This window comes from Benincasa hispida, chromosome 9 (assembly GCF_009727055.1).
Source record: "Benincasa hispida cultivar B227 chromosome 9, ASM972705v1, whole genome shotgun sequence".
NCBI lineage: Eukaryota > Viridiplantae > Streptophyta > Magnoliopsida > Cucurbitales > Cucurbitaceae > Benincasa > Benincasa hispida.
Genome location: NC_052357.1, coordinates 63124407 through 63196495, shown reverse-complemented (window position 1 = coordinate 63196495; position 72089 = coordinate 63124407). Strand labels below are relative to the sequence as shown.

General features: G+C 36.8%; 1 protein-coding gene across 6 annotated transcripts; it reads right to left on the bottom strand.

The window, feature by feature from the left end:
• Positions 1-41714: 41714 nt before the first annotated feature.
• On the bottom strand, positions 41715-43771 carry LOC120087118 (ethylene-responsive transcription factor SHINE 2-like). 6 transcript variants are annotated; one of them, XM_039044002.1, is made up of 3 exons: positions 43487-43771; positions 43156-43239; positions 41715-42597 (listed from the first exon to the last, which is right to left on the bottom strand). In XM_039044002.1, exons 1-3 carry the CDS (start codon positions 43576-43578, stop codon positions 42105-42107), a joined length of 669 nt encoding a protein of 222 aa, XP_038899930.1. In that variant the 5' UTR covers positions 43579-43771; the 3' UTR covers positions 41715-42104. The 6 variants fall into 6 exon arrangements, with proteins under 6 accessions (XP_038899930.1, XP_038899931.1, XP_038899933.1 ...); XM_039044003.1 differs by having other exon boundaries at positions 43156-43258; positions 43334-43767; XM_039044005.1 differs by having other exon boundaries at positions 43334-43764.
• Positions 43772-72089: the final 28318 nt, after the last annotated feature.

Below are 72089 nucleotides of genomic sequence, written 5' to 3'. Positions count from 1 at the left end.
GAGTTTGTGATAGTTCGAGGGTTGTACGAGAAGAAGTGTTCTTCAAAGGTATAATCACTTGATCCCTTTTTCATATTTAAAAAGCATGTTGTAATTTTACTTAGAATGCATAAACTTGATGTTTACTGTAAATTTGTGTTTTCAATCTAAATGGGATTTGGACGATCCGCTTCCGCTCATGGATCTCTTGTAAACGAGTTCCTTCAATATCAAATATAACATATAACTATAGTTCAATATTGTATCCAATACAATATAACCTATGGTTTAATTCTCTCAACAACAATATTTAAAATAAATCTCATTTATATTAAATTCAATTATATGAATCCAATTCACATAATTAATATTTGAATCCAATTTAAATATCCAAATTCTCTCAATTAAATTACTTAATATTATAATATATTAAATACATTATATTAATTATATCATATATAATTAAAAAGTTATTAATTATATCATATCTAATTAATTCCCTAAAAAATTTTAAACAATTCAAATTAATCCGAAAACTAATTCTCATTAATTCCTGTTGAGCTACCGAGGAGGCCTCATGGACCTGTAGCTTGAAGTTCTAGCGATACGTGAATAATTAATTAAACTCTTTAATTACATTATTCACCATTCATTAACTGTCAGGCACTCCACTAAAGACTGACAACTGCACTCTTCGCATTACAGATATATTTTTATGTCCATTGGATATAACCAATCAACAATACGATTGACCCTTCACAAATTGCTCGTAACTACAGTTAGGCCAAAATTACCGTTTTGCCCTTTGTAATTACATATAACTCTTTAAGTACCACTGATCCGTCTAATGAACAATAAATCATAGTCCAACTATGACCAAACTCCTCTCGGTTCAGGAGAGGGTGTGGCGCCACATTGTTCAAGCTCCGAAATCAGCCCTTAAAGGAGAAATTTATCTACATACCTCGACGTTGAGGAATGAGTGAATTCCTTCTTGTGTAGCAGTGTTTCCGGCTCCCCAATCAAACGAATCCTCAAAATGGTAGGCTTGTTGAGTCAGTGATCTGGTCACTCTCACCCATACAAATCAAAGAACCGCCTTCATAGACAAGAGTTCACAACTCACTCAAGATTTAAGTCATGTTACCTATGGTCATCTTGGTGAAATGTAAGTATCTATTATGAACAGTGTTATATAAAGAGACTAAACATTTCGTGGTCCGGTCTTATGCAAACTCTTTCGTATAAAATATCCCCGCTCACATGTCTCCACATGAATGATCAGGATCAAATCATTTGTGGTACTTTACAACAATTGTAATATCTATAAAGCGGACCATACTCGTAGTGTCACCAGAATAAGGTATCCAGCCTTATCCATCTACTACAGACCATTTAGATTATCACTTAAACATGATCCATCTGTATGTCTCTACATATATGTTTAAGCTACAAGGTAAACTTGGATGTTAGTTTATTGATTTGTGGTTAATGCAACTAATTTTGAAATAAAACATCACATATTTTATTACATAAATAAAATGTTTATACGTTACAATTACAAACTATGGGACCCTACAAGATTTATGGTATCAACCTCAATAGAGTTTAGATTTATTCGTGTCGTTCGTGATGGAATTCTAGCTTTGAATCGGTGGTTTTTTAGAGCAAGAACAGAGAAAATCGAATAAGTGAGCGAAGTAGAGCAAACATTTTGCCGCGCGGTGTTACAACGCTGCATGCAACATGGCCCAATGCTGCAGCAACATAAAAGTCAACATTGCAATGCTCCTGATGGTCGACGCGTGCGTCAGGATTCCTCCAGATCGTGGGTTTGAGTTTCCCTAACGATTTCTTTGCAGTTTTTCCATTTTTTTAATTCTTAAATTTAAATAATTAATAATTAATTATAATTTTATTAATTAAATTAATATAGATGTTATATTAATTTAATTAATTTTCAGGATGTCAATTTCGGTCCAATATTGTTGTTTTATTTAATTATACATATGATGTATGATTTTAATTTTTGTATGTCATATTGTATGCTATATAGTATAAATCCCACCCATAGGATAAACATAAAATCATGCATCATTTTAATATAAAAGTTATATTATATAGTTGCACAATTAAGTTAAGCATGCTCATGCATCATATTTAATATAAGAGTTGTATTATATGATTGCATGCATAGTAACATTTCCATGCATCATACTTTATTCTAAATGCTATATTAGTATGATGTATAACATAAGTGTTATATTATGTGATGGGTAAATTATTTATTTTCCTTGTTTGATAATATTAATGTTTTTATATATAATGAAAATGAAAATGCATGAAGCTTGACATTACCTTAGTAATGTAATTGTTATATTTTTATATTTTTCATTAGATGCATGACTTAGGTTTTAATTGTTTCATTAAACTTTATGATAGTTATAAGTTAAATGAAATTATAATTAAAATCTATAATCAAGAGTTACGTGCAAACATAGGTTAAAATTAATTTTAAATGTTTTAAAATTAATTTCACCTAAATCTATGTTAATATATTTCTAATATGATTAGAAATAGGATTAATTTTTTAATTCCCTTTTAATTGGATTAAATTGGAGTAAATAAAAGATTAAATTTATAACATAATTGTCTATAAGGGACCTTTATCTAAGGAAGGTTCTATCAAAGGCTGGGGTATTTAAGCTGACGGAGTGGAATACCCCTACCACCAACCTGAAAGATGAACTAGACAATAATGTTATAAGCATACAATGAATGATTTAGGTTTATTAAAGTGTTTAATAAAAAAGTATCAACATTGTTAAACTATCCAATATAATTGTTATATTGGGTCAAGTTAACAATTCAATTAGATAATTTTATTAGCCTAATTACCTAAGCTATGAATCCTCATTTGTAAAATACTCGATGGGAGGAAAATAATATATATGATACTTCAGTTTCCTTTATACGTTTCTCCCTAAATAATTCACACCGTGAGATCTATGCTTGGTCTAGAGACACCTTTGCATGTGTCCCCTAAGGATGGTGTTTGTATAGGTCAATACCAAGGTGAATGGAGAGAGTGTTTATAATAAGTGGGAGGGGGAAGTGTGTCAACACATCCTATGGTCTCCTTCATTGGTTTGTAGTAAACTTTCATGCTCGGTCTCGAGACACCTTTGCTTGTGCCTCCTATGGATGGTGTTTGCATGAAATTTTACCCAAACCCCAAAAAGAGATAGGATTGCTTTAGTTTTTGCCCCAATCAGTTTTTTCTACGGTTGGTTCATTGGGGTAGAACTCTAGAATCTAAAATGAAGGGTTACACTCATAAGAAATTAAGAAGGTCAATTGTTTCTTGACCAAAATATGGTAACTAGATGTTATAGGAATAAAGAATTATTCTTATGTAACATTTGGTTGAGAATATCTCAATCCAGTGAAGGAATGACTGACTGCCTACAGTGGCTTTTATTCTGACTCACTAAAGTATCATAGCAATAGAAATTTTGCATTTATATGAATGAGATTCATATTCAAATTCATGGGTTCATCTTTAAGTTTCTTTGTTGATTAGGATGGATAATAGATTGCATATAATCGATTAACATATTTTACATAATTCAAAGTTATATCTATTTCTCTAAAAGTTTTAATTACCGATATAAGTTCAAGATTTTGATGAATATATTACATTGAAATTTTTATCAACACATAAGAGTAATGTAATTTTGTCTTTTAATTCAGGAAATGTTCTCAAAAGAATTGTTGTCATTTCATGAAGTGTTCATGGATAAACTTTACAGCAATAGTTTATTATAATTATCTACATAGCATATGATGTGTCTAGGTAAAAACATGGCAAAACATATTGTATGTTGGAGTCATGGGAGGCTAAATGATCTACAAAGTTAAGTATCATCAAGGTTACAAGAAAATTATAATGACTAGAGCTAATAAGAAAAGAGTTTTCTAAATAGTTTAGGATGTTAGTTGTTGAGGGATTTAGGAAATGTCTCAAAAAGAAGAAAAATGAGAACAAGTAAATCTAATTTACTAAGTCCAATGTGGAGAATACAAATTCACACCTTGATAGCTGAATAATGATTTACTATCAGAATTTTTCTTCATTACAATTAGATTGTAAATCTTGGCGAATACTTATATAAGTGGAATAGTTCTACTAATTGGCATCATGATGCTCATCTCAGTTAAAGTAGTGGGAGACATTAAATGTTATTTAATTTAGCTTAATATAGAGCTTTTATCACCATAAGAGAAATTCCACTTCTCCAAGCTTTATTACTAAATCTTTCATAGTGTATGAATAGTTAGTGATAAGGCATGTTTTTTCAAAAGTTGTTTTTGAAAACATGTTCAGCTTTAATTAAATGCATTTTTGTGCATTAAAATGTAATGATGTTTATTTATGCTGAGTATGGTGTTTTTATCACCATGAGAGACATTCAATTTCTCCAAGGAAAATTACTAAAATATTTCATGACGTACGAATAGTTTAGGTAATTAGACATGTTTTCAAAAGTTGTTTTGGAAATATGTTCAGCATTAAATATACACATTTTTGTGTGTTAAATAAAGACAAATTTATTTAAGTATTAATGAATCATGACTTTGGTAAGAATTAATGAATCTGGAAATAAAGACAAATTTTATTCTTCTGAAGGATACATGATTTTGATTTTTAGAAATGACAGTTACTGGTAATTCTCTAAGAGTTAGAGTTAATTTATTACTACCAGTCAAAAGCCTTGCTTCTCATGCAGGTGTGTCAGTAAATCTTAATAGATAAGGTTACCTAGCCAATATGGAACATTCTTTCTTAGAACCAGGTGGTTTTCTCTGAGAAAGCATTAGTCTAATTTCATAGATAATTCATTAATATGATTGATGAATATTTGTGAACTAATTTATCTTGTTTTAATGCAACTCAGATATGATTTTCTTTGAAATAATCAAAAGAAATTAGATTAAAGTTTAAATTTCTTAGGCAAATGTATTGTGACATTATGATTTGATCATAATTACTACCAGATATTTGATGTACTAAGCCTAATTGACAAAGATGAGATGAGTCTTGACTTGGAGCATTCAGTACAATTTAGGTGAAATTATGCTACATCAGGAGAAAAATGGTCTCGTTCAACTGAGTGCATTTTACGTTTTATGTTGAACTGAGTCCTAATGTTTTAAATTACACTAATATCTGACTCCTTTAAGGTAAAGCAATATAGACTGCTCTGTTTTGAACGTTATTTCTACCAACATGTTTGTGAAACATTGTTTGTATCATGGAAGTGTTATAAAACTTGTTTATGATATTTCAAACCCTTATTGAAAGAAATGTTCAAAAGATACCTAAGTATTCCTTTGGACATTTCAAAGTAAAATGATGTGTTTGTGTGACAAATGCTTATTTATTTGGAAAGTTGAAGGGTGTAGACTGTGTTGATGAATTTATTTCAAGTATAACCACGTAATAGTTAACAAGTTTTGTTGACCATTTGTTTCATTTGAACGTCAATTTCTTACTGTCAAACAAATAAGTTTTCATGGTAGCAGGAGAGTTATGAGATAACTCGACCTTTACGACAAGGCTTACCTGTGATAGAATACACAAGCATGCAACGAAAGCAAACAGAAACAATAAGCACTCTAATTACATTTAATTTGAGTTCTAAAAGCATGCACAAGAAGGTTTGAAATAAACATACCTTTGATGAATACTTCCAATTCCAAGTTGCTCTTCACGTTAATTCAGCTCTAAATCGACAGTGAATCACTAAGAGATCTTCTCAACTCTTCTTAGCCATGAATTTGAGTGGTGGAACTCAGATTTGAGTGAATTTGGTGAAGAAACTAGAGAGGGTTTGTGAGGTAGAAGAACTTGCAGCAGCTTTCTAAAAAACTCCAGCCTTTTCTTTCTCAGCAAATTGGAGGTGTTTTTATTCACTTTAATCATGTAAGCACTAAAGCTCATCTCCATGCCAGCTTCTACTTGCTCTTTGAAGTAGAATTTGTGTGTCAAGCAAGGAGGAACACCTCCTACTTGGAGGAAAGTGGGAATAATCCACTCAAAACTTATTTTTCAAATTTCCAAATTTCCTATTTATTTCTTTTAATTAATTTTGAAATTAATAAAAACTTGATTTAATTAATTCTTAATTAATGAAATTTATAATTACAAAATCCAATTTCTCAAATTGAATTTAAAATTCAGAAATTAATTTGATTTTTAATTAATTAAATATATTTAATTAATTAATTAATTTAATATCAAATATCAAATTAATCACACACTAAATTTATAACAAGAATCTAATTCATGTAATTGATATTTAAATCAATATCTAAATATTATAAACTCTCCAGTTTTGTTTAATACAACAAATTAAACGTTAATTATATCGAATATTATGCAAAACCTAATTTGATTTTAAACTAATTCAAACTCAAAAACCCTAATTTCAATTTGAACAATTAAAATTGATATCATTCCAAATTCATCAATTTAATAATTCAAGGTGTTCATGTTTTACGAGCTAGAAGAGGGACCTTATAGACTGATAACGGGTAGAAATGCACGTTATTACAGTGCTAAGTTGTTAAACAATGAAGGTTTGCGTTGATAAAATATATAAGATTGCGTCCAAAAAGTATTAAGTTCATAACATTGCGGTCGCATGCGTTCATCGCATGAAAACAGTTTACTTTTGTATTTTTGTGCAGAATATGCGTTGACGCAAGACGTAAAATGCGATCACAAGAAAGCAACGGTTGAGCGCAGCGTTACCGCAAGGCTTTGCGGTGAATTGTGCTCGCAAATATCTGCTCAAGAAGGATTGCTGCATAGAGCTACTGCAACTTGGTGGGCGCATCTGGGTGAAAAGCATAATAAATCACGATAGAACAGAAAGCTGATGATGGTCGAGTCCGAATTAAGTTGACAAGCCACTAATGAACTAATGTAGCAAGTACACTCAACTTTTCGGTGACAAATATTCGGCGCATCAGACAGAGAATTAATGTCATCCCATCAGTGCAATCATAAGAGAGAAGAAGCCTTTCACCCCGAAGCTCTATAAATACCGAAGGCAACCTTCAGTGAAGGGGTTCGTTTGGTTCGACAGTTAGATAATTTTCTCCATAGTTAGAAGTAGCCTTGTTCTTAATTTTTCTTTTATTTAAGCCGGAAGCGAGAGAAGCGAGATTGTGTCGAGAGATCGTTCTGGTGAACTTGGAAGAGTGCCGGAAGCATCGAGTTCAGAGAGAGGGCTAACTTCTGCGGAAGCAGGAATATCTTTTGAACAGAATAGAGTTAACAATGTAATAGCCTTGGGAAGCAAGGGATTACTACCAGGCTCTCTATGCTTATCTTCTATTATCATTTTGTACTGAAACTTATCTATAGAAATGGAATTTACTTCTTTATATCTGTTCACTCTCTCTTTATTACGCATGAGTAGCTAAATCTATCGAATGGGTTGAGAAGCACTTAGCTAACATAACTGGGGATCTTCATTCTATGCGATTATCTTGTATTATGTATGCATCATTTGTCCATTAGAGATACTCGGGAGGGTAGTCTAAGGACAAAATCTAGGCTTGAAAAAGTCAGGTTAGAATCTAGGCTCGGGAGAGTCAGATTAGAATGCATAATCAAGAGATAGGAGCTTAGGAATAAGCACTGTTTACTATTAACACATTGCATGCATCCTAGAGATAGGTTATGATTGTATGCGGTCATCTTGTCTTTATGGGCATCTTGCATCATCACATAGGCAAAAGGTAGAGACTTAGGAATAAGCTCTATGGACATTATCGCATTCATCGCATGCGTCCTAGAACTAGGAGCACCGCATTTGCATTGCAAAATGATTTGTTGTCATATGAGTGTAGCATGATCGCATAGTTTGACGCATTCCCAGGAAATGCTAGCTAAAGACCTTCTCAACCCGTTCCTCCACATACTCAATGTATCTACCGCATAATCAATCTTTTCTCAAATCTGCCGCATACTTTTTATACCACAAACAACAACCCAAAACAACTCTTTGATTTACTGGTTACCGCAAAGTCTTCTTAAAAATTATCACCGCATACCGTTTTCCCTAGTTCCTGAGTTCGACCCTGGACTTATCAGAAAACTCAGTGGGATTTATACTTGGATTCTGCTGAGAAAACTTATTGCTCAACACATTTCCATCACTGCAATTCATTTCATAATTTCACCACATAAAATAACTCATCATAGACTTACAGATCATGAGCTCCAACGATTAAGATTAATTGGCTAAACTTTTTAGACCGAATTAATCAGTATTCATTAACTATCGAGTCACCACTATAGCTCGATAGTTGCACTCTCCTCACTATAGATATATTTGTGTCCACACGATATAACTATAACTAGTAAGTCAACCCTTCACAGGTTGTTCGTAATACCGACTGGGTCAATGTGTTGTTTTACCCTCGATATTACGTCATGCTCCTTAAGTTCCTACTGATCCTTTATGAACAATTGGTTTATGATCCAATCATTAAACCAGATCCCTCTCGGGCTAGTGAGAGTGTGAGGCCTCTTGTTCGAGACTTGGATTCAATACTTAAGAGAACAATGTTTCTTCTATTCCTAAATCGGATAGGTGTGAATTTCGTCTCGCACCCTATATCCCAGCTGTCTACATTGTCTTACCCTTGAAATGGGAGGCTTATTGAGCTGGAGCTGTTGAGCAAACCCTCACCTATGAAAATCTAAGGATAATCCCGAATAAACAGGAGTTCATAGTTAGCTCAGGATTAAGATCGAGTTACCTAGGTTATCTAAGCGAAATAGTCAGTTTTAAACAGTAAACAACATTATAAAGTAAGAGTGACTTATTTCTTGGTTCGATCTTATGCAAACTCATTGCATGGGACATCCCCACTCCTCATGTCAATACATCAATGAATCAGGATCACTTCGTTTGTAGCACCTTTACAACAACTTGTAACAGCTACAGAGTAGGCCGCATTCAATAGTGTTACCAGAATAAGGTACCCAATCTTATTCATATACTATAGAACTTTTTTTCTATTTACTCGAACTTGATCCATCTTTATGTCTCTACATAAAGTTCAAGTATTCATATAATAGGCATGGATCTTCGTTTATTTGATTTAGACTTTTATTGAAGAAATTTTGAATAACATCTTTTATTGATAATAAAATATGTTTAACTTTTACAAACTACGAGTTTTAGGACATAAAACCCAACAATACTCCCACTTGGACTAAAACTCCAATTGATCAATATATACAAATATATACAATGTTGAGTTACACTGAGAGAACAAAAAGTATAAATACAATAAACTTGGGTATTAAATACCCATATATTCTCCCACTTGCCCTAGTAATCAATATCTCTTAGACCTAGTCCTATTAGGTGACCCTCGAACACTTTAGCCGAGAGGGTCTTTGTAACTGGATTAACTAAGTTGTCTTGTAACGCTATCTGCGTGACGATCACGTTTCCTTTATGTACAATCTCCCTGATGAGATGGTACTTCCGCTCGATGTGCTTTCCTTGTTTTTGGCTTCGAGGTTCCTTTGAATTTGCAATTGCTCCACTGTTGTCACAATAGAGGGTGATAGGCAGATGCTTATTAGGAACTACTTCTAAGTCAGTCAGGAACTTTCCGAGCCATACTGCTTCTTTTGCTGCTTCACTTACAACATACTTAACTTCCATTGTGGAGTCTGCAATACAACTTTGCTTGATGCTTCTCCACACAACTGCTCCTCCATTTAGAGTGAAAACTGACCCCGAAGTTGATTTCCTCTAATCTATATCGATTTAGAAGTCAGAATTAGTGTATCCAGTAAGGATCAGATCCTTAGCACCATACACGAGCATATATTTTCTCGTTCTCCGAAGATACTTGAGAATGTTCTTAACGGCAGTCCAATGATCATGTCCAGGATTGAACTGAAATCTGTTGACTATTCCAACTTCATAGCATATATCGGGATGTGTACCCAACATGGCATACATCAAGCTCCCCACCGCTGATGCATATGGAATTCATTTCATATCCTCAACCTCTTGAGGTGTATTAGGACTTTGTTCCTTAGACAGGTGAATCCATGTCTAAAAGGTAACGTTTCTTTCTTGAATTTTTGCATTTTATATCTAGACAACATCTTGTCTATATAAGATTCTTGAGATAGTGATAATGTTCTGTTCTTGCAATTTCGAACTATTTGGATCCCAAGAACATACTGTGCTTCTCCCCAATCTTTCATTTGAAATTACGTAGCTAGCCATCTTTTAACGTTAGCTAGAAATTCTACTTCATTCCCAATGAGTAGAATATCATCAACATACAACACTAGAAAAGCAACAGTTTTGTTTAAAGCCATAGGATTTAATTGTAGTGTCAAATCTCATATTCCAAGATCTAGATGCTTGTTTCAACCCATAAATGGATCGATTAAGTTTGCAAACCTTTTGCTCTTGACCTTTTTTAATAAACCCTTCTGGTTTAGACATATAGATACTCTCTTCAAGATAGTCATTCAGAAAAGTTGTCTTGACTTCCATTTGTCATATTTCATAATCATAAAATGTAGCTATGGACAAGAGTATTCTAATTGACTTTATCATTACAACTGGAGAGAAGGTTTCTTCATAGTCTACCCCATCTCTTTGGGTAAATCCTTTGGCCACAAATCAAGCTTTGTAGGTCTGTACCTTACCAGCTTGGTCTCATTTTCTCTTGTAGATCCATTTGCAACCGATGGGTCTTACCCCTTTAGGTTGATCTACAAGATCCCAAATAGAATTGAAATACATAGATTCTATTTCAAGGTCCATGGCTTTAATCCATTAGTTTTTATCCACATCATTCATTGCTTGTTTAAAAGACAATGGATCCTCTAAGCCATCATCTGGTATGATGACTTAAGTTTTAGTTAAACTCGTGTACCAGTCCGGCTATTGCACAACCCTCCTACTACGAAGAGGCATTCTCAACTCTTGAGAATGATGTGAAATACCAGTTTCATCAATAACTCTTGTTGATGGACCTGCTCTGTCAAAACCTCTTGTTGATGTATTTTTCATTTCTCTGGACATTTCTTCTATTACTAGCTTACTGCGAGTTTGATAATTCTCCATGTGGTCTTCCTCCAGGAAGGTTACATTTGTTGATACAAATACCTTATTTTCCTGAGGATCGTAAAAGAAACCACCTTTCGTTTCTTTTGGGTAGCCTACAAATAGGCATACTTTTGAATGACGTTCCAACTTTTTAGGATTTTGCACCAATACATGTGCTAGGCAACCCTAAATTCTGAAGTGACGTAAATTTCCTTTTCGTCCTCTCCAGAGCTCGTAAGGTGTTTCAAAAACACTTTTCGAGGGAACCACATTCAAAATATATACTGCAATCTGAACTGCATAATCCCAAAAAGAACTTGGTAACTGAGCACAACTCATCATGGAACGAACCATGTCCAACAAGTTTCTGTTTCTTCTTTCTGTCACACCGTTTTGCTGAGGTGTGCCAGGGGCTGTGAGTTGAGACTGGACTCCATGTTCAATCAAATAATTTTGGAATTCTAAGTCCATATACTCACCACATCGATCTAATCGAAGTGTTTTAAACTTTTTACCTAATTGATTTTCAACCTCAGCCTTATATTCTTTGAACTTTTCAAATGTTTCAGACTTTTGGTGCATTAGGTAAATATGCCTATACCTTGAATAATCATCAATGAAATTGATGAAATATTCATGCCCTCATCTAACTCTAACATTCTTCAGACCACAAAGGTCAGAATATACGAACTCTAAGGATTCTTTGGCTCTAAGACCTTTTCCAGAAAAAGATCTCTTAGTCATTTGACCCTCAAGACAGGATTCACAAGGCGGTAATGAACTATCTTCTAACTTATTTAGATGACCATTCTTAACTAGTCTCTCAATCCTATTGAGATTTATGTGACTCAGTCTCAGGTGCCAAAGATAGGCATTTAGAGAAACTTTCCTTTTCTTATTATGAGTTTTAGTTGTTTTAAACATCTCTATGTTTAAAATGGCCTTTACCTCAGTCAATTTTAATAAATACAAGTTATTTTCTAATTTTTCAGAACAAATTTTAATATTCTTCGAAGTAATAAACACTTCATTATTTTCAAAAGAAACTTTATAATTTTGTTCCAGCAAACAAGAGAAAGATATCAGATTCCTTTTCATAGAAGGAATGTAATAAACATTTTTAAGTAAAATGTATCTATCTCCTATAAATAACTTCATATCTTCTACTACTTTAGTTGAAACAACCTCCCCGGTCCTTACATTAAAGATTGTTTCGCCTTCTGTCAATTGTCTCCAGGAACTTGTTTCCTGTGAGAAAGTACAAACATGATTAGCGACACCTGCATCAATTATCCAGGTTTTATTGTTTTCCACTAAACATGCTTCAATAACAAGTAAATCATATTCATCTTGTTTTACTAATTTCTCATTTTCATCTATATAGTTCAAAACTTAGATGATTTGGGAGATCGAGGACAAACCTATGTTGAAACACTTTTAGAACCATTAACCGCTAGTAATTTATATGCCGATTCGATTTTATTGTTAAATAATTCGGAAGCGAGTAGTCTAGAAGATTTCGACATGCTGAAAATTTTAAACAAATTCTAATCAGGAAATTGCAACTAAATCCAAAGTCAAGTGTTAGAAAAACAAATAATAATGTACCCATAACCATTATTTATTTGCAACGATACTATAGTGAGTCAGAATATGTGCTACTGAAGGACAGTCAGATACTCCTTCACTAAAGCAAACAATTTTGACCAAACACTATCTCCAGAATAACTCTTATTCCCATAGTCGTTTAATTACCGTTTTTTGTTAGAAAATACTAACACTTTAGTAACTTTGTAAGTGTGACCCTCCGTTTTCAGACGTCAGAGATCGACCCCAACTATACTACAGAAATGGAGAGTCAAGGTTGGGAATGAATCTAAGAAATCCTATCCATTTCTGGAGGTTGAGTTGTTCTTAATCCCATGTTACAATCCTCCAAGGGGATAGTTGTCGTTGAACGACTAGCAAAGGCCGCTTAAAGCAAACCAGCAGGCGCAACATAGGAATCTCACAGTTGAAACTAACGGAAGAGACCGCAGGATATGTTGACACATATCCTTCACCACTTACTATGAACTACTTCCCCCATTCACCTTGCTCTTGACCTATACAAACACTTTCCAAATGGAGCAGTCGAGGTATAATCGACATGAAGCATTGTATAGATCTCACGTGTGAATTTTTAGGGACGTGAAAGTTGAAGTCAAATGTATCATATACTTGATTTTTATATTTGAACGACTTCCCTTTTTTCATCGGAATCTAGATTTATGCAAATACTTTCCGAGTGAAGCAGTCGAGGTGTAATCGACACAAAGTACCGCTTAAAACTTGATTGTGAACTCTTAAGTACGTGAGAGCTAAAAATAACATATCGTATATGTTATTAATCTCCCAGTAAAGTGTTCTAATAACTTTATCATATAAGTTATTAAACTCCCACTGAAGTGTTCTACTATCTGGGTAAAATTGTACTTAGGTTCTTTTCGGCTAATAAAACAACCCTAGGTCTAAGTGGTTTATCCAAGTATAACGCTGATAATTGGAGTTTAACCTACAATGTCTAGGTGATAAATCATTTTATTTCCTCACACTGCACACATGCGCTTATAAAACCAGTTAACAATACTCAATTATTCGGCCATAATCCCCAGGTAGGAGATGTTTTGTAGACCGTCAACTTAAGTACCCCCAACCTTAGACAGGATTATATACCGGTTGAGTTTGTAACCACGTTTTACAAGATGTCGACCTATTTTAACTTATTTAAAACGGGTGATTAATTATGTGAGCATGCAGCTTACCATTGTTATGGATTTTAATGTCTAATTCAATTTTATAACAACTTATAAAACTTAGACATGCTTATACATCTACAACATGCATCGAAGGCCAAATTTAATATAACAATTATATTAAAAACAGAAACCCTAAACATGCATTCTATACATTATAACAATTTATAACATATCTCAATGCATGTAACATGCTTCCTATAGTGGAATTTTAAATCTAAATGGCATACTATATGCATAAACATGTTTTTAAATTTAAATACAACATACATCACATACATAATTATTTAAATAAACACTGATATGGTTCAACTTTGGCATCCTCAGCAGGCATAATAACTAAATTATTACAAAATCGGTCCAAAAAAGCTTCAATTTGGTGTAGAATTGCCCAACCCAACCCGATCCGGACCTGAACCGCTTGAATTGGGCCTCCAATGCATCAAAATGAGTTGAACCGATTGAACTGGAAACCTCCCGTGCCAACCGGTCTAAAGGGCGCACGTGTTTCTTGGCTGGGATGAACAGCGTCACGACCCTTCATCCTAGCATTGCAACGCTGGTCGAGTAACATCACGATCTAGGCAGCCACAAAGAACAGCGTTGCAACACTCAAGGGTAACATTGCAACACTGCCTGGAAAGAAGCCATTCTGCAGAAATTTTCTCCTCGACCTTGCTTGCTTCAAACATTAAATTACAACCTAATTTGGACTCTAATGACTCCAAATAAATAACATATTCTAGAGCACACATATAAGCTCATCATTCAAGAGCCAATTACAAATTTAACTTAGAAATCATAGAGGAATCTAATGCCAAATCTGAAAAAACCATCCATATCAGTCCAAACATGCTTCTTCAAAAATTCACCCACCAAAACTCAAATTAACACTAGTTGAGTGTTTAAATCACGCTCTGATACCAATTAATAGAATACATAAGCATGCAACAGAAGCAAACAGAATCAATAAATACTCTAATTACATTTAATCTGAGTTTTAAAAGCATGCTTTCACAAGAGGGTTTGAATTAAACATACCTTTGATGAATACTTCCAATTCCAAGTTGCTTTTCACGTTAATTCAGCTCCACGACAGTGAACCACCAAAAGATCTTCTCAACTACATGAAGTCTTTGTTGTCATATAAGATGACAAAATAACAACTTATGAATCTTACAATAGTGGGAGAGCATTTATGAATCTTTCAGTAAAGGGAAAGCCATGTGTTGACTCAACCTATGCTATGATTTATTGGAAGTCAAAGCTATCATACTAGACGACAAGTATTGAAAAAAGTTGACAAACGTTATTAAAGTCATAATTATGAGATAAAGTACTGTACTTAATCTCAATCAACCTTTTGTAGACTTTCATTATCGAGGTTACCTCATAGGATATGCAGGGGTCTCCAAAAAGAAAGCTTGAAAGTGTAGTATTTAGAGATATAGAACTTCAAAATAAGACTCTTGACGTTAGATGAAAACCCACGCTAGAGCTATTGGGTGAAAATAAACTACGAGTCAATTTTTTACCTAGTTTTACAATAGAGTCTCAGTGCATTCGTTATTGCATATGAGATGTGTAAAAATGAATACCTTCTTTTTTAGAAAGGAGTTCAAAGCGTCTATACAATTTCAAGGAATTTTTTTTTATATAGTATTATAATAAATGACTTTAAGCGATGATGATATTCTTGTATAGATAAGAAAATGAAACGTAGATATTTATCTGTTCTATATTGATATTCGCTCATTATGAGAAGTAAAAATCAATATATAAGTTTTAACTGTTCAACCAATTTCAAATAGTTGATTTGATGTGATTTTGTGTATTAAAAGTCCACATATAGATATTTAGGACATGTTATTTAATTTGTCTCATGCATCTTACATTTGCAAAGTAATTGTTTAATGTTCGATGCAATTGCTAAAATGGAATGGTGATGTACCAATCTACAATGACATTGATATGTCTAAGAAAAATGTTTCCTAAGACACCTTAAATGTTGAGGGAAGATCAATTTTACATGAGACTTCATTAACATTTAATATACAAATGGTTGGTTTAATCGGGGAATTCGATGATGTGACCATTGAGTGTTGAAAATTAAAACTTACGAATAATAAAACTTCAGTATATATAGTTTAAGATTTGATTTTTTACTAGTTACACTGTTTCATATTGTATTTAGATAAATTCATGTTTTATCCTCGATGGTCTCTACTAGATTGAGAGGCAGTATTTTGCTTATGAACCAATAATTTTCCTATGTTCAAAGTGTCTTGAAATATTTGAAAATTGTTTCAGATATAACTTAATCTACTCACTTTACGCGATAACGTGATTCAAGGATTAGATTGGAGACGATTTGTAAGCACCTGGTGGAAGGAATAACATGGAATGTGAGTACATCTCATTGGTGAACAGATGGTTCTTATTGACATAATTGTTTGTATTATATAAAAGGATTCTCTAGGCTAAAGTGTGAGATGATCTCCTAGACTTTCTAGGACTATGAGACATGTCTCTAGTGCATTGGGGAAAATGGGATATCATATAGGGTATAGTGTATGCCCTAGTATACATGTCTCACCAGCTCATATTTCCCCGGCTTTAGTGCAAGTGGGAGATTGTTGGGGTATATGCTCTAAAGTCTCGTAGTTTTATGTTAGTTAAATCAATGGTTGATTAATTTTATATTATTTTTGCAATAATCCATTAACCTAAGATCCAAAGTTATCTAATGTAACTTAAATATGTATGTGGAGACATACAAGTGGATCATGTTTAAACCTAAATGGTCTGTAATATATGGATAAGGTCGGGTGCCTTATCTTGGTAACACTACTAATACAACATGTTTTGTAGTTGTTACTATTGTTATAAAGTACTACAAATGATCTGATCCTGATCATTCTTGTGGAGACATATGAGCAAGAGTATCTTATACAAAAGAGTTTTTAAAAAGATCGGACCATGAAATGTTAAGTCTTTCTTTATAATGTCGTTTCTAAAAAAGACTTACATTTCACCAAGATGACCATAAGTGACTTAACCTTAATCCTGATAAGTTGTGAACTCCTACCTATGAGGGCGAACCTTTGATTTATATGGGCGAGAGTGGTCAGATTAGCCGACTCAATAACCCTACCATTTTAGGGATTTGTCTGGTTGGGGAACTGAGAATACAACTATAGAAGAAGGAATTCACATCTTCCTTATAGTTAGGGTAGAAAGATAAATTACTCCCTTAAGGGCTGATCCTAGGGCTTGAACAATGAGGCACCTCACCCTCTCTCGGCTCGAGAGGGGTTCGATCATAGTTGGACTATGACTAATTATTCACTAGAGGGATCAGTGATATTTAAGGAGTTAGATGTAACTACAGGGGTAAAACGGTAATTTGACCCAAATGTACTTACGAGAAATTTGTGAAGGGATAACGCACTATTGATTGGTTATATCCAATGGATACTTAAATATATCTATAGTATGAAGAGTTCAGCTGTCGATCTTTAGTGGAGTGACCGACAATTAATGAATATTGATTAATTTGATTAAAAGAGTTTAATCAATTAATCTCGTATCTTTGGAGCTTTAATCTATTGGTCCATAAGGTCCTCTCATTAGCTCAATGAGGGCTGATAGGAATCAAATTAATTTTGGTGTGATTTGAATTGTTCAAATTAATTAAAGGGAATTAATTGTATAAGATAAAGTTAAATAATGTATATTGATACTTTATATAATATAATGTATGTTGATACATTTTTATGAGAGAAATAAATATTTGAATATGATTCAAATATGAATTATATGAATATAATTCATATAAAAACTATACGTTAAAATTTAATGTGAATATGATTCATATTAAATTTATATAGTTTTATGAAAGAAATAAATGTTTGAATATGATTCAAATATTAATTATATGAATATGATTCATATAGGAACTATATGTTAAAACTAATATGAATATGATTCATATTAAATTTATATATTTTATTGAGAGGTATTATTATTTGAATATGATTCAATTATTATTTATATGAATGTGATCATATAAAAACTATAGACTAAAATTAATATGAATGTGATTCATATTAATACGTTAGGTTATTTGAGATAATAATAAACTATTGTTTATGTTATATGTGATATAACATTAACTATAAGTTATGTATGTTATATATGACATAACATATAGTTTGTATATACATTCAATGGTTAATATATATATTAAATTCAAATTTTTTAATTTGAATTTAATAAAATTAAAGGGGATGGAGTTGTAACTCCCTCACTCTTTTTTTTTCTCTCAAGATCTCACATAACAAACTAGGTGAGATGGAGAGTACTGTTCCCTCTCATTCCCTCTCAAGATCTCACGTAACTTACGAGGTGGCTATGAGTATTTTATCAGTTTTACTGTTGATTACTCTAAGTATGGGTATGTTTATCTTATACAACGGAAGTCTGAATCCATTGAAAAGTTCAAAGAGTTCAAGGCTAACGTAGAAAACGCATTGGATAGACGGATTAAAACACTTCGATCGGATCGAGGTGGAGAGTTTTTTTACTCGGCATTCCAGGACTATTTGATAGAACATGGAATCGTTTTCCAACTCTCAGCGTCGGGTACATCTCAGTAGAATGGTGTAGCGGAGAGGAGAAATAGAACCTTGTTGGACATGGTTCACTCGATGATGAGTTATGTTTTCTTACTGGACTCGTTTTGGGGTTTCGTAGTGGAGACTACGATATACATACTCAACTGTGTTCCCTCCAAGAGTGTTGCAAGAACACCTCTGGAGCTGTCTCTTATACACATCTAGATGTGTATAAGAGACAGCTGCACATGTGTTTGAGGCTAATCCCAAGAAGTTGGAACCACGGTCGAGGTTATGCCTCTTTATAGGCTACCCCAAAGGTACACGAGGGGGTTATTTTTATGATCTGACGGAAAATAGGGTGTTTGTTTCAATGAACGCTACTTTCCTGGAGAGGAGGATCATATAAGGGAGCACAGTCCATGAAGTAAAGTCGTGTACACATCTAGATGTGTATAAGAGGCTACCCCAAAGGTACACGAGGGGGTTATTTTTATGATCTGACGGAAAATAGGGTGTTTGTTTCAATGAACGCTACTTTCCTGGAGAGGAGGATCATATAAGGGAGCACAGTCCATGAAGTAAAGTCGTGTTGCGTGAGCTTTCCAATTAAACTACTGAAACTTTAACAAGAGTTGTTGAAGAGCCTGCTACATCAGCAAGAATTGTTGATGGAAGTTCATCTTGTAGGTCGGTTCCACCTCAAGAGTTGAAGGAACTTTAACATAGTGGGAGGGTTGCGAACCAGCCCGTTCTCTATCTGGGTTTCACGAAAATCCTTGCTATGGTGACGTTGAAGATCTGTTGTCTTATCAGAAGGCAATGGAGGATGTTGACCGAGATGAATGGGTCAAGGCCATGGATCTCGAGATGGAGTCGATGTACTTCAACTCAGTATATGACCTTATAGATCAGCCTGATGGGGTGAGACCTATAGGTTATAAATGGATCTACAAGTGCAAACAGGGTGCTGATGGGAAGGTACAGACCTTCAAGGCTAGACTTGTGGCAAAGGGTTATACCTAGGTAGAGGGAGTCGACTATGTGGAGACTTTCTCGCCTGTTGCCATGTTAAAGTCGATCCGCATCCTCCTGTCCATTGCAGCTTATTATAATTATGGGATCTGGAAAATGGACGTCAAGACGGCCTTTCTGAATAACAATTTTGAGAAGACCATTTACATGGTGCAACCCGAGGGATTCATAGCCCAAGGTCAAGAGAAAAAGGTTTGCAAGCTGAATCAATCCATTATGGGCTGAAACAGGCGTCTCGATCTTGGAACATACGATTTGATGCTTCGATCAAGTTGTATGGCTTTGACCAAAACATTGATGAATCTTGTGTCTACAAGAAGATCATCAACGCTTTAGTAGTCTTCTTAGTGTTCTACGTAGACGATATCCTACTCATTGGGAATGATGTAGGTCTACTGACTGCAGTTAAGAACTGACTAGCGACCCAATTCCAAATGAAAGATTTGGGAGAGACTCAGGCATCGTACATTGACAAGATGTTCTTGGTATACAGATCTTTCGGGATCCTAAGAACAAAGTGCTAGCACTATCTCAGACATCGTACATTGACTAGATGTTGCTCAAGTACTCGATGCAGGACTCCAAGAGGGGCCTACTACTGTTTAGGCAAGGAGTCACTTTGTCTAAGGACATGTGTCCTAAGACACCTCAAGAGGTTAAAGAGATGAGACGGGTCCCATATGCGTTTGCCGTTGGCAGTTTGATGTACGCGATGCTCTATACTCGTCTAGACATCTGCTACGCTATAGGCATAGTCAGTAGGTATCAGTCTAACCCAGGCCAGGGTCACGGGACCGCAGTGAAGAACATTCTCAAGTATCTTCGAAAAACGAGGGACTACATGCTCGTGTATGGTTCTAGGGATTTGATCCTTATTAGATACACGGATTCTAACTTTCAGACTGATAAGGACTCTCACAAGTCCATATCAGGGTCAGTATTTACTCTTAACGGAGGGGCTATAGTGTGGTGAAGCACTAAGCAAGGGTGAATCGCCGACTCCACTAAGGAGGCGGAGTACGTAGCGGCTTGCGAAGCTGCTAAGGAGGTCGTCAGGAAGTTCTTGACAGAACTGGAAGTCGTTCCAGATATGTCTAGGCCCATTGCCCTATATTGTGATAATAGTGGGGCAGTGGCGAACTCCAAGGAGCCGAGGAGTCAATGGCGTGACAAACACATGAAGGGAAGTATCATCTGATCCGTAAGATAGTGCATCGAGGGCACATGATCGTCATGAAGATCACTTTGAAGCACAATGTTGCTGATCCATTTATGAAGACTCTCACGGCTATAGTGTTTGAGGGTTACCTACGGAGCAAGGGTCTACAGGATCGCCCGCAGCTGAACTAGGGCAAGTGGGAGATTTTCTTGTACTGGGCTTTTATGCTTTAGTTTATTGTTTTGTACTAGTTTTATGTACACCCCACTTTTTGTTTTGATATAGATATTTTATACAAAACTCCATAAGTCTAAATAGAATTTACCAATTCCTTTGTATTTCATTAGTAGTTGTTGTAAATTCCAATTTGAGTATCAAAGTCTCTTTATTCCTACGTTCATATGTATTTCATGCATTACATCTATTACACCTATGAAGTTAGGTAAAATTTCATGTGATTCAGTAAACATAATATAAATTCCATCATTGCTAGATCGATCCATTTTATGATGAATACGCAAATAATGGGAAATAAATAAAATGTTTGGGGGTGGAAATGAGAGAATGTCTACAATACCTGGGTTTAATCAGATACAATTTTAAGGTTTTTGTAGGTTCATTGATCATGGCTTAACAGAAGAACTTTCTAAGTTTCCAAAAATTGAAGATACAGGTCAAGAAATTGAATTTCAATTATTTGTGGAAACATATAAATTGGTAGAACCATTGATAAAAGAAAGAGATGCGCTTTAGGATAAGTGGGGGATTGTTGGGACTGATGCCCTAAAGTCTCGAGCCCTGTAGCTTGTAAATAGTTTGTACGAACGCTTGTGTTGTATAATATATGATATTTACTTCATATCTTGTTTTTGCTCAATTGCATGTTTTATTTTCTTTACCACAAACCAATAACATAAAATCTTTGGTTATCTGTATGTAACTTAAGCATGTATGTGGTGACATACAAGTGGATCATGTCTTGAGTGATAACCAAAATGGTCTGTAGTATATGGATATAGGAGGGAAACCTTATCCTGGTAATGCTACGGATGCGGCCCACTTTGTGGAATGGTCACAAGTGTTGTGACTTGTCACAGATGGTCTGATCCTGATCATTCATGTTGGGGACATGTGAGCGGTGGCATCCTATACAAAGAGTTTGTATAAGACCTGATCACGAAGTGTTAACATCTCGTTATATAACACCGTTCATAACAGAGACTTCACTTCACTAGGATGACCATAGGTAACATGAAATTAATCCTAAGTAGTTGGGAACTCCTGCCATTGAGGGCGGTCCTTTGATTTGTATGGGTGCGAGTGGCCAGGTCCCTGATTCAAACCTACCATTTTGAGGATTCGTCTGATTTTGGGAGCTGGGAACTCAGTTACACAAGATGAAATTCACTCCTTCCCCGAGGCAGGGGAAAGTAGATAGATAGCTCCTTCAAGAGCTGATTCCAGGGCTTAACAATGTGGTGCCACACACCTTCTCTTGGGCCGAGAGGTGTTCACACATAGTTGGACTATGTTGTATTGTTCATTAGAGGAATCAGTGGTACTTAAGGAGTGAGATGTGACTATAGGGGCAAAACGATAAATTGGCTTACCTATACTTACGAGCATCTGTGAAAGGTCATCGTACTCATGATTGGTTATATCTGATGGACATAGAAATATATTTGTGGTAAAAAAATTTCAGTTGTTGGTCTTTAGTGGAATGCCTGATAGTTAACGGATGGTGGATCTCGTGGCTAAAGAATTTAGTCGGCTATTCACAAATTGTTGGAGCTTCGAGCCACAGGTCCATTAGGTCCCCTAGATAGCTTGGATAAAGTCGAGAATCAGTATTTGGGTCAGTTTGAAATGTTCAAATTGACAAGAGGGAGTTCGATTATATATGATATAATTGGACTGGTTAGTTATATATTATATAATTGACTAGATGTATGAGATACATTATTTTGGAGAAAATTAGATATAAATATGATTTCTATCATGTGGAGGATAAATTACTATAATAGATATGTGATATCAAACTATATGGTAAGAATAAAATATGATTATATTTATTAATTATTAAATTGGTTAATTATATGATAATTGATCTAAAGTTTCTCTTGGACGTGCATTAGTAGGAGCAGCCGCATTCGGTTATGGTAACCGAAGAATAAAATGAAAATTTGTTTCATTTTGCAAAGTTTTTTGGCATCGATGTGGAAACGTAAACGATCGCATAGTCGAGAGCCTATATGATAGTCGCCCAGCGCCTAAACGATCACACACCTCGTGCCTAAACGATCGCTTAGCTTTCCTAAACGATTGCATAGTGTGTCGTGTTTCTTAAATGATTGTCCACCTTTTTCTAAACGATCGCTTAGTATAACCTACACGATCGTGTAGCTTCTTCTAAATGATAAGCATTTAGCTGTACGATAGCTTCCTTTTCTCTCCTATTTGCTTATCGTCTACACAATTAATTCTTTTTTCAACCTCTACCAAACTCACCAAAGACCACACTTCGGAATCTCACTTTAAGAATACCAAGGGCTCCATTTTGGTGGTGTCATCCCTGCTGTTGTTCACTTGTTCGTGATAGTTCCTGCTGCTGCAGACGACTTATTTACTGGGCGATAGAGATCGCGTAGAGGCTTTCCGCTGCATCAGAGTTTATCACTTGAAGAGGGTCTTCAACTGGTATGAGAACTCCTTCCCTTATACTTTATTGTTCGAAGTATGCCTTTAATTAGTGTGAATTTGCATTATTGTATGTTAGAATGTATATGTTGTATTTTGGTCATGGTGAAATCGGAAAGATCCAAACACGCTCATGGATGCTCTTTATCAAGAGTTCCTTTAGGTCCAACCAATAAACAGAAACCCTCTTAGGCCAATGAGAGGGTAGAGTCCTTTTTTTAAGTTTCAGAGACATCACTTAAGGAAACACTCATCTACTTACCCTGAAGATAAGAAGGAGTGAGTTCTATCTTATATTATTATGTTTCCAACTCCCCACTCGATCTTGTCCCTAAAATGGTAGGCTTGAGTCGAAAAATTGGTCACTTTCACCCATACAAATCAAAGGACAATTCCTCGTGAATAGGAATTCATAATATACTCATAATTAAGACTAAGTTTCCTTGGTCATCCTAGTGAAATAGAAACCTAACTAGTCAACGGTGTTACATCTAGTGGTTACTATTTTGTGATTCGGTCTTATGCAAACTCATAGTATAGGATACTCCACATGCGTGTCACCTACACGAACGCGTTGGATCGTTGTTTTTGTATCAAATACAAAGTGGGTCGTATCCGTAGTGTTACCAAGATAAGGTGCCCAACCTTATCCCTATACTATACACCTAGGTTGTATCTTGAACATTAATCTATATATGTCTCCAGATATAGTTTAAGACTCATAATACAGCCTTGGATGTTAGTTTAGTGGATTTAGGGTTATTAAGACAAAATAGAAAACAACACAATGACATTTATTAAATTAACATCTATAACTCTTTATTGATGGCAATAATTTAATCACTTACTATTTACGAGTTTTATGGCATAAAATTCAACATACACTTGATACACTGCTGATACACAGTTGATACACTATTGATAGACACTTGATTCATTTGATATACTACTGAAATATACTTGTTACACTTGATATCCTTGATACACTATTGATATATACTTATACCCTATTTATAAACACTTGATACACTTGGTACTTGTTGAATATGTAAAATCTCCTCCTACCTTGTACATATGATTTTATTCCCTATAATTAGGTTTTATTTTTATTCTTACCATATGTACATTTTTTGGCTGTTATAGATTTTTCCATACTTAGCTATCATAGTTGTATATATAAGGGGTGCTCCCTCTTGTAAATTTATCACAAGAAATAAAAAGAAAGAGTTATGTATTGCAACATGGTATCAGAGCCATCTCTTTGAATATTTTCTATTGGTTTCATGTCTGAAACCCTAGAAAAGAAAAAAAAAAACAGAACATTAAAATCTCAAACATACCATGTTCCTTGAAGCAGTAATCAGATTCTTTGAAGCTTCACATCCGAAGCAAATTCGTACTCGCACTCTCACGAACGGTCGGTACTAATTGAAGCATTCCCGGCCGAAAACACATTCTTCGATTGACGACCACGAAGCTCGTTCATTAACCGAAAGTCGTCAACTGTGGCTCAAAGTCGTCGACCGTGGGTGTAGACTTTTGTAAGCATCGTCTCCGATCGTGGGTGGCTGCTAATCGTGGATGCAGAATGGCGATCGACTACTGAACCAAGACGGATCGTGTTAAGGAAGATCGTGACGAGTCGAGCAATCTTTAAACCTAATCGGGTCGGTAAGTTCTTGTCAACCTGATCGAGTCGGGTCTGGAGAAGCTCTTTGAAACAAGGTCTAGAGCAGCATTTTTCGAGTTTTTTGTTAACCTAATCTGGTCGATAAACCGGGTCCGGAGAATTTTTTACAGAAACCCGATCTAAAGAGTTTTTTTTATAAGTTTTCCTTTTTATTTTCCCCTATTTTGTCCTTAATTTCTTGTTTTGCCAATCATCTATTTTTCTATGGCATCAATAAATTCTACAATACCGAAGGGAACATTCTTTCAATCACTAATCACAAATTAAATGGAAGGAATTATCTACATTGGTCACAATCAGTCATAATGTTCATATGTAGAAAAGGAAAGGAAGATTGTTGGGTAGGAAAAATTAGATTATTAAGGAAAAGGGAAAATTTTATTAGGGACGGATGGGGTTGTACATACAATCATGCGTTAGACATGGCTTATGAATTTACGCCCATGCGTCTGAGGTCATGCATCGGAATGAAAATGCGTTATTCTAGTATGCAATGACTATGCGTTCCTATCACAAGTTTTCTTACGCTCGCGCCAAGTATAACGCAAACGCAAGTTTCTCGGGTAATCCAAGGTCGAACATAGGGACTTGTCACTCAATAATGCTTGTGAAGCAATGCGTTTGAGGCGATGAATAAAAATAAGAAGAAGTTTAATGGATTTACACACTACTCCTACTCCTAACTAAACAGATTGAGCAATAGAAGACTTGCAATGAGAATAGGTAGATGCACAATAACCATTAACGCATAGTAATGTTTATTATCTTAAATTGTCTGAGTAATCCCAGCTCGTCACATTAACGCATCGCACACCTCTCGGTGGTTAGCCGCATGACTATATCTCTATAGTGCATGGTTGCGTCGAGCATAAGATTGTGCCTATCTCTAGGAATAATGCATACTTTGCTTTAGTTCGTTCCATCTCTTACCTTTTTAGGCAGTTAGACACAGCTATTTAACTTATAGACAAGAAATGCAACATCCCATAGACAGGCGTTGCTACAGCCTTTCACCAAGCAAAGAGGATTAACCCACTATACTCGCACAACACACACCTCTCGGTGGGTTGTTACATGCGTCCCATCTCTAGGCTACATGATTAAGCATGAGATCGCCTTTGATAATTAAACGCTGAAGATGAACAATGATAGAGATAAAGATGATGAAGAAGACGACAGTGAAGGAATCAAGATTTGCATTGATCACAAAATGTCTTAATATCTTAAGCTAAAATGTAATACACTACAGAGATTAGAAGAGAAATGAAGAGCTCTGCGTCAAGGCTGCCGGTGGTGCCATGGATGACTGGTGGAAATGTCTCTCTCGAGCTTTATCTCCAATGCAAGCTCCGCTCGTCACTCGGTCTGGTTTGTGGAGATGAAGAATTCTCACTGAAAATCTTGCTCAAGCTCTCATCTGTGATCGCAAACCTCTGCCTTATGGCAGAAGTTCGGATGTCTTGAAATGAGGGTCCAAAAGGCTATTTATAGAGTTTAAACGTCGACAGCTATCATGATTGCATTATAGCTCATTGCTGCTTTTGTCGCGGTATGAGAAATGTCACATCGTCTTATCTTGTTGATACTCCCAAGGTATGCGTTTGAGCTTGATTACCGCAACTTTCGTGTGATGGGCGCATTCGATCACTGCAACTTCCATGCGATGGGTGCATTCGATCACCGCAACTTCCATGCGATGGGTGCATGCGATCCAACTTTCAGCGTATGCATTTGTTTTTTCGATCGCCTGGCTTCAGCGCATGCATTTTTCTGCGATTGCTTATTTCAAACGCATGCGTTTGATTCCTACGATAGCTACAAAAATAGATACTTTGGCTTGGAGTAACACATAATATTGGGGTAGTGAGGATTTAGGTGCTAATCGACGCAAAACTTAATTTTTCACAAATTCTAAGTATTATCACCGCATTTTCTACTTGTTAAGCATCATAATTCTAAATAAAAAGCTTATAATAACTGGCATTTCTGCCAGTTATCACCCCCCCAAACTTAGAATCATGCTTGTCCTCAAGCATGCGTTATACTCAAGAAATTCTTAACTCACCTTCCGGCGTCTCTTTGCGATGACCATCTTCTCATAATATAATTTACTCGTGCCTCTAACTATGGACGCAATGCTCTCTTCCATTTCGGCTTCTTCTCCAAAGAAATCTTTTCAAAGTTAAATTCGGTAAGCCTTTCCTCAAAAACTTTTTATTCATTGACCGCAACTTTTGCGTTCAGCTCTTGAGAATGAGTTCGTTCAAAACAACTCCAGATTATGTGATTTCTTATTCGAATGCGGCATTGAACCTGGTTACGCTCTTCCTTTTGGCTTACCCCCACGTGTGTCATGCGAGCATCCAACCTCGGTTGCGTTCCATATTCAACTCAACTCATGTCTTACTTAATTTGGCTTGCGCCAGACAGAGGAATTGCGCTTACGTGTTGATCCTGGTGACTTACCTTCGTTTGTGCATGCCCCCACGGTTGTCATGCGGACATCCAACTATAGGTAAGTACCTTTCACAACTCAACTCTTGTCAACATGGGTTTCCCCATTGCATTGGCAGTAGAGTTGTTATTTTCAAAAGTTTTTTTTTTTTTAAGGAATGATCGCATTTGATGAACGCAATTTCTCTAAAACCGCCGCCACCCCCAAACGTAGAGGGTGGCAGCGTTCTCACTGCAAGCTAAAAACAAACTCAACATGAATGTGATAACAAATGCTTGAGCAAGGGTTTGCACACAATAAAACTATAGACTTTTACAATTCGAAGAAGCTATTAAAAGTATGGAGACCCTTGCGATACTAGTTAAAGGATGCGGTGAATGATTTATACCATTATAGATGCATCGCAAAGAATCACAATCAGGCAGAGAATTTCAAAAGGATAAGTCATAAAAGATAACAAGAACAAAACCTTAAGCAGAATAACGCATGCGACAATGCGTTGGAATTCATGCGATTGAAGCCATGCGTTGAAGGATGTGAAGGATTCTTCCGTTGTAACTGCGCACCGAGGAGAGTTATTATCGCACCTACAAAGAGCAAACACACCACAACCAAGGAAGCGGTCGTATATCTAAAATAACAATAAAATAAAAAAATAATAATAAACTAAACTAAGAAAGCAATGTAAAAAATAGAGTAGAAGAAGTCCTTGGAGAAATTGGAGTGTTGTCACCACAAGGAGTCTCCCATGCAAGAGATGGCTCTCAACTTCTTAGATCAAGGGGCTTGCCCTAACCATTGGAGCTTCCAGCAATTGTTGGACGCATGATGGTTTGCATGCACCTAAAACTGCTTCCAGCTCATGCGACAGATAGCCTTTCTATGTCGGGGTCAATATTTGACTTTCAACAAATCACCTAAGATTGAAAGGGTGCCTGCGAAAACACAAAACTTCACAAAACATTAGCTGTCAAGTCCCTAGCAATGGCGCCAAAAACTTGTTGGGTAGGAAAAATTATATTATTAAGGAAAAGGGAAAATTTTATTAGGGACGGATGGGGTTGTACATGCAATCATGCGTTAGACATGGCTTATGCATTCACGCCCATGCGTCTGAGGTCATGCGTCGGAATGAAAATGCGTTATTCTAGTATGCAATGACCATGGGTTCCTATCACAAGTTTTCTTACGCTCGAGCTAAGTATAACGCAAACGCAAGTTTCTCGGGTAATCCAAGGTCGAACACAGGGACTTGTCACTCAATAATGCTTGTGAAGCAATGCGTTTGAGGCGATGAATAAAAATAAAAAGAAGAAGTTTAATGGATTTACACACTACTCCTACTTCTAACTAAACAGATTGAGCAATAGAAGACTTGCGATGAAAATAGGTAGATGCACAACAACCATTAACACATAGTAATGTTTATTATCTTAAATCGCCCCAGTAATCCCAGCTCGTCACACTAACGCATCGCACACCTCTCGGTGGTTAGCCGCATGACTATATCTCTATAGTGCATGGTTGCATCGAGCATAAGATTGTGCCTATCTCTAGGAATAATGCATACTTTACTTTAGTGCATTCCATCTTTTACTTTCTCAGGCAGTTAGACGCGGCTATTTAACTTATAGACAAGCAATGCAACATCCCATAGATAGGCGTTGCTACAGCCTTTCACCAAGCAAAGAAGATTAACTCACTATACTCACACAACGCACACCTCTCGTTGGGTTGCTACATGCGTCCCATCTCTAGGCTACACGACTAAGCATGCGATCGCATTTGATAAATAAACATTGAAGATGAACAATGATAGAGATGAAGATGATGAAAAAGGCGACAGTGAAGGAATCAAGATTTTCATTGATCAAAAAATGTCTTAATATCTTAAGCTAAAATGCAATACACTACAGAGATTAGAAGAGAATTGAAGGGCTCTACGTGAAGGCATCCGGTGGTGCCATGGATGAATGGTGGAGATGTCTGTCTCGAGCTCTATCTCCGGTGCAAGCTCCAGTCGTCACTCGGTCTGGTTTGTGAAGGTGAAGAATTCTCAATGAAAATCTTACTCATGCTCTCATCTGTGATCGCAAACCTCTACCTTAAGGCAGAAGTTCGGATGTCTTGAAATGAAGGTCCAAAAGGCTATTTATAGAGTTTAAACGCTGACAGCTATCATGATTGCGTTATGGCTCATTGCTGCTTTTGTCGCGGTATGGGCAATGCACATCGTCTTATCTTGTTGATACTCCCAAGATATGCGTCCGAGCTTGATTCAGCTGAGCATCAACGAGCCCTTCCCATCTTGCGATCGTCCTTCTATTATGGTTGTCACTCCGTAGCCGCAATTCCCAAATGATCACCGCATCCGCTTGACCACCGAAACTTTTGTGCGATGGGCGTATTCGATCACCGAAACTTCCATGTGATGGGCGTATTCGATCATCGCAACTTCCATGCGATCCAACTTTCAGTATATGCGTTTGTCTTTGCAATCATCTGGCTTTAGCACATGCGTTTGTCTACCATTGCGTATTTCAAACGCATGTGTTTGATTCCTGCAATAGCTACAAAAATAGATACTTTGGCTTGGAGTAATGCATAATATTGGGGTCAGTGAGGATTTACATGCTAACCGACGCAAAACTTAATTTTTTATAAATTCTAAGTATTATGACCGCATTTTCTACTTGTTAACCCTCATAATTCTAAATAAGAAGCTTATAATAACTGGCATTTCTGCCAGTTATCACCCCCCCTCCCCAAACTTAGAATCATGCTTGTTCTCAAGCATGCGTTATACTCAAGAAATTCTTAACTCACCTTCCAGCGTCTCTTTGTGATGACCATCTTCTCATAATATAATTTACTCGTGCCTCTAACTATGGACGCAATGCTCTCCTCCACTTTGGCTTCTTCTCCAAAGAAATATTTTCTAAGCTAAATTCGGTAAGCCTTTGCTCAAAAACTTTTTATTCATTCTCCGCAACTTTTGCGTTCAGCTATTGAGAATGCGTTCGTTCAAAACAATTCCAGATTATACAATTTCTTATTCGAATGCGGTGTTGAACCTGGTTACGCTCTTCGTTTTGGCTTACGCTCATGTGTGTCATGCGGGCATCTAGTCTCGATTGCATTCCATATTCAACTTAACTCATGTCTTGCTTAATTTGGCTTGCGCCAGATCTGTCTCTTATACACATCTAGATGTGTATAAGAGACAGACTTAACTCATGTCTTGCTTAATTTGGCTTGCGCCAGATAGAGGAATTATGCTTATGTGTTGATCCTGGCAACTTACCTTCATTTTGGCTTGCCCCCACGGATGCCATGTGGACATCCAACTACGAGTAAGTGCCTTTCACAACTCAACTACGAGTGTTCAAATTTTTGCTTGGCTTTAACAAAGAACTCGATGAGGTATGTGGTATAATCTTAGCTATTAAACCATTACCTAACATCAGATAAGTGTTTGCAGAAGTACAAAGAGAAGAAAGTAGGAAGAAACTAATGTTAAGAGTGACTGCAAGTTCTGAATCTGAAGGATCAGCGTTACTTACTCGAAACCTTGGTAATGAGGTACATACAAATACTCATGATAACCGTTACAATCGAAACCAGAACTACACAATAACTGAAAATCAGCAACGAAAACCAAGACCATGGTGTGAACACTGTAAAAAACAGGACACACTAAAGAAGTGTGTTGGGATATTTATGGAAAACCTCCAGATTGGAAGCCCAACAAAGGTGCAGGAGACAGACATGGAAAGGCATATTAAGCAATTACATCATCCAAAGGTAATGCAACCCTGAATATAATGTGTTTATTAAGGAGCAGTTGGACCTTTTCCAAAAATTATTCGGCCAACCGAAACCTATTCAAAAGACATTAGAAATCAGCGTAGCAACAATGGCACAATCAGGTAACTTTCTTTGGGTTCTTAATGCAACCAAAGAAAATTGTAGTACTTGGATTATTGACTCTGGTGCATCAGATCACATGACAGGTGACATCTCAGTTTTAACTAACTACACACATTGTAACAGTCAAATTACTGTAAAGATTGTCGATGGAACCTATTCTAAAGTAATGGGAATTGGCAATGTGTTTGTATCTAAAGATCTAGTATTAGAGAATGTGTTGCATGTCCCAAATCTTAAATTCAATCTTCTTTCAATAAGCAAACTAACGTCTATGAAAAACTGCAGTGCAACTTTCTACTCACATAATTGCATATTTCAGGATTTGAATTCGGGGAAGATGATTGGCAATGCTAAGGAAACTTCGCATCTCTACATACTAAATGCTCTTAAGCCACAAGCCAAGGAGTTAGGTCTTAGCAAATCTCGTTTTATTTCTAAAGACTATTATGATAGTGCATCTAGTACATCTAATTTTGTTGTCTCTAAAGATAATTATGTTAGTACATCTACTTTTGTTGCTTCTAAAGACAATTATGATAATACAATGATGTTATGGCATAATCATTTAGGACATCCCAATTTTCTATATTTGAAACGAATGTTTCCAGATATTTTCAATAAAAGTTCTCAGGTGTTTCAATGTGAGTCTTGTGAAATGAAAAAGTTGGCTCGATTTTCATATCCGATAAGCGCATATAAACCCTTTATCCCTTTTCTATGATGCATAGTGATTTTTGGGGACCTAGTAGAGTTCAGAATGTAAAAGGAGCTAAACGGTTTGTTTCATTTATCAATGATCACACTAGACTTACTTGGGTATTTTTAATGAAAGAAAAATCTGAAGTTACTTCCATATTCCAGAATCTATTTGCCATGATTCTCAATCTCTTTAACATCAAAATCCAAATCCTTCATACTAACAATGCTAAGGATTATTTTAACACTTCCTTAAAAAAAAATTTAAACGAAAAAGGTATTGCCCACCTGAGTAGATGTCCTAACACTCCCCAGGAAAATGGAATTGCAGAGAGAAAAAACAGACATCTCCTAGAAGTTTCTAGAGCTTTAATGTGTCACGCTAACACCCCCCATTTTTTTGGGGCAGAAGCAGTTCTAACAGCCACCTACCTTATTAATAAAATGCCCTTTCGAATATTAGGCTTCAAAAACTTAAGGAAGTATTTTCTCATGATAGATTATTTTCTCAAGTCCCTTTAAAAATATTTGGTTGCACAGTTTTTGTCCAAGATCATAGACCCAATAGGAGTAAGTTAGATCCTAAGGCAATAAAATGCATCTTTCTTGGTTATGCTCCAAGCCAAAAGGGATACAAATGCTATTCACCAACTACAAAAAGGTTCTATACATCCATGGATGTAACCTTCTTTGAAACCCAACCTTACTTCAAAAAGCAAGACACCACTGAACCTTCCACCCTCATAGAAAACGAAAAAAAATTTGGAAAATGAAGGAAACCAAAAACTAGATCTCATTGAAGAGAATGCTTGGTATGTTCCTTATATACATGAAATAGATATTCCCAATCAAGGCCCACCAGAAAGTAGGAAAGATCCTATAGTCTATACTAGAAGGAAGAACACCCTTGAACGTGCACCAGTACTCAATCAAAATCCAACCGAAATACAGGAAAATCATGTCTCCAACTCCACAGTTGAAACACCTACTAAAGACATTGATCTTCCTTTTGAAAAACGGAAATGGGTAAGAACTTGTACGATGCATCCCATCCAAAACTACCTGTCCTACAAAAATCTCTCTCCCAAGTTTAAAGCATTCACAACTACACTATCCCAAGTTTACATTCCAAACAATGTTTATGAAGCCCTTAAGGACATTAATTGGAAGCAAGCTGTATTAGACGAAATAAAGGCCTTGGAAAAGAACAACACATGGGAAATAACAGACCTACCTCCAGGAAAGAAAACGGTAGGATGCAAATGGATCTTCACCATCAAGTACAAGGCTAATGGAGAAATAGATAGGTTCAAAGCTAGACTCGTCGCCAAAGGATTCACCCAGTCCTATGGCATTGACTATCAAGAAACATTTGCCTCGGTGGCAAAATTAAATACTATTCGTGTTCTATTTTCCCTAGCTGTGAATAATGATTGGGTTCTTCACCAATTAGACATAAAGAATGCCTTCCTTAATGGAGACTTAGAAGAAAAAGTGTATATGGATATACCGGCTGGTGTAGAATCTACTCAACCATAAATAAAGTATGCAAACTCAAAAAATCCCTATATGGCCTAAAACAATCCCCCTAGAGCATGGTTTGATAAATTTTCAAGAATGGTAAAGGAAAACGGATACTTATAATGTCAATCTGACCATACTCTCTTCGTCAAATATTCTTCACGAGTAAAATAGCAATTATCATTGTCTATGTAGATGACATTATTCTTACAGAAGACCATGAAGAAGAAATAAGAAATCTAAAACTTCTCTTAGCCAAGGAATTCGAAGTAAAAGACTTAGGCAACCTTAAATACTTCCTACGAATGGAAGTAGCCCGCTCAAAAACAGGCTTGAGCATTTCTCAAAGAAAATATGTCCTTGACCTGTTAAAGAAAACTGGAATGCTTAGATGCAAGCCTGCTAATACTCCAATTGACACAAACAATCACATAATCAAAGAAAACAATCACAAAATGGATAACAAAGATCATATCAAAGGCTAGTTGGAAAATTGATTTACCTAACTCACACAAGACCTGATATCTGTTTTGCAGTTAGCTTTGTAAGTCAATTTATGAACAGTCCAACAGAAGACAATATGGAAGTTGTATACATAATACTCAGGTATTTGAAAGGAACTCCAGGAGAGGGATTATACTTCAAGAAATCTAAGAGAATAAACATCAAAATCTTCACAGATGTCGATTGGGCAAGCTCAAAAATAGACAGAAGGTCAACTTCCAGATATTGCACCTTTGTTTGGGGGAATTTAGTCACCTGGCGAAGCAAGAAACAATCTATAGTATCCAAGAGCAGTGTTGAAGCAGAACTAAGAGCTCTAGCTCAAGGAATATGTGAAGGAATGTGACTCAAAAGCATTCTATTTGAACTTAAAATCAAATCAGAAGAACTAATGGAGGTACACTGTGATAATCAAGCTGCTATTAGTATCGCCAAAGACCCAGTCCATCATGATTGCATAAAGCATGTGGACATTGATATACACTTTATTAAAGAAAAAAATGAAAACAAAAGCATCTCACTCAACTACATACCTACCAAGAGGTAAATTGCTGACATACTAACAAAAGCCCTATTCAAGAATATGTTTGAAGACTTAAAAAACAAGTTGGACCTAATCAACATATATTGCCCAACTTGAGGGGGAGTGTTGAGTATGGAAAATCTTCTCCTACCTTGTACATATGATTTTATTCCCTGTAATTAGGTTTTATTTTTATTCTTACCATATATACATTTTTTTTACTGTTATAGGTTTTTCCATACTTAGCTATCATAGTTGTATATATAAGGGGTGCTCCCTCTTATAAAATTATCACAAGAAATAAAAAGAAAGAGTTATGTATTGCAACAGTACTTGAAGATGCCCTCTCCATCTCTATCTATCTATCTATCTATCTCTCTATCTCTATCTTTCAGCCAGCAGAATTTAGCAACTCTGATAAGAAATGGTAGCAAAACACGAATGACGTTGGACAAATGGCTTAAGACTATTGAAAATGACAAGATATTAAAGGGTTCTAAGTTTGATGACAATTAAGTAATTATGTCTAATGCCATTTAAGTAATTAAAGTTGATGGCAATTTTGAAATTGAATCAATCTTCATCATTTTAGGGGCACCCATTGTGAGAGATAAACGAAGAAGAAAAAGTTGGCAACCGCGACATGCACATTTTTAGAAAGATTGTGAAAGTTATGCAGCCTTGAGAAAGAAAAGTTGTGGGTCTAGATTTTTTCTATCAATGGTCGACGACACCGGTGTCCTCAATTTAGGATAGTCGTTCATCGTCTAGTTTGTGGTGTGGGTTGTCTCAGTAATTAATGGGTTATATCAATCACGCGGGTCTCTAGTCTTACTAAGTAGTTTTCGGTGTATGGGTCTCAGTCTACAAAGGTTAAGTTCAATGTTTGGGCTTCGGTTTCAGGGGCTATTTCCAGCAGTTTGGGTCTCGATATCAAAGGCATTTGGTCAACGCATTAACTCCCTGTACAATGGGTATTTAACTAGGAAAGACATCCATGATAATTAAAAATGTGTCATATCTGCAAAATGGAAAAACATGTGACACATCTGTCATATCCTATTCTTAAATTGCTTCTCATTACAATTTTCAAAAAAATACCTTTGAGCTTTGAAATTGTTCATAGAAATATATTTTCTATTAAAATGAGCAATGGAAACAAACACAACAACTATATAGAAAATTAAAATTATTGTTGCTTTTTTTTCTTTTTTAACAATATATGTGATGGCATAATCGAACCTCTAACTTTGAGACTAATAATATAAGTATTGTGTCAGCTGAGCTATGCCCATTTTGATGAATAAATATTATTATTACTAATTATTTCATCACAAAAGATATCGTTAAAATTATTTACATAATCAACTCTTAGACATCAATTGTTACACCAATTTACATTAATAATATTATAAATACTATTGCAAATATCTTCCAAATTTTACACATTAACTATTACATCAATTTTCAAATAGTTTTAATCTAAGAGGAAAAAACACACAAAATCTTTTTTCTAGAACATTTCAACATTTGAAGATAAAAATAAAATTTTAATAATTAAAAAAATAAAAGCATAATTGAAACATACTCTACACTTTTAAAATATCATGATGAAATAAATTATTATTATTATCATCATTATTAGTTTTAAGAAATAAAGAGAATAATGGAGGAGATTTAAATGAGAATATGTACGAAGTTAGGGTTTGAAGCGACGCGATGTGCCAATCGGAAAGTGCCACCAAAATTGTCAAACCCTACGACCAAAGAAACCTCTTCAGCCATCCATTTCCCGCTTCCATTTTTTGTGGTTCCCAAATTTCCATCGCATTTTCATTATATAAACTTCAACTACATTTTAAAAGTCGAGTGATTCAAATGTCTGATCTCCCGTTCAAATGTATATATTTAAACAAGTTGAATTACGTTTAGATTGATAATTATACAAAATATTTCTATTTAGCTAAAATAACTAAAAAAATTGTAAAAACCACACCCGAAAGTATGGTGGTAGTTGTAATTATATCCTCAAACTTTCCGTTTTAAAAATTAGATCCTTAAACTTCTACGTTAAAATTAGACCTTTAAACTTATGATAGTAATAGAAATTGATGTCCAAATTAAAAAAATTGAACCAGTGAACTTATACAATTATTATAATTTTTATAATTATAAAAGTTTGAGGATATAATTTTAAGTGCTCAATTTTTACAATTAAGAATTTAAGAGTATGATTTAGGGGTGATTTTTTTAGAGTTGCATCCCGCAAAACTAAATTGCAAGTTTTTTTAGTACAACGATATCTTTTATTTTTTATTTTGACCATAATATCAAGTTGTCTTAATTTTAAACCTAAACTTTAAACTTCATGAAATTGTAAGACCAAATTAGATGGATATCTTAAACTTAAACCTTTAAAAAAAAAAATATTACAGTTTTAACTTTTTAATATATTTCACTCTAAATATGGTTTAAAAAATTCTCTTATACATTCAATAAATTGTAAAACATATGTATGATATAAGATCGGAAAAATTTTAGAGAAAAATAACCTCAGAGCTCAATTTTACTTATTGCATAACTTTATTTTACTGAAATTAATAAGTTTAGGAAGATTTTAGAAAAAAAAAATATATTGTGCAAATTAGCAAAAAAAAATGAACTATTGATAAATGTTGCAATACTCATTTAAATATTGAGTTGAATGGGATGAATTCTAAAATTTATGATCTAAATTATTACAATCCCACAAATTTAAAATTAATATAGATTTTTTTTTCAGTATTTTATAGTAGAATTTTATAACATGGTTACTATCATAAATTTTAATATTTTTTTAGTATAATTGGGTAGGAGGAATTAAACTATGAATCTCGTTATTACTAACACATTTCGATGTCGATTAAATTAGGCTTGGTTTGGCTTGTAAATCTTAATATTTATTTTATAAAAAATACGGTTGAAATTATTTTTTAGTCAATTAGGCTGTGGCAAGAATTAATTGCATGTCATGTGACTAGCATAAATTATAACAGACAAATCATTAAAAAATTTCGTACTAAAAATAAATCATTAAAAATTTTCCAACTAAATTGCGAAGGTTTCCAATTAGCATAAATAATGAAAATAAAACTTTTGTTAAAATAATAATAATAATAAAACTACAAGGCAGATGGGATGACAAGACATGTAATTTAGTATATGCTTGTTATTATTTAAATATTATTTTAGTTTATATATATTTTATATTTATGTACATTTAAATTTCAAATATCTAATTTTAGTCAATACAATTAATTTATTATTGATTCTTTTTTTTTTTAATAAGTCTTTATTAGTATTCTTTTAATAAATTGTTATATTTTCTTGCATGAAAATCATTGTTGTTGTTTAATTAATTTTGATAATAATTAATTTTGAATGATTAAATTTAATACTTGCTACAACAAATAAGAAAATTAGACTATTGAAATTACATAAACAAAAATATAATAAAATTCAAAATACATAGATTGAAGCAGTATTTTATTATTTTTTTTTCTTTACGATAATTTAGTACATGATTGTTAAAAGGTTAATGAATTTGTAATTTATCTTACGGTACTCTAATTTTATTTATACTTTTGTTATTTCTGCGTCTTTCTATATTAAAAAAAAAAATTCTTAATTTGAAAAAGGTTAGAATTTAGTTTATATGGTTTGATAGAATACTTAGATGTTCTCTATTATATGAACTATTTATGAACTTTTATCAAACCACAAAGATTAAATTCTAATTTTTTACAAACTATATAGGCTTGCAAATTAACATAAAAAAAATGTTGGGTTGAATGTCTTAAAATTCATGGTCGGTAAACATTAAACATATTTTATTTGACAATAAAGTTGTTATTGAAGTTATTCAGTAAAAATGTTATTGAATATGTAAATTGCACCATTTTAACCCTAAATCTAATAAACTAAAAACCCCTGGCTATAGTATGAACATCTGAACTTTATGTAGAGACATAAAAGTAGATCAAGTTTGAGTAATAGCCAAAACGGTCTATAGTATAGGGATAAGGTTGGATACCTTAATCTGGAGGAGACAATATGGATGCGGCCCACTTTGTATTTGATACAAACGATATGATCCTGAATCATTCATGTGGAGACATGCGAGTAGGGGTGTCCTATACAATGAGTTTGCATAAGACCAGACTATGAAATAGTCATTTTTATTTTATAACGTTGCTTACTGTTAAGACTGACTATTTCGATTCGATGGACTAGATAACTCGATTTTAATCATGAGCTAACTATGAACTCCTGTTTACTCGGGATTATCCTTTAATCTGCATAAGTGAGAGTGGCTCAACATTGCCGACTCAATAAGTTTTACATTTTAAGGGTGAGACTGAGTAGATAGTTGGGGACATAGTCCCACAAGATGAAATTCGCTCCTGCTCGATTTTAGGGATAGTAGATAGGTTGTCCTCTTAAATGCTGACTCTGGGTCTTGAACAAAAAGCCCCACCCTCTCATTAGCCTGAGAGGGACTCGGTTTGGTGGTTGGACCTACCAAACCAGTTGTTCTTAGAGGATCGGTGAGACTTAAGGAGCAAGATGTAATTATAGGGTTAAAACGGTAATTTTGACCTAGATGTAATTATGAACAACTTGTGAAGGATCAACTTACTAATTATGATTAAATCAAGTGGATATAAATATATCTACAGTGAGAAAAGTGCAGTTGCTGGGCTTTAGTGGATTGTCCTAATAGTTAATGAATGTTGGTTATGTTGGTTAATTAGGTTAAAGAGTTTAGCTGGTCAATCTTGGATTGTTGGAGCTCATGATCTATAGGTCCATGAGGTCTCCTGCTAGCTCATATCGGACTAAATCTTAAGACAATGTGATGAGAGAATTTGAAACGTTTAAATTCGGTTCAGGGGATTATTATTAATTACATGCAATAAATTGATGTTTAATTATTGAATTAAACAAATTAGAGAATTGGAGAATATTTAAATGTGATTCAAATATTACACATGAATAGTAATTCATGGTTGAGGTTCGTGTTTTAATTAATTTAATATTTCATATTAAATTAATTTAATTAATTTAATTGTTTAATTAATTATAGAAATTAATTTTGTTTCAAATTGTTTCAAAAGAAATTAGTTTTATTTTAAAATTAATTATTTGAATTGATTTTATTTAAAATTAAAATTTGAATCTATGAAATTCAAATTTAAAATTAAATTAAAATCTATTTTAATTTAAATTTATGAAATTTAAATTCAAAATGAGATTTAGGTTAGAGGAAAGTTCCCACTTTTTTTAGTACCTAAACACCTCACATTCCAACTTCAAATTAGTGCTTAATTGTTGTCACTTGGAGAATAATTTCCTTTCGCATAAAATCTTCTTTAAATAGAAGATTTTTATTTGAGAAAAAGTTCATGCAACTTGGTTATTTGAAGTAGAAATTGTTCTTCAACATTCATACACCAAAACTCTCAACTCTCTCAAAATTTCTTTCAATCTCACCACAAATTGGATCCCACAATCTATTTTAAGGTCGGAGAATAGCGAGGAAAACTCTAGCGGTGGTCCACGACATGTTCATGATTAAAATTAACCAAGGAATTGCATCAATTTTGAGTTTCTACAAAAGTTGTAATGTCAAACCCTATTTTCCTATTATGAACATACATGCTTAATTCTCAAAATTAATGTAATTAGAATGCTTATATCCCTAATTGCTTCTGCAGGCGAGTTGATAACTTTTTCAAAAAACAAAAAAAAAAAAAAAAAAAAAAAAACTTATTCACCTTGCAAGTACATATATATGTGCACATGAGTTTTTGGACCAGCTTACGTATACCTCGACTAATTTCATAGGACATCCGTTTGACTTTACAACATTTTGGTGTTAAGAAAATTCGTAGAAAATTAATTTCTAAGTGGCGACTATAGATCGAACCTTAAACCTCTTACCCAGTTATTACAATATGATTACTCAACTTGATTATGAAGGATTGTTCAACATCATAATGAAAATCCTGTTTAGGATATTTGAGTCAAATAAGACTCTTTCTTGTGGGATCGTCATTTACTTGGCACAAAAAAGTCGTTCTCCTGGTATCCATTTTTGGAACAAGCAACCATATACATCAATTATACTTCAAATAATATGATTATGAATGATCAACAAATTAGGTTGCTTTTTCATGAAGTCTTCGTGTAAATTATTGCTGTAGATAGTCCAACTGACATATAAATGTAATAATAATTAAGAAGTCTATAGTTTGAATCCCTCCACTCATATTGTACTGTTACCTATATTAGCACATGATTTTTCTGTTTATAATTTAATTTTAATAGATATCATATATATATATATATACACACACAAGGGTAGAGGTGTCTAAACAAAGTTTGATGAGGGATCGAACCTTCGACCTTTAAGAAGGAAGGTCGTGCCCATTACTGTTGAGCTAAGCTCATTTCGACTAATTTATTGTCTTGCTTTATAGTATAAGGATTGAGAATAAAAATATTAAGACCAAAACATTAAAAGAACTAAAATATGTTGATCAAGTAAATATTAATAACATTAAACCATTATTCACAACAAACAACTTCATTTACTTTATTAAATAAAGGCAAATGTGGAAGAAGAAAGATAGTTATATCCACAAAAACTAACCCAAAAATAAATTTTAAGACGCAAATTATAGATAAAACACTAATTACCATGTTAAAGGTTGATAGTTTGATCTCCCACTTAGCGATGATTAAAATAGAAAGAAAATGTATATTAATATCAATTATACAAATACATATTATACCCTTTTGTACTAAAAGAAATCAGAAAAAAAAAATTACCATGTGAAAATACAAAACATGATAATGAAAAGTCTTGGTTAGAAATATCAACCCATTTATCAACATCACCCAATACTCCTTTGCTCATCATCTGCAAATTTTTTTTCCTTTCTATTTATATATATAAATATTTTAAAAATATATATATGTAACTTATAAAAGATGACAATCCCCTGTGATATTTTGACTCGAGCTGACATAAAACAGCAATTTATCTATATGCAAAAGCTCCCCCTTTATACAGATTTTGAGCTTCCCAAGTCCCATAAACAGCTTTACATAAGCTGATAGTAACAGAAACAGTAAAGCATAACATATATATCTATATATACACATACACACATATACAGTCAAAACACACAGATTAATTAAGCCTCTTTGTATTGATCTTATGGGTTTTATTTTTTATTTTTGTTTTTAAATTTTTGGGGTTGAGTTTTGTGTTGAGATCTTGTACTTAGCTTTAAGTTGAAGGAAGAGGGCAGTTCCAATTGAGCAACTCTTCAATCATTTGCATTGCAATTCTGTCTTCTTCATCAATTCCATTCCGGTGGCCATCGCCATCAGCTTCCTGGCTCGTCGATTCAGGCGACGGGGACGGGGATGGTACGTCTTTCTTCCCTAGCTCAATCCTCATGACCCAATTGGAGGTGGCTCGAGTGCCTGCACGCTTCTGCCATACGCCAATGTGAGCGTTGTCACTGTCAAGCCGCAGGCATGTCAAGGAGGGAGATGGGTTCTTGCAGCACTTTCTGAGCTTTGTGCTGAGTAGCTCTGAAAGTGCTTTTGGGGACATTGGAGAAGAACCATGGCCATGGCTGGCTTCTTCAGATTGGTCTTTTGATGCAGGGAAATTGGTCTTGGCGTTTTGGCCATTCATCAAAATGGCTGCTTGATCATACGCTCGTGCTGCATCCTCTGCTGTGTCGAATGTCCCCAGCCACACCCTTCTCTTCCTACAAAGAAATAGTCACATAAAAAATGCTAAGAATGTGGGCTCAAGGTGTAATGTAAAGCAGAAATGAGCGCGGCCAATGGCTGGATAGCTTCATTGAAGAAAATCAACAAACAGGTTGAAAGCATAAGAAAGAAGATAGGTTTTTCACTTTTTCCATAACTTCTTTTGAACCAACAAACACAAGCAATGGATACATTTACAGCAGAGAAACACAAAAAGTATGTAACAAATAATGTAGTTCATAAATATGCATGCCATAGCTCCCAGCTTCTTTCAGGCAAATCAACAAACAGATAATCGGCACCAGAAATTCATGGGGTTTCGTAGCATTTCTTAAACCAACAAACACAAGCCAAATAAATCACATACATACAACAATTTGGTGTACAAATCTGAAAAAATATACGCCTCCATAGGCACTTAGTTTCTTTCAGGCAAATCAACAAACAGGTTATGGGCAGCAGACAGAAAATGGGGGAAACAGAGCATTTTCCAACCAATGGCACATATATTTATAGCAGAAGAACAGACGACGTAATGAAAGAGGGAATTTTACAGCAATGGATGGCGAATTTCTGACACCCAAGAGCCCCACTGCCGCTGCCTGACTCCTCTGAACTTCCTTGAATAAACCATAACTCTAGAGAGAGATTCAGAGCCTTCAACAAGAGAGGGAGAGAGAAATGAAAAAGAAAACAAACAAAAAAACAGGTGGGAGAGTTGGAAAAACGTACAGAGAGTAATAACTTCAACCATTTATATAGAATTGTCGGTGGGAAATTGGAAAGTCTTTCAACAGAGAAGAAGAATATGAGGAGGAAGAAGAAGAGGAAGAAGAAGGAAGAAGAGTACTTTTTTTAAATGGGGTTGGCCATTAAAACTTTCACCTGCTCAACCATGAAAGATCCACACAAAGACGCAGCTTCTTAACAACCAAAATTAAATGAGAGGCTTCCACATTGCAATTTCTCTCTCCCATTCTGCAACTTTTCTTTTTCTTATTCCTTCTCTAATGGCGGATCGAAATGGAATGGAACTTCAAATTTGTCTGCTACCCAAAAAGAAAGTTTCATTAAATTTTAACATCAGAGAGAGCTTTGTGTGAATGGGGAAAAAGGAAAGAAGAAATTTGGAGGTTTAAGATCATAAAGCGCCATTTATGATTGCAGTGAGGAAGATGGAGTGTTTGAATTGAATAACAGCCTGTTTCGCTAATTACTCATTATCAAACAAATATTAATTATGCATTTTCCTCTTTTTCTAATTATTATTCTTTTTAGTTAAAATTCCATTTTTTTCACTTCAAATCCCTCGCTGTCCGACTTACTTACATCTCGACTATTCTCAATATTATAATATTTGGATGTCAAGAAAATCTATGGAATATCAAATTCTAGATAGATAAAATTCCATCGTTTGACTTTTTTTTATGTTTCTACCACCACTAGATCAGTCCACGATGACTAGTGAAAATAATTTTTCTTAATTTGATACTTTTAAATATCTAATTTTAATTTTAGTAGGTTTAATAAATTTGAAATTGGTTTATTGGAGATTTTTTTTAAAAAAAAATGTAATCATGACTCTATAAGGAGATTTTCTTTATAAATTATTAAAATATATTGACATATTATTTTTCTTGTAATAAAAATAAAAATGATTATTGTTTTATAATTTTTTTTTATCACTTAGAGGTTATACATTGTTGAATTTTTTTAAAAAATAATGTTATTTTAATATTTATTGACAAAAATAAGGTTGGTTTGAAACTATTGATAAAAATAGGGTTAGGCTAATTTTTTTTTCACATTTTCTCCCAACTTCTATCTTCTTATATTTTTTAGGGTTTTTGCATCTTTGGGGAATTTTTTACCATGAAATTCAAATTTTCAAAGACCTATAGTAAAATTAAAATTGAATCAAATTTCTAGCCACGAATTAAGGTTAAATCTATTTTTTTTCACATTTTCCTAAATTTTTGTCTTCTTCTTTTATTTTTTAGTGTTTTTTTTTTTTTGTAAATCTATTTTCTTTTCACATTTTCCCCAACTTCCGTTTTCTTCTTTTATTTTTTATTTTTTGTATTTTCGGATAATCTTTTACTGTGAAATTTAAATTTTTAAAGGCCTATGGTAAAATAAAAATTGAATCAAATTTCTAGCCACAAATTAAGGCTAAATCTATTTTATTATTTGGGTTTAAAGTTCAATTCATCTTTTTTTGTAGTTTGACTTTAAAGCCAAATAATAATATCAAATTGGACCAATTTAATATTCAACCGCCTGTCGTCATCGAAATTTTTCTTCAATTCAATTCGGGACATACGTCAACTTCTAATCGGACCCAAATTTAATGATTTAGGAATTCGTCATTAATTTAGTAAACGATGTGGCAACTTGTGATTGATCCAAAATCCCTCATTCAACAAATACCCTTTTCGAGATCTATGCACGTCTATACGGTGGGTACATCTCAAAAAAGATAATTTAAAATCAAAGTGGGATTTTAACTCCTTTATTTTGATGCATCATTTTGATCAAAATATGTGATTTTAGCTCAAACTTTGGATTTGAAATTTGTCTGCTCGACGCACTTAGGCCAAGTAAACAAAAGATGAACTTTAATTCTTGACTTTCTTGTTTGAGAATAAGCTTTTATTTGGGCTAAAGTAGAATTTATGCTCCGCTGTAATTGCAAATTGAATTCTTGAGTAGTATCTCATATTCTAATAATTCGTTTTCTTAGATTTGGAGTCTACTCAATTCTTCGTTTGAATTTAAAGTAGAATTTTGACATTTCTTTCTTTACTTCGACTTTAATATGGTGGATGGAGTGTGTCTATATTTTGATTTGAGACAACACTTGATTATGCCACGGTCTGTGTCAATATGTCTATATTTTGACATATTGGGGTGAAATTTTGTTGGTACTCACATCATAGGCTTGGATTTGGAATGGTAACTTTTTGTTTCCAATTTTCATTTGTTGTTGCTAGAATTTGACTTGAGAAGAATTTATTCAATCTAAAATTTTAGTTTGGGTTTGAATTAAACTCTCCCACCATATAAGGATTGAAATATACCTAAAATTTAATAAAATGAAGACTCCTCCTCAAAATTGGCCCTTATTTAATTTGAATTTTACCCAAATTTTGGTGATTTGGAGTAGAATTGAATTTCTACCCAAAATATTTTACTTGAATTTGGAATAAAATTTTGGGTGTAGTTGAATCTCAATCTAAAGTTTGAATAATTTGGATATCGCCCAAAATTTAGACTTAAGATTTTGATAAATTCAAAGTTTATTAAGACTTATAGGATTTGACGAAGTTGAATGTGGTGGAATTTTGGTATAATTTTCAGAGGACCAAAATTTTGCTAAAAGCTTGTGGTTGACTACATGGAGAATTAACAGAAGACACAAAATTCATTAGAACTTGGTGTTGAAGAATCCATTTGTTTCTGACACTTGCATTGGGCGATTGAGCGGGAAGGAGGGCTGCAAAATTGGGATGTGGTTTTGCACTGTGGCGAGCGGTTGGTGGTCACCGGCCATAAATGGACCTGCATTTTTTTTTTTTCTGATGAGGAGATGGAAGCATCAAGCAGCCAGAAGTTGAATTTTGCAGAGGAGGAAGAATGAAACACTGTTGGTTTTTTTTTTTTTTTAATCTTAACCAATTTCAACTAAAATCAGGATTCCAAAACCCAACAACCAGCATCTTGAATTCAGTTCAGATAACCCATGATCTTATCAAATTTCAACTGATTAGTAGAATATCCCGTCCGAACTTAACTATATATATACTGTCAGGACACATGATTTTCTTCATCTTGAAGTGTGATTTTTTTTTTTGTTCTTACGTCCTTTGCAGTTTGCACGCCGTTGCAAATCAGACTTGGATTGCTGTGGGGAGACGGCTGCTTGGATTGTGTCCTTTGCTGTAGGGAGACAGCCACTTGTTCAGAACTTCCATAGGAGTCCACTCTCACGAGTCGCCATCAAATCGGTCCATCGACTGTTTGGGCGCCCCCTTTTTTTTCTACTTTGCCTCCCGCACATGACATCCTCGGTGGTTGCCTTCCGTCTAATGGGATGAATGCGGGAGGGGGAGCGGTTGGAAGCGAGAAAAAAATATATAGATAGAGAGAAGGAAAAAAAGAAAAGAAAAGAAAAGAAAAAACAATAGTCGCCCTCCATTTTATCTAGGAGAGTTGAGAACGAGAGTGGGCTCCCCTTTTTTGTTTTTATATTTTTTTTTATTCCCCTATTTTCTTTCTTTACACTTTTTTTTCTAATTTCTTTTCTTTTCTTTTTCTTTTTTCTTTTTGCTTTTTTCACAATTTCCCTTTCTTTTCTTTCTTTCTTCTTTTATTTTTTTCCTCTTTTTTTTCTTTTTTTGTTTTAACTATCTTATTTTCCCTTTTTTTCTTGCTTTCTTTTCCTAAATTTTTTTTCTTCACGATCTCCTTTTCTTTCTTTCTTTTTTTTTACTATTTATTTATTTATTTATTTACTTATTATTATTATCTGTGATTTTTTACTAACTCGTCCCCTGCTTTTTGTAGGAGTTGAAGCGTAACTTGAGAGAGCACAACCATTTTTTTTTAATCTCGCCGGCCCATCAGTAATCAACGTGGTTTTTTTTTCACGTCCGTGTGACCGACTCCTTGGTGTACATATTCTTCCTTGTGTTCGTGTACCCTGATTGTCATAGGAGGGGCCCCGCAAAGGCTTACTACTCTCTCATTCGATCACCCTAGGGAGGATCCTCGAAAGGTCTGCCTCATAGCGCCGTTTGTGCATCCTGATCGTCATGGGAGGGGCCCCGTAAAGGCATACAACTCTCCCATTCGATCACCCTAGGGAGGATCTTCGAAACATCTGTCTTATAATGTCGTCCATGCATCCTAATCGTCATGGGAGAAACCCCGCAAAGGCTTACAACTCTCCCATTCAATCACCCTAGGGAGGATCTTCGAAAGGTCTGCCTTGTAGTGCCGTTCGTGCATCCCGATCGTCATGAGAAGGGCCCCGCAAAGGCTTACAACTCTCCCATTCGGTCACCCTAGGGAGGATCCTGGAAAGGTCTGTCTTATGCGCCACTCGTGTATCCTGGTCGTCATGGGAGGGGCCCCACGAAGGTTTACAACTCTCTCATTCGATCTCAGAAGGGTCTACTATGATTCCCTCAGTCCCCTTCTTTTAGTAAATTGTCACGGAGGATTGGGTTTTTTTTCTCTCCTTTTTTTTTATTGGTTGAAGTTTATCCCCCTGTGATATTTTTTACAGAACAATGGTTCACTTCACCGAGCATGTTTTATCTGATGAGAGGCATCTCGTGATTCTTAAAGACCGGAGTTAGCCCATGAAGGAAGGACTTAGCCTTCCTGTAGCAAAATCATTAGCCAGTCCTTTCGTTGATCGCTCGCCAAGTCTAAACGACAACATGATCCCCTCCAAATTGTCGACGGAAGCGCCCTTGCCCGAGGAGAGCGTGCATGGATCCTGCGATCTTCTATTCATGAGGAGACCCCTAATCCCAATCAAGTGTTAACTCTTGGACGTCACATAATTGAGGGTCAGGTCCGCTGGACCATCATGACAAAAGTCCCTAGAGAATTCGGCTTCGTTGAGTGTTACTGGGAGTGGCTTGAGGTTGTAGTAGGTCGAAACGAGCAATTCCTTTGTGACATCAGTTTGCTTGGCGCAGTGACAACCTCCTTGTACACTGATGACGGGAAAATTAGATGTCAATTTACTCGACAACTAAAATCCCTTGGACGCAATATGCAATGCATGTTCTTAAGGTATGGGTTGATAGTCATGCGTTGGAATGACTATGCGTTAATAAATGTGTGCGATGACCATGCGTCTTGTCACAAGTTTTCTTGCGCTCACGGCAAGTATAACGCGAATGCAAGTTTCTCAGGTGATCTGAGGCCGAACTCAGGAACTTGTAACAAAATGAATGTGGTAATGTGCATGCGGTGGTTGAATAAAAGAATGGATGGGAAGGTTTCTAAGCTAACACTACTCCTACTACTAGCTAACAGACAACGCAATGAGAATATGTATGAGAGGTAGAGACACGACAACTCTTGACATGAAAAAAATGAATGGAAAAATGGATAAAATGCAAAGATGATTTCATTGCAATACTAAAGAGTGACTGCAAGGGCAACCTCAGTCAACGCAAGCCATGCGATCATGCTACACACACTTGAGCCTAACTCTAGGACGTATGCGGTAGGTATGCATAAGTGTTGAGATGACCACATACAACCACCATATCCTACTTCCTGGATGCATGCAATATCTTATTCGTAGGGTGCATATTGTGAAACCCGAATTTCCATTATTCCTACTTAAGCAGGTGGCTAAGGAAATTAACTAAGTGAGAGTTAAATCCTATGTTGAAGTGAAGAAAATTTCTAAGTGTTGAATAGATTTTCCTTGAGTAGCTTTGAGTTAAGTATTAATTGATGAAAATTGAATAAGTGTTGGACTAGGCATTGCCATGCGTTGGCCATAAAATGTTAGAGAGATTACTTGGGCCAAGGAAGAAGTTGAAGAGGGGGTGACGCATGCCTTGGAGGTTAGACCAACGCATTAGGCTAAATGGATGCGTTTGAGGGTGGTATGCGGTTGAAGGAAGGTAGCCGAGGGTGATGCATAGGGGTGGCACACGGGCATGCGAGGATGCATGGAGTAAGCTAGAACGCAGGGCAAGGTAGGCGCTGGAGGGTGGCATGCGTCGATGCACAACGCCTATGCCAAGCGCCCATGCCAAGAACCTATGCGTCGATGCAGCCGAGGGAGCCATGGTAAGTCGATGCGGCCAAGCGCCTATGCGTTGATGTGGCCGAGCGAGGCCATAAGTTGGTGTCGTGCAACCTTGCTATGCGTTGGAGGTTGACAATGGCTTGCACGATGGATACGTTGGACATAGGCCATGCGATGAGCTAGGTTGGACAGCATGGTGGTTGGCTCTTAGCGATGGTTAAGGCATTGAGTGATGACTGAGTAAGATGGATGCGTTGGATGTGTTGGATGCGTTGAATGCATTGGATGATGGATGCGTTGGATGATGGATGCGTTGGATGCATTGGATGTGTTGGATGCGTTGAATGATGGATGTGTTGGATGTGATGGACGCGATGGACGCAACAGGGTAATACTATGCGTTGATGTACTATGCATTGATGCACTATGCGTTGATGATATACTATGCGTTGAAAGAAGTGTTGATCGTTATCCTAGTTGAATGCATATGAAGTTGGATTAACGCATATGAAGGATGGACGCATTCAAGGACGTCATCCGAACATGTGACTTGTTAGAAGGAATTCTTAAGCCTTAAGTAAAAGAGGTGGACGCATAAGAAGACATGAAAAGTTGAGGGCTATGCATTGGTGAAAGGAGAAGAAGACACCTTGGCTTATGCTGATGTAAGAATGCGTTGATGGTGTAAAGAAAAGACACTTGGACATGCAGCCAAGTAAGAGGTGTCGGTCGTGGAGCAATCTTGGACGCCTATAAATAAGAACAAAGACTTCAGATGAGAACTCAAATTCTCTTCAAAGGACATAAAGAAGAGTGTGTGGGGACTAATTTGGAGAAGATTATGCGTTGATGGAAGAACGCATGCGTTGGTAGCAAGACCATGCGTTGGTCAAGAAGTTCCAAGAGGGGAGATGCTGTCGGGCAGAAAAGATAGGAAGTAGCATCAACTTGGAACGAGAATTTCTCCCAGAATACTCGTGCTTTTGGAGTGATTCCAAAGCCATCTGAAATCTAGGAGAGTCTAGTTTTCAAGGTATGGCTGCCGAAGAATAAGCTCCAAGGGATCAAGCTAGAAATTGAGAAAAATACAAAAGGGTCAGGCTGTCGGGTAAGCTTGGGCCAATCTTGAATATTTTGAGATTTCGGTCAAACCATGAGAAGTTCTGAGCTAATATTTTATGGTAAGCTTCCTGAGAAATTTTAGAACATGTTTTCAGAAGGAAGTATCTTAAAATAAGTTCTAGAACTATGAGTAATATAAGCTGATAATTGAATCTGGAATTTAGGGTTCAAAAGGGAACCAAGGAAACTTAAGGAACTTCGGAAAGGAAAGTTCCTAACCAACCAAGGTGAGTGGTTATTGTGTGTTGTATTGTTAATCTAATTTCTATATATAGGTAAATATATATAGGGGAGAATGTTAAATTGGTATGATCAGGGATATATGTTTATCTGATTACTAGGCTTGTTAAGATATTGCTTGTATGTTTGTTTTGGAAACTGAAATTGTACCCGAGGTATATAGTTAGCATGCTTGAAAAGGTACTTGGTGGGAAAATATAGTCGGCTTCGGTCGGCGGAAATGATAGTCGATGAAGACCAGCGGAAAATATAGTCAAGTTACCTAAGCATAGCTAGTGAAAAAATAGTCGATGTGCACATTGGCGAGATAATAGGGTACAGGGAAAGTTTCCACAAGAATTGTTGTTGTCTTAGTATATGTGTGAAAGTACTGGGGAAAATGTAGGATCATGCCAGGGATAACCAATGGTAAAGTTGGGGATGTTTTTATTATGTGATAACTAGCGGTCAAGCTGGGGTTGATTGTTTTAACCAGCGGTCGAGCTAGGGATTGTCCAGCGGTTTGGTTGGAAAACAATATTGAACTTGTGGTAATGTTCTTGTTGACTATGCATTGCTTTCCAAAAGTATATTTCTGTTGACAAAGTTATTTGTTTATCTAAAGGTACCACTCACTGGGCTTTATAGCTCACGTTTTCCATGTCCCCCCCCCTAGGTAGCAAAAGGTGAGGAGCTCCAGGGTGTTGTAAGATCAAGGTCTGCCACGTGCCACAGTTACACTTCTGGAGGGTTTTACAGTTGTTGTTGTAAACTTGTAATTAAGTCTTGAAGTGGTATAAATGTTACATTGTTGTAATAAAATGGGCATATTTAATCAGTTGATTGTTAAAGTTGTACATTGGTACCAGAGTTATTTCTGCAAGAGTTTTTAGGCAGTAAGTGTCAACAAAAGGGTTGATAACTGTTGCAGTCACATCCTTTCTCAAGCTCAGATGGTAGTCTGGGGCGGGGTGTGACACATACGTTGTGTGAAAGCAAACGGAGCTTATCTCTAAGTTCTCCATTCTTTCCTATGCATTCAAATCCACTCTCCCGAGTCTTAGATTTGGATTTTAGACTACTCGTCCGGGTATGCCTAAATGATGAATGATGCGCTCATAGGACAAGGTAACCGCATGACTTTGCAGACATAAGATTATTACTATCTCTAGTGAACAATGCATACATTGCTTAATGCGACCAACCACTTACTCTCCCGGACAGTTGGTTGTTGCTGACTTTACTCATAGACAAGCATTGCATTGGTCTATAGACAGGCATTGTTACAGCTTCACACTAAGCAAATAAGGTTACTCACACACTCACGCAAAGCACGTCTTTCGGTGGTTTGCTACATACTTCATATCCCTAATCCACATGACTAAGTATGCGATACTCAAGCAATCTCACTAAGGAATGCAATGAAGGTTAAATGTGCTAAGTAAAGAAGATGGAGATGGAATCGAAGGAAACATAGAAATGTATTGAAAACAAAATGTATTAATTCCTTAATCACAAAATATCATACAATACAATACAGGAAAAGAAAAGAAAATGAAATGACCAGCTGGAAGCAAAGACTTTCTTCCAGTGATGTGCGTCAAGGCTGTCGGTGGTGCCATGGATGGGCGGTGAAGCTGACTCTCTCGAGATCTAGCTCTGGTCGAAGGCTTCGGTCGTCACTCGGAATGGATGAAGGAGGCGAAGAACTCTCAAGCGTCTTCTCACGTATTTATCTTGATCACAAGGATCCGCCCTAGGCGAACCTCAGGCGAAAACTTTGGATCACTTGAATTTCTGCTCATCGGCTTCTTTATATAGAGTCTGGATCACCAACAGCATTAATGGACTACTCTGATTCTGTCATTCGACGCGTTTAGTTCTTTCTGAACCTCTGTTGCCAACGGCGTGGTAGGTGAAATGTCAACATCATCTTTTGAGTTTCTCGAGGTAGATGCGTTAATGCGTTTATTCCACCTACCTTGCGTTGATCCCTTTACCATGCGTTATCGTGTAGACGCAGTCATGTAGTAACCGCATTCACTTAATACCGCAACTCTACATGATGACCGTAATCGCTTGACGAGCGCAACTCCCATACGATGGATGCATGCAACTGATTACCGCAACATCCATGCGTTGATCGAACGCGTTCGCCTTTGCGATGGAAAGTTTCTCCGCATACAGTCGTCTATGTGGTGGTCCGGTTTCCGCGTTTGCGTTCACTTCCTGTGTTAGCTACAAAAATAGAACTTTGAATGCATAATAACGCATAATATTGAGTTAGCTGAGATTCTTAATGCTGAACGCCGTAAGCTCTATTTCTCGGGAATTCCTAACATAATTGTCGCATATTTTGCTTAACAACCCTCATAATTCTAAGTAAAAGTTCTAAGATAACATGCATTTATGCATGTCATCATACACATATGATCGCAATGGTGACATAGTTCGAGCTTTTCTGTGAAGCTTGGTGCCCTTCAACCAACACTCTTCATATTGCGGTGGACAAAGCATCAATTTCTTTATGGGACCTCTGGTTGCTCGGGGCCAGTCAAAGGAAGCTTTTACGAAGAAGTGGTTCTTTCCTTCAAAGAGCTAACCGGTCACCGCGACAAAGAGAGGTACTTGCCGAAGACGTGCAAACACCTTTTTCAGGCGTATTTTTCGATAGTGTGCTCGTAGAGAGAAAATTGCACGACTCCCTCGAAGCATGACTCCTCAGTGTCTATCAGCTCCTGGATGTCTTTTTGGTTCCTGGGGGCTCACAAATATGACAAGCCCGTTACACGAAAGCAAAAGAAAACCTCTCGATATCGGTCCACGTAAAATCCTAACGGTATGCAGATTTCATTTTGAGATTGTTCGAGCAGGGAAAACATGCTATTCGCGGAGCTAGAGGTAGGAGACGAGTTGAAGGACAAAACTTATCTGGCCGCCTTTCTATCCTGCTGGTTATGTCTTTTTGTATTTCCCTAGAAGGGAGGTTACCTTCGCCCCGGGGTCTTCAGAATGGCTAGTTTGATGGCTCGCAGGACTGTTTATAGTCTCGTTGTTCCGATCTTGGCCAACATCTATCATGGCCTAGGGTTGATAGCAGAGGCTTCGAGCTCGATCGGGCGTATGGACTTTCACTTCCCCATGCATTATGTCCATAGTTGGCTGACCCATTACTTCAACACGCATTACCCCATTCCTGCAGCTGTTCAAGGTCCCAAGATGGCCTATTTTTCTTGCGAAGGTGGCTCAATTTACTTCGACGAGTACGAGGCATGGGAATTGATCCATAGTGGCGCCAGTATTCAGTGGCACGCAAGCATTCAGAATAAGAGCAGGCATGAACGCCTAACTAACGGTAGAGACCTGTCTTTTCTGACAGTTATTTCTCCAGCATGCGATCAGGCTACTTATCCTCTCAGTGTGGGAATGTCCAAACTATAGAGTCGTATAGTCCCTTTTGCTTCAGTCGTCAGTTCGGCTTCCATCAGGACATTCCGAATGATATAGGGGGAATACCTTTCGCCCCTACGCCGAAGAACGTTTTACATTATTGGAGAGTATGCACGAGACGCAAGACCTCGTCTCAGGTATTTCTGTCGGCCTGTACATTGGATCCGCACACTCATGTTACCCCACGGTTCAAAAATTGGTGGTTAACAAAGCACGGGAACTACTTAGAGGGTTCAGAATGGTCCAGTGGCTTCTAACGCTCTCAATCTACTGGTACATTGTCCCTTATTATATATATATATAAGTCCTCTCATCTTGTCTTTTTTTTCTAATTGTACAGTTTACATTTAGTCTCCCCTTTTGCAGTCACCTCTGAACCTCACTCTTCAAGGACTTGAAGCCTCACGAAGCGAAGAATCTTTGGTGGGCCCTTTTGCCGTTGACTCAGCCTTTGAGGGCGTTGGTACCTCCGAAGCGCTGCCAATGGATCCCGTGCCAAGGTCCTGTCAAGTGCGTGCTATCCTCAGTGACATCCCTCATGTCAATGAGGCGATGGTCGTTAGGAACATCGAGGCTTCAGATTTCGTAGCCAAGGAAACTAGTTGCCCCTTGGTGCTTGCGGCAGGAAGGGCTCCCCAACCCGAAGAAGTCCAAGTAATAGTGAGCTCCTGAGGCGAGTAGATAGAGCACCACCCCCGATCGTCCCTAAGGTTTTCGAGTTCTGTACTGCCACTGTGGTTTCTGATGTTTGACGCCATACAGCCTCAGCCATGTGGGAGACTATGCATAAGAAGATCATGTGTACTCCTTTTGAGAAGGTTCTTAGTCTGGAGAAAGAAACACATGAGATATTCCGAGCCATTTCTGAAATTTTTGGTGCCAACCTCCCTCCTCTCAAAAAACTTATCGATGAGTACTTCCAAAACGTGGAAAAGTATAACCAGTTTCAGTTATCTTATTCCTCTCAGTTAACTCAAACAAGTAAGGAGCAACATTTGAAGGAGGCTAAGTCTGATCTAGAGAAGATACTGTACGATGAGAGTAGTGCTTTTGCTAAACAAAAGGCGCTCTTGAACGCGACTCTCGGGCTTTATAAGAAGAAGAGACACTGCTAGCCAGGTTAGAGGCCATCAAGGCCAAACGGGCCGAAATATCGCGGCTGATTTTTGTGAGTGAAGGCCTTTTGACCCGGCATAAGCTTGAGGCCTCGAAGATGCGGGGGGCGATAAACGAGATCGAGACCACCCCAATCCTTTCTGACAAGGACGTCAAAGCTTTGGATATCCTATTCCATGTGTTGGAAGCCATGCAACATGAGTTAAGGAACTACCACTGGGTACCTTGACTTGATGTTGCTTGTCTTATTGGATTAGGCGTACCTCAATAGGCAGTGGCCTAGGAGTTTTTTTATTTTATTTTATTTTTAGCTACTGGATTCGACTATTGTAGTGCTGAAATATCTTATATGGAAGTTTTTTTTTTCATTTTCTCAGTGATGTTCTCTGGCACCTTATAGCCTCCTTTAAATTTCTACTTCTCTTATTTGTTTATTTATCTTTTTTTTTTTTTTTTACTCATGTACATGCACATATATTTTTTTATCACGTGACTGAACTTAAATTTCTTTCAGCTGCCTACATACCCTTTATAATGACAGGGATTAAGTTGTAACGTAGTTCGTACAAAGGTTTTTTTTTTTTTAATGCGCGATTGAATTTAAATTTCTTTAAGTTGCCTACGTACCCTTTATAATCACAGGGATCAAGTCGTAACGTAGTTCGTACAAAGGTTTTTTCTTTTATTTTTTATTTTTTATTTTTTTGTTAAGCATAAAATTTCTTGAGAAACTTGCCATTGATTGGGCCAATTCTTAGCCCATCTTGATCAACTATCTTGTACACTCCGTTTGTGTAGACTTCTTTGACGACGTAGGTCCCATCTCATTTAGATGTAAACTTATTCCCCGTATGTCTTGTCGTGATAATTGGTCTCTTTACGACAAGCACTAGATCACCTACTTGAAAGAACTGAGGCTTTACATGCTTATCGAAGGCCTTAGACATTCACGCCTAGTAACATTCCAGCGCTTGTTGATCATTTAATCATTTTTATTCCAGTGCTTCCAACTTTGGAGCCACAGTTTGGCACTGTCCTCTGTAGTCAGCCCTTCTTGCACTGCCATTCTTAGCGATGGAATTTCTCTTTACAAAGGAAGGACAACTTCTACCTCATAAACGAGAGAATACAAGGTGACTTCTATAGGGGTACGATGAGTGGTGCAATAAGCCTACAACGCTTCACCGATCTTCTCCTGCCAATCTCTCTTTGACTTGGAAACAATTTTTTTCAGCAGGTTGCACAATGTCTTGTTAAATGCCTCAACCAACTCATTTATGGCGGCGTTATATATGGATGACTTGTACTGCTTGAATTTGATTTTTTCACACAACCTGTCCATCAAATTGTTGGAGAATTGTCTCCCGTTATCCGTCATGATCTGATGGGGAATACCGTACCGATAAATGATATGAGTGTGGATAAAATCCACCACGTTTTCTTTCTTAGCTTCCCTTAGCACGACAGCCTCAACCCATCTTGAGAAGTAGTCAATGGCTGCGAGGATATAGGAGTGCCCTACTGACGACTTAGGTGTTATAGGGCCGACCAGATCAAGCCCCCATGCTTCGAAAGGCCATGAAGCTATGGTCGGATGTAGAGGCTCAGGCGGTTGATGAATGAAATTCGCGTGATATTAACAGGCTTCACATTTCTTTGCATAATCCATTGAGTCCTGGATCATTCCCGACCAATAGTAACTAATTCTTTTCAGTTGGAATTGTAGCTTTGGTCCAGCTTGATGCGCGCCATATACGCATGAGTGTGCTTCCTTCAAAGCCTTCGCTGACTCTTCTTTACTGAGGCATCGAAGGAAAAGTCCTTCAACGGATCGACGATATAGGACCCCTTTGTAGTAAATGAAATGTACGGCCCTTCTGCGAACCTCGATTTTATGACGGGGTTCATTCGAGAGCCTTCCATGCTCAAAAGGTATCTATGATGGCACTGCTGCCGCAGTCTTCCTACTCAGTTAGTAGACTGGTATCGCATCATTTCCTCATATGCAGTCCCAACATGGAGGTACAACCCATCTTCGCAAAGTGATTATATTAAGGGGCACATGATCCAAGGTTCGTAAAGGTATGTGGCAGGTTTGCACAAGGCATCACTTTCTTGTTCTCTCATCCTCGGACATGATTCCAATGCCACGATTTTGAACTTCTCCATCAACTGGTGAGCGTAAGTGAAGTAGGGTTTCAAGTCGTCATGCTTCACCCCCTCGTATAGGCATAAGAGTATGATTGATTATCAACTTTGAGTCACCGAAGAATTTCTATAACAAGCTACTCCAATCTCTAAGGCATGAGTTAGAAGCCAATTATCAAGGGCTTGGTAGTCAGTGACGTTGTTTAAAGCATAACCGGCAAGTGCGAAGCTATAAGGCAGCATGTGCTTTTCTGGCGAAATGAGGATGATACCTGTCCCTGCACACTTTTTCGTGCTGCAGCCTCAAGAACATGACCCAACGGCCTGAGGTTTCTGTGAAGAGAATTTTGTCATCGTGCAAGTCTTCACTTACTCCCAATCCGATGGAACTGGGTGATCTGCAAGGAAGTCGGCAACGCCTGCTTTAACTGTCCTTTGCAAGTACATAAAACATTATCGTACTGTTGAAGCATTAGATTGCCATTGCTTAAATGTCCCGAGATGATCGGCCTGGACAGGACGTACTTGATAAGGTCAGCTTTCACAATTAAGTGGACTGTGAAGGCCTGTAAGTAGTGCCTCAACTTATCTATGGCGAAGAAGAGCGCGAGGCACGTCTTCTCTATAAGGGAATAATTGATCTCGGCTTCATTCAGGGTTCTACTCAAGTAATAGAGAGCGTGTTCTTTTCCCTTTTCTCTTTCTTGTGCCAATAGTGCCCCCAGTGACCTCTCTTGCGCTACAATGTATAGTATCAAAGGCTTGCCCGCTACTGGGGCTCTTAAAATAGGAGGGTTGATCAGGTACCTCTTAATGCTATCAAAAGCATTCTGATAAGCCTCATCCCATTTGAATTTCTATCCCTTTCTCATCAGTCTTTGAAAGGGTTGACACCGCCCTGCCAGATTAGAAATAAACCTCCGGATGTAGGCCAGACGTCCCTACAAACTTCTCAACTCATGTAGATTTCTTGGTCTTGGTATCTTCTGGATGGCATCAATCTTAGATTGGTTTATCTCTATCCCTCGATGTCTCACAACGAAGCCCAAAAACTTTCCTGAAGTTACGCCGAACGCGCATTTGAGGGGGTTCATCTTTAACTGGTACTTTCGCAGGCAATCGAACACAGTCCTTAGATCTTTCAAACGGTCCTGTCGTCGCTTGGTCTTGACCACAAGGTCATCCACATAACACTCCACATGTTTGTGCAACATATCATCAAACATCTTCTGCATGGCACGTTGATAAGTAGCGTCAGTGTTCTTCAACCCAAAGGGCATTACCTTGTAACAATATATCCCTTTTGGAGTTCGAAATGCTGTCATTTTCTACTCTGCAAGGGCCATTCATATCTGGTTATACCCGAAAGATCCGTCCATGAAGGATAGGGCCTCATGTCCTGTTGTCTCATCGACCATGATCTCTGTGATGGGCAATGGAAAATCGTCTTTCGGGCATGCGCTATTTAGGTCACGAAAGTCTACGCAAACACGAAGCTGTCCATTCTTTTTTCTAACCGGGACAATGTTGGCTATCCATGTTGGATATTTAACTTCGCGAATGAACCCGGCCTCAATCAGCTTATTGACCTCAACCTCAATCTGGGGGATAAGTTTTGGTCGAAAGCGTCGTTGAGCCTGTTTAACAGGTCAACACCCCTGTTTGATCGCGAGATGGTGGACTGCTACTTTCAGATCTAGTCCCGACATCTCTTTGTATGACCAGGCGAAAACATCCCTGTATTCAGTGAGCAAACTCATGTATTCATCCTCTTCCCCTTCCGAGAGGGACACATTGATGAAAGTCGGACACGACTCTTCTACGGTGCCCAGATTCACCTCTTTTAGCTCGTCCACTATGGATTGACCACCGTCCTCTAGACCTTGCGGAGCGTCCTCCACTTCCTCTTCGGTCATACCCTCTTCGAATTCTTCGGTGATGGTGATATGGTGGCACAAAGTTTCACTTCCTCCTGCTCTAAATTTCCATTCTGAGGATTAGTGAAAACGACGTCGCGCCTCTTTACTTTGAGTGAGCCCTCACTTGTGTTTGGAGTAACGAAGGTCTTTCTTTTCATTCGTAAGGGGACGGTACTATGGATTTCTCCATCACTTCTTGCCTCTCCTGATGGTTTCTAGTCCGATGACCCTTCAGCGTTTTTAAGGTTCATTCGTCGCCAAATGGATGCTCAAGGTATCGGCCCCCTCTTTCCTGTAGTCATTTCGGGGGCGTCAGCGTAAGCTTTTTCCTTCCCCTTTGTCTTACTAGGGACATATTGGTCGAGGGGATCTTCAGCCCTCTCATGCTCCAAGCGATAAAAAATGGGAGTGTAGGGTTTTCCTTCGCTATCCTTTGGAACTACGCCTAGTCCTTCATAGGCTAACGGTCGCACCACCATCGACGATTGACAGATGATTTCCTCATTTTCTTCATTCGACGAAGTTAACCTTCAAAAGACTGAGCGTCGAGTAACCCTGGGAATAGAATGTGGGCTTCCCCTTTCTGCTTCTTTCATGCTTAATCTTTCGAAGACCAAGGCGCGTGCGGCAGGCGGTCTAATACAGTCGAATGCTGAGGCTCTTTTATCTTTGCCCTTCTTTTCTCCTATATCATCAACTTCTTCAAAAAGCTTCTTTTGGGTCGGCGAGAGTCGAGTTTGCTCGTAAATCTTCAAACTTTTGAACTCAGTGTGAGTTGTGAAGTTATAGCCCGCCTTTGTCAACAACTTGTAAGCCTTAGGATCGAATCCGTCTTCAGTTTGCCTCTCGGGCAGCTTTAACCCCATCACTTCCACCTCCGGCTTGTGGACTTCCTGCTTTGTTATCGGCGTGAGGGGTGTGAAGAAACTCTCCTTTAGAATTTCTATGTCGCCAACCTACAAACCTTTTAAGCATTCCGTAAAAGGTGACTCACCCTTTTTTCGTCTTGACAAAGGGACATAGCGTAGAATCGGAGGTTTTTTAGGCTTTTTTGCCCCTCACCACGGGTGTTTCTCCAACGCCGAGGGATATTCTATTCTCTTTTGGGCTGGAGGCTCGTACCTTGCTACCTGCCCTTTTCTCTATCTCTATTGGCGACCTCGACCGAGACCCACCTGCTTTCTTTGCCAGCAAGTCTCTGCTGGCATAGTCTCACCGAAATTCTCACTCTTTGGGTAAAACTTTGCATCTGCGAAGTGAGACTCGACTTCGAAAAATGGATTAGAATCTACTTCAACCTTCTTAATCTCATCTTGGTAAAACTTGAAACACTGATGTAGTGTCGATGTAATCACACTATTCCCATGAATCCAAGAGCATCCCAATAGTAGCTTGTAGGTGATCTTTGAGTCTATCACATGAAGCAACACGTCGACCATCAGATCACCAATGAGGAACTTCAAGCATATCATGCCTATCGCCCTTTGGCTACCTTAATTGAAACCCTGAATTACTAATTGGCTGTTTGATAGCTCTTCCATGAGTATGCCCAACCTTGAATTGTTTCCTGGTAAGTCCAGGGTCAAACTCAGGGACTTGGGAAAACGGTATTCGGTGGTAATTTTCAGGAAGACTTTGTGGTAACCGATAATTCAAATAGTTGTTTGGTTTGTTGTTTGCGGTAATAAAAATAAACAAATGCGGCAGAGTTTCGAAAAAATTTGGTAAAACAGAAGATGCGATGAGTATGCGTGAACGGGTTGAGAAGGGTTCGGCTAACACTTCCTAGGATGCGTTCATGCTATGCGATCATACAACACACATACAATAACAAACCATCTCTTGACGCGAATGCTACGGCTTCTAATGCTAGAACGCATGCGATATATGCGATAATTCTATAGGACCTACACATAAGCCTCTATTCTTATTTATGCGATGACAAAATGACACACACACAAATAAGACGACCACATAATATCATACCTATCTNGCCTCCCCTGATGGCTTATGGTCCGATGACCCTTCGACGTTTTTAAGGTTGATTCGTCGCCAGATGGACGCTCGGGGTATCTGCCCCCTCTTCCTCATTTTCTTCATTTGGCAGAGTTAACCTTCGAAAGACTGAGCGTCGAGTAACTCTGGGAATAGTATGTGGGCTTCCCCTTTCTGCTTCTTTCATGCTTAATCTTTCGAAGACCAAGGCGCGTGCGGCAGGCGGTCTAATACAGTCGAAGGCTAAGGCTCTTTTATCTTTGCCCTCCTTTTCTTCTGTATCATCGACTTCTTCTGCAGTGATATGATTGTTGTTGACCACTTTCCCCTTCGCCTTTCTGATTATGCGGACTGGCTCTAACGGCTCATATCCGAGTCCCGCCCTCGACGTGGGTATAGCGTGTCCTTCTTGAAAAAGCTTCTTTTGGGTCGGCGAGAGTCGAGTTTGCTCGTAAATCTTCAAACTTTTGAACTCAGTGTGAGTTGTGAAGTTATAGCCCGCCTTTGTCAACAACTTGTAAGCCTTAGGATCGAATCCGTCTTCAGTTTGCCTCTCGGGCAGCTTTAACCCCATCACTTCCACCTCCGGCTTGTGGACTTCCTGCTTTGTTATCGGCGTGAGGGGTGTGAAGAAACTCTCCTTTAGAATTTCTATGTCGCCAACCTACAAACCTTTTAAGCATTCCGTAAAAGGTGACTCACCCTTTTTTCGTCTTGACAAAGGGACATAGCGTAGAATCGGAGGTTTTTTAGGCTTTTTTGCCCCTCACCACGGGTGTTTCTCCAACGCCGAGGGATATTCTATTCTCTTTTGGGCTGGAGGCTCGTACCTTGCTACCTGCCCTTTTCTCTATCTCTATTGGCGACCTCGACCGAGACCCACCTGCTTTCTTTGCCAGCAAGTCTCTGCTGGCATAGTCTCACCGAAATTCTCACTCTTTGGGTAAAACTTTGCATCTGCGAAGTGAGACTCGACTTCGAAAAATGGATTAGAATCTACTTCAACCTTCTTAATCTCATCTTGGTAAAACTTGAAACACTGATGTAGTGTCGATGTAATCACACTATTCCCATGAATCCAAGAGCATCCCAATAGTAGCTTGTAGGTGATCTTTGAGTCTATCACATGAAGCAACACGTCGACCATCAGATCACCAATGAGGAACTTCAAGCATATCATGCCTATCGCCCTTTGGCTACCTTAATTGAAACCCTGAATTACTAATTGGCTGTTTGATAGCTCTTCCATGAGTATGCCCAACCTTGAATTGTTTCCTGGTAAGTCCAGGGTCAAACTCAGGGACTTGGGAAAACGGTATTCGGTGGTAATTTTCAGGAAGACTTTGTGGTAACCGATAATTCAAATAGTTGTTTGGTTTGTTGTTTGCGGTAATAAAAATAAACAAATGCGGCAGAGTTTCGAAAAAATTTGGTAAAACAGAAGATGCGATGAGTATGCGTGAACGGGTTGAGAAGGGTTCGGCTAACACTTCCTAGGATGCGTTCATGCTATGCGATCATACAACACACATACAATAACAAACCATCTCTTGACGCGAATGCTACGGCTTCTAATGCTAGAACGCATGCGATATATGCGATAATTCTATAGGACCTACACATAAGCCTCTATTCTTATTTATGCGATGACAAAATGACACACACACAAATAAGACGACCACATAATATCATACCTATCTCTAGGGTGCATGCGATGCAGATTGGAAAATAGAGCTTATCTCTAAGTCTCTATCTCTTGCTTATGCATATCTAATCTTGCTCTCTCGAGTCTAGATTCTAACCTAGCTCTCTCGAGTCTTTAGGTTTTTCTTTAGACTCTCTCTCGAGTAGCTCTAAAGAGATGTTGAGCACAACATAAAACAAGATAATCGCAAGCAATGAAAATCCTAGGTCATGTTAACTTAGTTCTTCTTAACCCATTCAATAAGTTTAGCTACTCATGCGTGCTAAGATAGTGAACAGATGTAGAATAAGAACTTCCATTGTATAAATATAAAGTTGAATATAAAATAACAATGCAAGAAGAGAATAAAGAGCTTGGTAGCAATCTCTTGCTTCCCAGGCTTTTACACTGTCTTTTCTACTCTTGTTCAAAAGATAATCTCACTCTCGCGAGAGTCAGCCCGCTCTCTGCTTTCCATGCCTCCTTGTTCTCTCTCGAGTTTCCCTGAGCGATCTTCCTGCGTCTCTTCCCTTCTCTTGCTCCGCCTTCTTAAAAATAAAAGAAAACTATGGACAATGCTAAACTATGAAGAAAAACTTGTTGAACTAGCTTAACTGGCTGAACCGAACCCCTTTTCTGAAGGATGCCTTCGGTATTTATAGATCTTCGGGGTGAAAGGCGGCTTCTCTCTTATGATGGGATTGCTCTAATTCTCTGACTGATGTGCCTAATATTTTTCACCGAAAAGCTAAGTGTACTTCTTATCGTTAGCAGCTTGTCAACTTAATTCGGATTCGATCGTCATCAACTTTCTGTCCCATCGTGATTAATTATGTTTTTCACCCAAATGTGCCCACCAAGTTGCGCCGGCTCTATGCGGCAATCCTTCTTGAGCAGATGTTTGCAAGCACAAATCACCGCAAAGTCTTGCAGTAATGCTACGCTCGACCGTTGATTTCTTGTGATCGCGCTTTTCACCTTGTGTTAATGCATATTTTGCATAAAAATATAAAAATTAATTGTTTCTATGTGATAAACGCATGCGACCGCAATGTTATGAACTTAATGCTTTTTGGACACAATCTAACATATTTTATCAATGCAAACCTTCATTGTTTAATAACTTAGCACTGTAATAACATGCATTTCTGCCCATTATCAGGTGGATCCATTGTCGATAAGGATTCGACCACCCTCATTCTCGAATGTATCCAGGAGACGTACAAAGGCCTATTATGCAATTTGGATCCCAGTAGCAGTTCTTCATTCTTGAGAAGCCTATGGGATGTGCAACACGAGGCATAAGCACGTGCTGCCAAAGGTCGAAGCACAGAGGCGTTCGGATTCTAACAAGTGCCTCAATGAGGGTGGTCTTAGCTTCTCATGGGAGGTGAAAGCAGGTCGTCTATGTTGAATGTGACGAACCCTTTGGTCTCCTGTCGACTTAATGAGCCTGGAATTGTATCTTTTTCCTCTCTGATACTGATAGCATGACATACGGCAACCTCTTGTATCTTCCTCTTGAACCCCAATTTCAGGGAAGTTCTTCGGGAGGAAATCTGCTAACGTCATCTGTCGTCTGGGACAAGGAACATCCTCGTCTCTCTCGTCAACAGCCCTGGGCCTCTGAGACTTTTTTCTACCCTTCCCTTTTTGTGCCTTGCTCCCTCTCTTGTAGCTTCTATGAGAGCGTAGCTCTTTCTGGATAAAGTTCAGTCTTTCCTTCTTACGATGTGCCACAAGGATCCAGCCTTTGTTATCGCCATCATTAGCGCACTCTTCTCCGTTGATCTGTAGTTTGGACCTCCTGCTGAAACCGCACTACCACAGGTTCAAAGGTCCCAAACTGGACCAAAATCTCCCTTTCTTCATAATATGATTAGTGTCGCCACGCTTGGAGTTACCGTCACTACAGCACGATTCGTTTGGACCACCTCGTCTAGATGCAGCTCTATTTTCCTCTCATGGGCCAATTTGAGGATCAATTCCTTCAGTACAAAACATTTTTCGACTAAGTGGCTAACAACCCTATGATACTTGCAGTAGTTGGGATCATCCACTTTGTCAACCTATTCCGGTCGTTTACATTCTGGTAGTTGGATAAGGTGGTTCTCTAGTAGTTGCTCAAGCATATCTGCCACGTTAGAGTCGGGGAACAGGTAGACTTTTTCCTGTCGCTCTTTCAGGGTTAAGCGATATCTTTCGCCTCCTTCGTCTTTCTTTTCTATCTTCTTTTCTTTCCCTTTCGAGGAGAACTTCAACGGGGTTCTATTAACAACCATTGATTCCCTTGTGGCACCTTTCACAATTTTCTCGGCGCCCTTCACCTTCTTCTTGTCTTTCCTCGATTCGTGGCTGAGGAAGTCTCTCGTTCCTCTATTGGCGATACTTAGCTCCATGTCGTGAGTGCGAATCGTCAATTCTTCAAAGGTACGGGACTTCATTCCCTGTAGGATATAGAGGAATTCCCAGTGCATACCCTGCATGCACATTTCTACAGCAGATAATTCGGTGAGTCGATCTTTGCAATCCAGACTCGGAACTCTCCATCGGTTGATATAGTCGACGATCGGCTCCCTTCTTCGTTGTTTGGTGTTTATCAGCTCCATCATGCTTATGGTGCGCCTAGTGTTGTAGAAGCGATTCAAGAATTCTCTTTCAAGTTGCTCCCAGCTGTTAATCACCTCAGGCTCTAAATCTATGTACCAGTCAAAAGCGTTCCCTTTGAGGGTTCTGACGAACTGTTTGACTAGTAGGTCTCCCCTTGTTCCCGCATTCTCGCATGTTTCTACAAAGTGGGTGATGTGTTGCTTTGGGTTGCCTTTTCCGTCGAATTGTTGGAACTTTGGGGATTGATACCCTACAGGCATTCTCAGATTGTCGATCCTCTGGGTGTATGGCTTGGAATACATGAAGGAAGTTTGAGCCGGCCCTCCATATTGAGCTCTTATGGAGGTCATGATCATGTCTTACAGTTGTTGGACCGACAGAGAGGCCACCGAGGCTGACTGTTGCAGTTGGTTTTCTTGTAGCACGGTCTTTCCCTTGTTAGTTGTTTTGACCGTGGGTGCTTGGCTTGATTCAGCAGCCTCTCGAGACTGCATTTGTTCTTTCAGGGCAGCGATCTCATGGTCTCGCACTTCGACAGCTTTCATCAGAAAGTTAATCTTCCTTTCCATTTCTACCATGGCTGCTTCCACCGTCACATCCGCCATCATGACAGAAATCACATCTAGCGGTGAATCTCTTTTCAGCTTGCTGGAGGCAGAAGTAGAGTTGTCAAACAAGGGGTTTTCCTTAATGACAACGTGGGGATTCCATCATTTGCCTTAAGATGTTGTGGGCGATGAAGGAGCTCTGCTCTTGCTCCTACGTGACTTCTCTTGAGTGGCCGCAGGTGACAGGTCCCATGTACGAGTGTTTGTAGAGGAAGTTTTGGATGCCATCTTCTTAGGTGTGATTTGGCTTGTTTGGACGCTGAGAGGGAGATGAGAGGTAGAGAGGTCCCACTAGGCGTGCCAATTTGTTCACACGAAGCTTCTGGAGAAACGTGCTTCATGGAGTTGAACTTGAGTTGGTGTTGATGTTGAAGTTGATTTGATGCGATGTGGTTCGATCTCTAATACTTGATCCTCTAATTCTCTCTCAGCTGGGTGAATGTGCTTGACTTGAAGAAGAAAAACACCAAACGTTCTTGAAGTAGAAGTCTTGGAAGCTTGAAGTAGAAGTCTTGGACGAGTCTTTGTTTCTTCAAGGGTCTTCTGTCCTATAGGAGTGCAACTTTAGGGGTCTTAAGAGTCTTGGGAGTCTTCTACTTGTTGATGAATTCTCTCTAAGCTCTCTAAATGTAGAAAATGTTGCCTTTACAAATGAAGAGAACTTCTTTATTTATAGAGTTCTCATGTGGGCTTCGTGGGCTTGGGCTTGGTTGGTCCATGGACTTGGCCCTTGGGCCCAATTAGTTGGTTTTTGGTCTGATTTTAAATTTGGGTCCAATTCACTTTTTTTTTTTTTTGGTAGTTTGGACTTTAAACCCAAATAATAATATCAAATTGGACCAATTTAATCTCATCTGATTCAATTGCGTGGCATCATCGAAATTTGTCTTCAATTCAATTCGGGACATACGACAACTTCTAATCGGACCCAAATTTAATGATTTAGGAATTCATCATTAATTTAGTAAACGACGTGGAAACTTGTGATTGGTCCAAAATTCCTCATTCAATAGATACAATAATATATACATTCTAAATTTTTTGCAAAATTCCATTTTTACTCTGAAGTTTTGTTATATTGTATCAATTTTTTTTTTTTAGAATAGGTGATATTATTATACAACAACAAAGGGGATCCCACAACCCGGGATAAAGGCATCAAAGCAACAAAGCACGAGCAAAGACAGGGCAACAAAACCAACACATAAACGCAAACTCGCAAACCATCAAGGTGAAAGACAGAGAAAAGAACCCAAAACCTCACAAACTAGGGGCTACAACAAAACAGAGAACAACGTGAAGTTCAAAAAGAAAAAAAAACATCTGTACACACACTAGATAAGACCAAGAAGGGTTCAACCCACCAGGAAGTAGCACGAGCACAAACCGTAAAGACCATAAGGTGAACCAAAGCAGACATCGACCTCGGTCAACCTCCATGCAGCCGCCGATTACGCTCCTGCCAGATGTAGTTATATGGAGCACACCAGAAAAACACAGAACAACTTACTACACACCCTTACCCGACCCCACTTGGCCACAACCAACTCAACTCTACATCCCAACCAGCACCCAAATTTTTGCGGGGGGTCGAACCCAACTAACGCAACACACTAGACACACCTCTCTCCCAAAAACCACACTCAAAAAAATAAATATCCCGGCTTCCCATACCTCCCCCACACAGAAGACACCCCCACTTTGTGACAACACACCCCAACCCATCACACAAATCCCCGCTACCCAAACCTGTCCTTCACTGCTTAACCACGCACGAATGAGTGACGCGGAATACCACCCCCCGACCACAAAATACCAGCAACCAAGACAACCCTTTAGGACAACGAGGACGTATACTCTCCTAAGCACTAGCGATAGAAAACCGACCACTAGCCTTCGACACTTAAACCCAATAATTCTCTCCCCTCACCCTAGGCCTCACTGCCTGAATAAAACCCCAGATCTCAAGCAGCTCCCAAGACACTGTAGACCACCTCCAACCTCTCTCATCATCCATGAACTCCGACAACCGCTCTTTCAAACTACTCCTTGCATCATGAACCACCGTAGACCCATATGAGTCCAAAATCGCGCCCCCCGGCAGCCAAAGATCCCACCAAACAAAACAAGACCGTCCATCGTCAATCATCAAATGAACCAGATGCTTGAATCTATCTCTACTTCGCAAAATAGTCCCCAAGCACCAAGACCTCCCAATCTCACTCCGAACAGCCCACAACGACCGCCCACGCAAAAATTTCAATTTTCATCCAATTGTATCAATTTTCATGCTAAGATTTCAATATCATTAAATTAAAGTTTAAACTTAATTAAATGTTACAATTTATATTATCCATTTGATTTGGAAAATTGTCAAAAATAGCATGTTTAAGTTTTTACCTTACAAAACTAGCATATTTTTTGAAAACTCGTAAAAACAGTTTTCGATCCATTTTGAGCGAGATCAACCACAAGATTTTAGTTAAAAAAAAAAAAAAAAAATTCAACTCATCGATTGTTTAAAGCTTTCTCGGTACATCTTGTCAGATTATATACCGAAATTTATACACCGAGTTATGTGCATTTCGGTGTTAATCCCAGGCAAAATAACACTGAGATTCTATATATTTGGGTTTTCTCGGTGAAAGCACGAGCATAATTAACACCAAAATTCATATATTTGAGATTTCTTGGTGGAATCTAGAGCAAGATTAACACCGATATTTTATATATATCCCAAATTTACCTAATTTTTAGAAATTTTTTATCTTTCCCAAAATTATGCTAAATATTTAAAAAAAATTACGTAATAATTTGATATAATATTTAGTAAACATAACCAAATTTGGAGAAAACTTGAAAATAATATTAGATTTTAGAAGATTACATAATAAAAAAAAATCGGTATGTACTCAGGCGAGATGAAACAAGTAGACTCAAAACAATTGATAAGTTAGAAAATGTTGATTTTATAACTAATTCTCGGTAGTCGATCTCGTCCAAGATGAACCGAGAAAAACTATATCAACGAGTTTTCAAAAAGTGTGCTAGTTTTGTAAGGTGAAAATCTAAACTTGTTATTTTATTACCATTTCCCATATGATTTCTACCATTTCACCAATTAATCTTAATAAATTTAAGAAAAAAAATTAATGTCAAAATGTTAATAAAGTTAACAATTTTAACTGTAGCAAGTTTTGCACCGATTTAAGTTTGATCGATACATAAATTAATAGTTCAAAATTTTTATAAAAAAAAAAAATCACAAATTTAAAGTATGCTCTAGTATCGTTTTCTTTGAAATATTCTTTGAAATATTACCATTTTCTACCACAACATATATCTTTAAATTCATTGAAGCATATGAGAATATTTTCTTAACCAACATTCAAACGAAAACTTACAATTAGGGGTGCTAAAAAATCCAACGTTTCGAAAAACTCGATCCACGCAACCCAATCTGTATAGTTTAGGTTGGATTATCAACTCATTTGGATGAGTTGAGTTCAAATAAATGAAAATTTGGATTTCTACATAAAAGCAGACCTATATTACGTTAATGTCTTAAACATTTCATTTTTTACCAAAAAAAAATCTATTGGTCTCCCTATTTTCACTAATATCATTGGCTATTTACAATTTAGCCCTCACCATTTTATGTGTATATATATATAGTTCTACTTCCTCTCTTTTCTCCTTTTCGGCAGTTGAGACAGATGGCATAGGGCAATCCGGCAACGGGGCAAGCATGGGACAACAAGAATGGCATGGCGGACTCGGGACGGATGAATGATAATGATGGATTCCAAAGCAAATGAAGGGTGACGGCGGACTTGGAGCAAATGAACAGAGATAGTGAACTCGAAGTAAATAAACGACTACGGCAGACTTGGAGCAGACGAACAACGGCCCCGATTCAACTTTTAGTTTATTTTTTTTTCCTATTTTTTATATATATTGTGATATATATGTACTTTTTTCTTAGTTTCTGTAGGAAATTTAATATATACTATAGTATATGTATTCGTTTATTTGATATAAACGAGAATATATTTTTTTTATTTAGACTTCATATATTATGATATATATATTGTGGTGTAAATGAAATTTATGAAGATTTAATTTATACTGTGTTTTATGTTAAATATTGAGTCAATCTCTAATTTATAAATTGTAGTATATTTCATATATTGGTTAAAATATTTTCAAATACCTAACAAAATGTTCTAAGGTGTATTTAAAATAACCATGAATCCGTAAAAAATATTCTAAGGTATATTGAAAATATCCATTAATCCGTCAAAAAAGTCAATAAGTTGATACGTAAAAATCAACGTAAATATAAAATAAAATTTCATTAAATGCATTTTTTCAAATTAAAAAATAGGAAAAATTTTACAATAAATGTATTTTCTCTCTCCAATTGATAAATGAGAAAAATTATATTAAATTCATTTTATCTCTTTATAATAAATGTATTTTCTCTCTTCATCATTAAAGTAACTTTGAAAATAGAAAATAGAAAGAAAAAAAAAAAGAATATATATATATCAGATATAAATAAATGAAAAATGGTATAATTGTCTAAAATTAACCCTAAAAGTCATCTTTGTAAGAATTCAAATTTTAAGACATTTATGAAATATAGGGTTTTCTTTAGTCTTCTATGTAGAAACCCCATTAAAAGTTTATGGGTTGAATTGGTTCATGGATCACCTAAAATAATCCAAGTCAACCTGAACCAACCCGAGCTTATTATTAATTTTAAAGATTTATGTTTTTTTACCTATGATACAATTATATATTAATAGTTATTTTAATTTTATTTTATTTTATAATTTTTTTGGATAATTTATTCTCTAACAACTCTTAAAAATAACTTTTTAGCACTTTTGGAAGAAAATTTTCATAATCTAATTTGAAATTGAGTGGTTAATTTTGATTTAATATATAAAAATAACTAAATAAAATTTTTAAATATTGACATTGTATTTACTTTTAAGAAAAAAAATTTAAAATTGATCTGAATAACCCGAATCAACCCAACCCAAATGTTTCATGGTTAGATTCTATTTCATTTAGTCTCTATACTTTCATAAATTTTAAATTTAGTCATTTAAAATTAATATTAAAAAGAGAATGTTTTTAAATATAGGAGAATTAGTCAACTTATTTAAAAATATAACAAAATGTCATTGCCTATCACCGATAAATAGTAACATCTTGCTATATTTAAAAATATTTTCAATAATTTTATCATTTAAAACAATTACTTATCTTTATGAAGAAATGTGCTTCCTAATTTTTCATATAATTAAGCCACTTGAAAAAGTAAAATGAACTTTGACCACGTAGGTTTAATAAATCAGTTCATGAAAATGGGTTTAAATTCAATGGTTACACTAAAAAAAATAATAAATAAATAAAACCGATCTATAAATTTGGTTTGTTTTTTTTAAGTATAAATTTGGACATATTAATTTATATTTAGGGGGAAAAAAAACATAGGTTCAAATAAGTTTTTTTATTGAAAAAACCAATCAAAACTTAATCGAATTAAGGGTAATCCATATATCTTTAAAAATAAACTCTAACCTTAAGTTCTTTTTAGTATTTTAATTATGATGGTGTATTTATATTTGTTGTTTAGAAGGGAAAAAAACACTCTATTATTACGTTGCACGTATATTTGATATAAAAAAAATAATGCAAAGAATCGAAAATCGAACTGAATAAAACCAACCTATTGATTTTATTCTTTATTGGACATCTTAGATTTTTTTTTCTTTATAAACACAAGCAATTTGATTTGGTTCTTGATTGGTTTCAAAAC

What these genes read in the sequence shown, in the direction of transcription:
- LOC120087118 (XM_039044000.1), bottom strand. Translation starts at nt 43,355, where the DNA reads ATGGTTGAAGTTATTACTCTCTGTACGTTTTTCCAACTCTCCCACCTG. An exon ending in GAAATTCGCCATCCATTGCT is followed by an intron (nt 42,598 to 43,155) that starts GTAAAATTCCCT and finishes ATTTCTTTGTAG; the next exon opens with GAAGAGAAGGGTGTGGCTGG.